Below are 60,948 nucleotides of genomic sequence, written 5' to 3'. Positions count from 1 at the left end.
GGTGAGGAACGTGTTATTTACGGTTGAAACTGTAAGATAAACTTATAAGTTAGGAACGTGTTAATTACGGTTGGCATTGTGAGATAAACTTGTAGGCTAGGAACGTGTTACTTACGATTAATAATACAAGATAAACATGTAGCTTAGGACCTTGCTATTTATGATTGGGAATTTAAGAGAAACTTTTAGGTGAGGAACGTGTCATTTACGGTTGAGACTGAAAATAAACTTGTAGATAATGAACGTGTTATTTATGGTTGCGATTGTAAGATTAACTTGCAGATTAGGAACTTGTTACATGCGGTTAGGAATGTAAAATAAACTTGTAGGTTAGGAACGTGTTATTTACGGTTGCGACTGTAAGATAAACTTGGAAGTTAGGACCTTGATATTTACGGTTTGGACTGTAAGATAAACTTACAGGTTCGGAACGTGTTATTTACGATTGGGATTGTAAGATAAACTAGGGAACTTTTTATTTACGATTGGGTTTACAAGATAAACTTGTAGGTTAAGAACTTTTTATTTACGATTGGGTTTACAAGATAAACTTGTAGGTTAGGAACTTTTTACTTACGGTTGAAACTGAAAATAAATTTGTAGGTAACGAACGTGTTATCTAGGGTCGGAACTGTAAGATAAACTTGTAGAGTTAGAAACGCATTATTTACAGTTGGGACTGTAAGATAATCTTATAGCTTAGAAACGTGTTATTTACGGTTGCGACTGAAGATAAACTCGTAGATTAGGAACTTGTTATATACGGTTAGGAATGTAAGATAAACTTGTATGTTAGGAACGTGTTATTTATGGTTGCGATAGTAAGATAAACTTATAGGTTAGAAAGGTGTTATTTACGGTTGCGACTGAAGATAAACTCGTAGGTTAGTAACGTGATATTTATGGTTGGAATTGCAACATAAACTTGTATGTTTGGAACGTCTTATTTACGGTTGGGATTGGAGATAAACTTGTGGATTAGGAACTTGTTACATGCGGTTCGGAATGTAACATAAACTTGTAGGTTAGGAACGTGTTATTTACGGTTGGGACTGTAAGATAAACTCGTAGAGTTAGAAACGTGTTATTCACGGTTGGGACTGTAAGAAAAACTTGTAGTTTAGAACGTTGTTATTATGATTGGGACTGTAATATCAACGTATAGTTTCGGAATGTGTTACTTACGGTTGGGAATGTAAGATAAACTTATAGGTTAGGAACGTGTTATTTACGATTAATAATACAAGATAAACATGTAGCTTATGACCTTGTTATTTATGATTGGGAATTTAAGAGAAACTTTTAGGTGAAGAACGTGTCATTTACGGTTGAGACTGATAATAAACTTGTAGGTAATGAAGGTGTTATTTACGATTTCGACTGCATGATAAAGTTGAAGGTTAGGAACGTGTTATTTACGGTTGGAACTGTAAAATAATCTTATAGGTTAGAAACGTGTTATTTAAGGTGGCGAATGAAGATAAACTCGTAGATAAGGAACTTGTTATATACGGTTAGGAATGTAAGATAAACTTGTAGGTAAGGAACATATTATTTACGATTGGGATTGTAAGATAAACTTGTAGGTTAGGACCTTGTTATTATGATTGGGACTGTAAGATAAGCTTGTAGGTTTGAAATGTGTTATTTATGGTAGGGAATGTAAGATAAACTTAGAGGATAGGAATGTGTCATTTATGGTTGGGACTGTAAGATAAACTCTAGGTAATGAACGTGTTAATTAATGGTTGCGATTGTAAGAGAAACGTTTAGGTGAATAACGTGTCATTTACGGTTGAGACTGATAATAAACTTGTAGGTAATGAAGGTGTTATTTACGATTTCGACTGTAAGATGAACTTGATGGTTAGGAACGAGTTATTTACGGTTGGTTTGTAAGATAAACTTAGAGGATAAGAATGTGTTATTCGCGGTTGGGACTGTAACATAAACTTATAGGTTAGGAATGTGTTATTTACGATTGGAACTTTAAGATAAACTTGTAGGTTAGGAACGTGTTATTTACGATTGGGATTACAAGATAAACTTGTAGGTTAGGAACGTGTTATTTACGATTGGAATTACAAGATAAACTTATAGATTAAAACGTGTTATTTCCGGTTGGGACTAAAGATAAACTCGTAGGTTAGGAACGTGTTATTTATGGCTGGAATTGCAACATAAACTTGTAGGTTAGAAACGTGTTATTTCCTGTTGGGACTGTAAGATAAACTTGCAGGTTATGAACGTGTTATTTACGGTTGAGACTGTAAGATAACCGTGTAGGTTAGAACCTTGTTATTATGATTGGGACTGTAAGATAAACGTATGGGTTCGGAACGTGTTATTTATTGTTGGGACTGTAAGATACACTTGTGGGTTAGTATCTTGTTATTATGAGTTGGACTGTAAGATAAACTTGTAGATTAGGAATGTGTTATTTACGGTTGGGACTGAGTTAAACTTGTAGATTAGGAACAAGTTATATACGGTTAAGAACGTGTTATTTATGGTTGGGACTGTAAGATAAACTTATAGGTTTGGAATGTGTTATTTACGGTTGGGACTGTAAGATAAACTTGAAGGTTAGGAACGTGTTATTTACGGTTGGGGCAGTAAGATAATGTTATGGGTTAGAAAGGTGTTATTTACGGTTGCGAATGAAGATAAACTCGTAGGTTAGGAACGTGATATTCATGGTTGGGATTGAAGATAAACTTGTAGATTAGAAACTTGTTACATGCGGTTCGGAATGAAAGATAAACTTGTAGGTTAGGACCTTGTTATTTATGATTGAGACTGTAAGATAAACTTGTAGGTTAGGAACGTGTTATTTACGGTTGGGACTGTAAGATAAACTTGTAGGTTAGGAATGTGTTAGTTGCGATTGGAACTGTAAGATAAACTTATAGGTTCGGAACGTGTTATTTACGATTGGGATTAGAAGATAAACTTGTAAATTAGGAACGTGTCATTTACTGTTGGACTGTAAAATAAACTTGTAGGTTAGGAACGTGTTATTTACGATTGAGACTATCAGATAAACTTGAAGGTAAGGAACGTGTTATTTACGGTTGGGGCAGTAAGATAATCTTATAGGTTAGAAACGTGTCATTTACGGTTGCGACTGAAGATAAATTCGTAAGTTAGGAACTTCTTATATACGGTTAGGAATGTAAGATAAACTTGTAGGTTAGGACCTTGTTATTTATGATTGGAACTGTAAGATAAACTCGTAGGTTAGGAATGTGTTATTTACGATTGGAACTGTAAGATAAACTTGTAGGTTAGGAACGTGTTATTTACGATTGGGATTAGAAGATAAACTCGTAGATTAGGAACTTGTTATATACGGTTAGGAATGTAAGATAAACTTGTAGGTTAGGAACGTGTTATTTACGGTTGAGACTGTAAGATAAACTTGTTGGTTAGGAACGTGTTAATTACGGTTGGCATTGTGAGATAAACTTGTAGGTTAGGACCTTGTTATTTATGATTAGGACTTTAAAAGAAACTTGTAAGTGAAAAACGTGTCATTTACGGTTGACACTGAAAATAAACTTGTAGATAACGAACGTGATATTTATGGTTGCGATTGTAAGATAAACTTATAGGTTAGGAATGTGTAATTTACGGTTGGGACTGTAAAATAAACTTGTAGGTTAGGAACGTGTTATTTACGATTTCGACTGTAAGATAAACTTGAGGTTAGGAACGTGTTATTTACGGTTGGGACTGTAAGATAATCTTATAGGTTAGAAATGTGTTAATTACGGTTGGGACTGTAAGATAATCTTATAGGTTAGAAATGTGTTAATAACGGTTGGCTTTGTAAAATAAACTTGCAGGTTAGGACCTTGTTATTTATGATTAGGATTTTAAGAGAAACTTGTAGGTGAGGAACGTTTTATTTACGATTTCGACTGTAAGATAAACTTGAAGGTTAGGAACGTGTTATTTACGGTTGCGACTGAAGATAAACTCGTAGATTAGGAACTTGTTATATACGGTTAGGTATGTAAGATAAACTGGTAGGGTAAAAACGTGTTATTTATGATTGGGACTGTAAGATAAATTTGTAGGTTAGGAACGTCTTATTCACGGTTGGGACTGTAAGATAAACTTGTAGGTTAGGAATGTGCTATTTATGGTAGGGAATGTAAGATAAAGTTGTAGGTTAGAAATGTGTTATTTATGGTAGGGAATGTAAGATAAACTTAGATTAAAACGTGTTATTTACTGTTGGGACTAAAGATAAACTCGTAGGTTAGGAACGTGTTATTTATGGCTGGAATTGCAACATAAACTTGTAGGTTAGAAACGTGTTATTTATGGCTGGAATTGCAACATAAACTTGTAGGTTAGAAACGTGTTATTTCCGGTTGGGACTGTAAGATAAACTTGCAGGTTATGAACGTGTTATTTACGGTTGAGACTGTAAGATAACCGTGTAGGTTAGAACCTTGTTATTATGATTGGGACTGTAACATAAACTTGTAGGTTAGGAACGTGTTATTTACGATTGGGATTAGAAGATAAACTTGTAAATTAGGAACGTGTCATTTACTGTTGGACTGTAAAATATACTTGTAGGTTCGGAACGTGTTATTTACGATTGAGACTATCAGATAAACTTGAAGGTAAGGAACGTGTTATTTACGGTTGGGGCAGTAAGATAATCTTATAGGTTAGAAACGTGTCATTTACGGTTGCGACTGAAGATAAATTCGTAAGTTAGGAACTTCTTATATACGGTTAGGAATATAAGATAAACTTGTAGGTTAGGACCTTGTTATTTATGATTGGGATTAGAAGATAAACTCGTAGATTAGGAACTTGTTATATACGGTTAGGAATGTAAGATAAACTTGTTGGTTAGGAACGTGTTAATTACGGTTGGCATTGTGAGATAAACTTGTAGATTAGGACCTTGTTATTTATGATTAGGACTTTAAGAGAAACTTGTAAGTGAAAAACGTGTCATTTACGGTTGACACTGAAAATAAACTTGTAGATAACGAACGTGATATTTATGGTTGCGATTATAAGATAAACTTATAGGTTAGGAATGTGTAATTTACGGTTGGGACTGTAAAATAAGCTTGTAGGTTAGGAACGTGTTATTTACGAATTCGACTGTAAGATGAACTTGAAGGTTAGGAACGTGTTATTTACGGTTGGGACTGTAAGATAATCTTATAGGTAAGAAATGTGTTAATAACGGTTAGCATTGTGAAATAAACTTGCAGGTTAGGACCTTGTTATTTATGATTAGGATTTTAAGAGAAACTTGTAGGTGAGGAACGTGTTATTTACGATTTCGACTGTAAGATAAACTTGAAGGTTAGGAACGTGTTATTTACGGTTGCGACTGAAGATAAACTCGTAGATTAGGAACTTGTTATATACGGTTAGGAATGTAAGATAAACTGGTAGGGTAAAAACGTGTTATTTATGATTGGGACTGTAAGATAAAATTATAGGTTCGGAACGTGTTATTTACGATTGGGATTGTAAGATAAATTTGTAGGTTAGGAACGTCTTATTCACGGTTGGGACTGTAAGATAAACTTGTAGGTTAGGAATGTGCTATTTATGGTTGGGACTCTAAGATTAACTTATAGGATAGGAATGTGTTATTTACGGTTGGGACTGTAAGATCAACGTATAGTTTAGGAATGTGTTATTTACGGTTGGGACTGTAAGATTAACTTATAGGTTAGGAACGTTTTACTTACGGTTGGGACTGAGTTAAACTTGTAGATTAGGAACGATTTATATACGATTAGGAACGTGTTATTTATGGTTGGGACTGCAAGATAAACTTGTAGGTTAGTAACGTGTTATTTACGGTTGGGACTATAAGACAAACTTTTAGGTTTGGAACGTGTTATTTACGGTTGGGACTATAAGACAAACTTTTAGGTTTGGAACGTGTTATTTATGGCTGGAATTGCAACATAAACTTGTAGGTTAGAAACGTGTTATTTCCTGTTGGGATTGTAAGATAAACTTGTAGGTAATGAATGTGTTATTTACGATTTCGACTGCAAGATAAACTTGTAGGTTAGTAACGTGTTATTTAAGATGGCGAATGAAGATAAACTCGTAGATAAGGAACTTGTTATATACGGTTAGGAATGTAAGATAAACTTGTAGGTTAAAAACGTGTTATTTATGATTGGGATTACAAGATAAACTTGTAGGTTAGAAACGTATTATTATCGGTTGGGACTGTAAGATAAACTTGTAGGTTAGGACCATGCTATTATGATTGAGACTGTAAGATAAACTTACAGGTTCGGAACGTATTATTTACGATTGGGATTGTAAGATAAACTTGTACGTTAGGACCTTGTTATTATGATTGGGACTGTAAGATAAGCTTGTAGGTTTGAAATGTGTTATTTATGGTAGGGAATGTAAGATAAAGTTGTAGGTAAGAAATGTGTTATTTATGGTAGGGAATGTAAGATAAACTTATAGATTAAAACGTGTTATTTACTGTTGCGACTAAAGATAAACTCGTAGGTTAGGAACGTGTTATTTATGGCTGGAATTGCAACATAAACTTGTAGGTTAGAAACGTGTTATTTCCGGTTGGGACTGTAAGATAAACTTGCAGGTTATGAACGTGTTATTTACGGTTGAGACTGTAAGATAACCGTGTAGGTTAGAATCTTGTTATTATGATTGGGACTGTAAGATAAACTTATGGGTTCGGAACGTGTTATTTATTGTTGGGACTGTAAGATACACTTGTGGGTTAGTATCTTGTTATTATGAGTTGGACTGTAAGATAAACTTGTAGATTAGGAATGTGTTATTTACGGTTGGGACTGAGTTAAACTTGTAGATTAGGAACAAGTTATATACGGTTAAGAACGTGTTATTTATGGTTGGGACTGTAAGATAAACTTATAGGTTTGGCACGTGTTATTTACGGTTGGGACTGTAAGATAAACTTGTAGGTTAGGATCGTGTTATTTACGATTGAGACTGTAAGATAAACTTGAAGGTTAGGAACGTGTTATTTAGGGTTGGGACAGTAAGATAATGTTATGGGTTAGAAAGGTGTTATTTACGGTTGCGAATGAAGATAAACTCGTAGGTTAGGAACGTGATATTCATGGTTGGGATTGAAGATAAACTTGTAGATTAGGAACTTGTTACATGCGGTTCGGAATGTAAGATAAACTTGTAGGTTAGGACCTTGTTATTTATGATTGAGACTGTAAGATAAACTTGTAGGTTAGGAACGTGTTATTTACGGTTGGGACTATAAGATAAACTTGTAGGTTAGGAATGTTTTAGTTACGATTGGAACTGTAAGATAAACTTATAGGTTCGGAACGTGTTATTTACGATTGGGATTACAAGATAAACTTGTAGGTTAGGAACGTGTCATTTACGGTTGAGACTGAAAATAAATTTGTAGGTAACGAATATGTTATCTACGGTTTGGACTGTAAGATAAACTTGTAGGTTAGAAACGCGTTATTTTCGGGTGGGACTGTAAGATAAACTTATAGGATAGGAATGTGTTATTTAAGGTTGTGAGTGAGTTAAACTTGTAGATTAGGAACTTGTTATATGCGGTTAGGAATGTAAGATAAACTTGTAGGTTAGGAACGTGTTATTTATGGTTGGGACAATAAGATAAACTTATAGGTTATGACCTTATTATTTATGATTGGGACTATAAGATAAAATTATCGGTTAGGAACGTGTTAATTACGGTTGGCATTGTGAGATAAACTTGTAGGTTAAAAACGTGTTATTTATGATTGGGATTACAAGATAAATTTGTAGGTTAGGAACGGTTATTTACGATTGGGATTACAAGATAAACTTGTAGGTAGTATTCTTGTAAGTGAATTACTAACACAAAATTCACAGCCTCATCTCATCTCTTTGCTGTTCATGTATGTATACAGTCTATATTTCCTTAAAGAAGTTCACTGTTTTACGTTTCTCTCCATGGAGAAAAGTGGGTTGTACGTACTCTTCACGTTCTAGTGGGTGGTGGCTTTTAATACTAAAAGTGGAGTTTATGTATCTGCGGTTGATAACCTATCGTGTAGCCTTCCGCTATAAACAGTTGTATATTTGTTATCTGGCGCCCTCTTCAAATCGTGAAGTGATTTTATAAGATACTTTCATGTTTCTAAGTGCGAGTTATCAGTTCTTAGGTGTTTTAACCAGCAGACTGTACTAGGATAACAGAAGTATAAACAAATATCAGAACAGGATAAAGCGTTTTTATTCTGACCCAATGAAAACTTTCAGGGTCATGAACACCAGTTTCGATCCAACCTTTAACGGAATCAGGTTAAACGTTAACCTCGTGACGTTGACCCGAAGAAGTAATTCACGAGGTTACTCAACTCTTGCTGCTTTACATGATGTAGTGCCCTCATGAACTGACACCCACTCGTGCCAGATAACAGGTTAATGTGTTCTACATTAATAGAGTTAACGCCGTTTTCAAAATGTGCTGTTACATACATTTTTATTCTCATTTTCCAACAGACTTAAGATTTTCAGCAGCACTTTGAATATTATACACTCTGGTGGTGTTTGTTTTGATTTCATACAGTTTTTAATGATTCTTCTTATGAACAGTTAATTTCACCTACAAAAGTTGTATTTTTCAACGTCTAGATGGAGGTTCGTTTGACTTTTTAAAATTTGCAATATTACTTTCTAAACTGGTTAAACTTTTTCATTCTAATTCTCCCAATTTCTTTTTGTTTAGAGACCATCTGAAGAAACATTATATGAAATTGAACTTTCACAAAATTAAAAAAGAAAGAATATATTTTTCAAATGCTATATTTATTGATAAAAATCAGGTGTCAATGACGCACATCTTTTATTTAGCTGGGAAATATTGGCAGACTTTCTATGTATTGAACTCACATTTCAGACTTTATTATTTTTATAAACCTCAACATTGATTTGTTTTCAATAACTCAGTATTTTATAGTTAGTCTAACACTTGTAGGGTAATACAGTGAGTGAGTTATTTTTGTATATTGTTGTATTCCTGTAGGGTAATACAGTGGGTGAATTCTTGTATATTGTTGGATTCATATAGGTTAATACAGTGAGTGAGTTATTTTTGTATATTGTTGGATTCCTGTAGAGTTATACAGTACGTGATTTATTATTGTGTATTGTTGGATTCATGTGAGGTAATACAGTGGGTGAATTCTTGTATATTGTTGGATTCCTATAGGTTAATACAGTCAATGATTTATTTTGTGTATTGCTAAATTCCTGGAGGGTAATAGAGTGGGTTATTCATTCTTGTATGTTGTTGGAATTTTGTAGGGTAATGCAATGGGTAAATTATATTGTTAGATTCTTGTAGGGTAATGCAGTGGGTGATTTATTTTTGTACACTGTTCGATCCTTGTAGGGTAGTACAATGGGTGAATTATTTTTGTATATTATTGGAATCCTATAGGGTAATGCAGTGGGTGATTTGTTTTTGTGTAATGCTGAATTCCTGGAGGGTAATGCAGTGGGTGATTTGTTTTTGTGTAATGCTGAATTTCTGGAGGGTAATGCAGTGGGTGATTTATTTTTGTGTAATGCTGAATTCCTGGAGGGTAATACAGTGGGTGATTTATTTTTGTGTAATGCTGAATTCCTGGAGGGTAATGCAGTGGGTGATTTGTTTTTGTGTAATGCTGAATTCCTGGAGGGTAATGCAGTGGGTGATTTATTTTTGTGTAATGCTGAATTCCTAGAGGGTAATACAGTGGGTGATTTATTTTTGTGTAATGCTGAATTCCTGGAGGGTAATACAGTGGGTGATTTATTCTTGTATATTGTTGGATTCTTATAGGGTAATACAATGGGTGAATTAATTTTGTATATTGTTAGGTTTTTGTAGGGTAATACAGTGGGTAATTTATTCTTGAATATTATTGGATTCGTGTAGGATAGTTGAGTGAGTGAGTTATTCTTGCCTGTTGTTGGATTCAGTTCACAACAATTGTTGTTAAAGCAACTGTTTGTTTGAAAGGTACATATTGTAGATGTAATAACTGTTTTTTCATAAGTTTACTGTTGTTGATGAAGCAACGGTTTACTCATAGGGTAATTATTGTTGATGAAGTAACTGTTTACTCATAGGGTAATTGTTGTTGATGAATTAACTGTTTACTCATAGGGTAATTATTGTTGATGAAGTAACTGTTTACTCATAGGGTAATTATTGTTGATGAAGTAACTGTTTGTGTTTTTTAATTTCGCGCGAAGCTACTCGAGAGCTATCTGCGCTAGCCGTCCCTAATTTTGCAGTGTAAGAGTAGATAGAAAGCAGCTAGTCATCACCACCCACCGCCAACTCTTGGGCTTCTCTTTTACCAACGAATAGTGGGTTTGAAAGTCACATTACAACGCCCCCACGGCTGAAAGGGCAAGCATGTTTGGTGTGACGGGGATTCGAACTCGTGATCCTCGGATTACGAGTCGAGTGCCTTAACCACCTGGCCAACTGTTTGTTAATAGGGTAACTATTGTAGATGTAATAATTGTTTGTTCTTAGGGTAACATTTTAACATGCTATAGCAACTACTTTGTATTGGAGGAGTAATACTGTGCCCTTCATTATCGGTATTTAAGGTAAACTCGACCACTACTATGCATGTTTAATTCCAGCTGACTTTCAATGGTACTTTCAGTGATAGTATTGATCAAAATGTTTAATATATTTATTTCTCTTGTTTTAATGTCATGTTTTCATTAAATATGTTATTTTGTAATTTTCGTTTTTTATATTTTTAGACTAACCTAAAACTTCCAAGTTGGCCAAACGTCATGAGATATTACTGGGTTTACGGTCGAAAATATCTTTAACGGCAACCATATCTAGCTAGTGAAACAAGGTATGTTAATCTTTATATGTAAGAACGTACAAGCACTGTATTTCACTCATTATGGCTCTGATAACCTTACTGTTGTAGAAAATTAAATACATGTAACATGTTTCCTGCAAATTAATGTGTAATATATAGAACACGAAATTAACGAGACAAATAAAGGTGACACCTGCTTCTTTATCCTATTTTTCTAATTACACACGTGTACATCTGTTTGTCGTGTTCCGAATTTTATTCCTCGAAGTGAACTAACGTATTAATACACTAGTGCAAAAACTACGAATTTCCTTAGTTTATACCCTACATAAACGCGTCTTGTCCAGCGTCTTAACTGACACGTGTAAGGAGATACGTTTTTGTGTAAACTGTAAAACGAACTGTCACATTTTACTAACATTGATTTTAACACATGATGCGTGACGTTTTATCTCCATGTTTCTGATTTTACCTTTTTCCGTGTTTAATTAAACCAAGGATTATGTTTCATTTCCCACTTATATTTCTTTTCTGAATCAACTAAAAAACGTGAATCCATTTTTTTACAGTGAATCGTTAGCTTTGTTAACCAATAAAACCTTATCGGAATTTGAACATTTTCTAGAACAGGTATATTGCAACATATGTTATAAACTGTTCTCTTTTATAAAGATTTATTGGCTTCAAATTGTCCTCGGGTGAGACACAAACCATTGTGCAGGTTTGTGTTTATGAATAAACAAACAAGAATTTTTTTATGGATATAAAGTCTGTCATTCTACTATAAAAACTAAAACATATTAACCAATGCAATGCACACTATGGTTTTAGTAAAACATATAACCAATGCAATGCACACTACTGCTTTTAGTAAAACATATTAACCAATGCAATGCACACTACTGCTTTTAATAAAACATATTAACCAATGCAATGCACACCACTGCTTTTAGTAAAACATATTAACCAATGCAATGCACACTACTGCTTTTAGTAAAACATATTAACCAATGCAATGCACACCACTGCTTTTAGTAAAACATATTAACCAATGCAATGCACACCACTGCTTTTAGTAAAACATATTAACCAATGTAATGCACCACTGCTTTTAGTAAAACATATTAACCAATGCAATGCACACTACTGCTTTTAGTAAAACATATTAACCAATGCAATGCACACTACTGCTTTTAGTAAAACATATTAACCAATGCAATGCACACTACTGCTTTTAGTAAAACATATTAACCAATGCAATGCACACTACTGCTTTTAGTAAAACATATTAACCAATGCAATGCACACCACTACTTTTAGTAAAAACATATTAACCAATCCAATGCACACTACTGCTTTTAGTAATAAACTTTAACAGGAACAAGGAAACGAGTTGTTCAAAAATTTGGTTTGGTTTGAATTTTCCGCAAAGCTACACGAGGGCTATCTGCGCTAGCCATCCCTAATTTAGTGGTGTAAAACTGGAGGGAAGTAGTCATCACTACCCACCGCCAACTCTTGGTTTACTATTTTACCACAAATAGCGGGATTGACCGTGACATTATAACAAACCCCTCGGTTGAAAAGGGAAGCATATTTGATGGGACGGGAATTCGAACTTTATATGCAAAAACGGCTCGTTTGGGCTGAGAAAACACTTTACATAGAAGAGCGAACAACGTTTCGACCTTCTTCGGTCATCGTCAGGTTCACAAAGAAAGAGGTAACTGACCGGAAGCTGACCACATGTTTGAAAGGGGTTGTGTAACTGTGTGTCGAAATGTAGAGGGCGGTATTAGATATTTGAATATATAATTTTATTTATTATATTAATATAGGTATAAAGGCGTTCCTTTATATTGGTTTATTTTGGGTTTAAGTTGTTGTATAAGTAAGGCTTCTTTAATTTTACGTTTGTTTATGTTTGTTTCTTTATTTAGTATTTGAGTGTTTTCTACGGTTATGTTGTATGGTTCTATGGGAATTCGAACTCACGACCTTCAGGCGATAAAAAGAGCACATTAACCACCTTGCCAAGCCGACCCTGAAAAGATATGACCTGGAAGGTCATATATCAATAACCTAAAAGTTTTAAAGTAAATAACCAAGAAGTCCTACAGCAGTTAACCTAAGCGTCTTCAGATAACTTAGACGTTCTTATAGGATGACCTCTAACGTAGAATAAGAAAGATCCAAGTTTCTTTCTCTTTTCTTTGGTTGTTTTGGAACGATGTCCTCCACTGCTGAATTACAAAGTTCAGTTTTTCATTTTGATTGTTTTGGAACAATAGCCTCCACTGCTGAAGTACGCACGTCCAAGTTTCTTTTACGAATAGGTTGTGGTGATTACCTCGATTTACGTCATGAAGGTAGGGGAGTCCCGTGTTTTCCACCTCACACCAACAAGAAGTTACGTACGTCGGGAGTCGGTTTACAGAGAACAGGATTTACGTGTACAACCTCAGTTTTAACGTAGCTTTCTTTAGCTGCAGCAGACGTTTCACCGTGCTCAGTCTGGTGATTGTCAGGACGTGAAATTCACAAAAAGTGGTACCATGATGATCCACTCAGTCGGTGTGATTTATCGATCATGACGTCTAAAAGTTTTGGGTTTTGGTTTCTAGGTTTGTCCATCTTCTTCCTTGTCGGACGTAAGTATCTTTTCTTTACCTGTGTTTGTCAGATTAAGGTAGAATATATTAAACTTGAGATGAGTATATGACGATGGTAACTATGACTTTATAAGATTGTATTGTGAAAACATCCTTACCGAGTTAGTGTATCAAACAGTATTATTAACAGTATCTGTCAACATTATCATCAGTAACTGTTAACATTATTAACTGTAACTGTCAACATTATTAACCGTATCTGTCAACGTTATCATCAGTAACTGTCAACATTATTAACAGTAATTGTCAACATTATCATCAGTAACTGTCAACATTATCAACAGTATTTGTCAACATTATTAACAGTAACTGTCAACATTATCAACAGTATTTGTCGACATTATTAACAGCATCTGTCAACATTATTAACAGTATCTGTCAACATTATCAACAGTAACTGTTAATATTATTAACCGTATCAGTCGACATTATTAACAGTAACTGTTAACATTATTAACCGTGTCAGTCGACATTATTAACAGTAACTGTAATTCTTAACCGTATTTGTCTACAATTAATTCTACTCATGGTCTGTAGGAAGAAATGAGCTAATACCAGCTAATGTAACCACTTGGTTACTAATGGTTCGAAACAAAAAAATACATAGTTACATAATGTGTTCTTAAATTACTTGTCTTTAAACTAACCGTTATTTCTCTAATAAGACAATTGAGTGGTTTGGTTGAAGGTATCGATATCCAGGTTCATAATAATATCAGCGTATTAATTCCAAACACTATCTTAATCGACACAAATCTATTAAATTTTAAAATACAATTTTGGCGAAACAAGTGTTTTGTATGTTCCTCTATACCCCAGACCTGGTCGAAAGTTGGTTTAAATAACTGGTGTAGATATATGGATTATCTCTTACAAATACACGTACATTCAAGAAATAAACACATTTTATACTTTCTAATCCATTGAATTGTCACGTGCCTCTTATGCGATGTATTTTAATAAACTGTGAAATAATTATTTATAGGTTAGACTAATTATATTAATAAATTTATCTCAGTGTTATTCTGTGAAAAGATCACAACAGTTTAAAGGTGAATTTTCAACAAATTTAATAATTGCCTTAGAAACTGTGCTTTGGTTAGGTATAATTCCTGTGTGGTTGCCATATTTTTAAACACTTTAGTTTTTGAGTAAAAAATGAAACAAAATATGCGGATACTTGAACTCAAGTTCCTCTCGGTCGTTCGGCTGTTTCCGTGACGTTTTACAATTATGACGTAATAGTTGCCAAACACGCTTCGTTGCGCGCCGACCATTTTGTTCCTTTCAGTGCAAGGAGAAGGAACCGGCAAGGTAGCAACAGTGGGTGTGGATGGTCAATAGGAAGGACCAGACTCATTCACACCATTTAAAGCTTTGTCAAGATCACTTTGGACGCTCATGTTTTGTGTCGGATCCTCAGCTCTACACGAGGACTGATCTCAGCCTGCAGCGTACAGATTCCACCCCTCTATAGCCATCCCTTGCCATCATGAAATGAACAAACTTAAAGGTATGTGTGCAGTATAAAGCGATAAACAATAACTAGTATAATATAATAATTTAAAAAGTACAAGTTTTTGAAGAATCTAACTAGATATACACATTTCATATTCATGAGCGTGTTTTGCATTTGTGGCACCTGAAAGCCAGTGAAACCTTGATTTCCTAGTCTGGACAGTGGACAAATCTATCCCAAATAGAGTATACTCCAAGTTTAAAAGCTGGTAGATCATTCTGTAGATGTTTTTGTATAATATTTACATATGGAAAAGTTTGAAGAATACCATTTTACAAATTTAACATTTCAAGATAAATTGAAATAAGACTATGTCTTGAACATGTTGAATTAATCAAGTACATGCTATGTATTTAAAAACATTGTAGACTTGTAAACAATCAAATATAAACTCCATAACATAACTCATCATAATAAAATTAATCTTAACACAGTACTTTGACATTGTCATATTAAATGTAAACCTCATAAAGCATGTTGTTTTAATATATAATCTTATTTCTTCAGTATCACTCACAGTTCTGGAACTGTCCTCATCACTAGAACTTGTCAGATCTGTGTAACTGTTCTAGGTTCGTTCAGAGTTGGTTCGAATTGATATGGCGCTACTCGACACTGTTCAGAACACAAAGTTAAAACAGACTCTGTTTCTGTTTCTCCGTATGCACTGGCCATGTTTATTAACATTCAACGCGCTGGCGTTGGCGGTTTGTTGGCAACTATTACGTCACAGCACTTTTCCAAGCAGCAAATGTAAGAACTAAAACGTTCAAATTGCCGCTCGGAAAGGGCTCTTTTTGCACCAAGTTCTAGGTTTCATTTCTTAGCACATATGTTTCATAAAAAATGTGAACCAGCAAAATTAATGAGTATCAGTAGTTCTTTTGACTGGAAAGTTTTCTCCCAGACCATGTAAAAGCGTTACTATGTAAAAAAACAAACTCATGTGAACTTGTTAAATCAAATGTTCACTTTGTAAAACATTTTCCTACACAACTTGACAAAGATGCTACACTAAGAAGTAATAAGATAGGCAGTAAAGAGAAACAATTACTGATGTATTATATATTTAACAACGGCTGGTATGGGTAGAGAATACGCCAGTAGAGGAGCGAACAACGATAACCGAAGAAGGTCGAAACGTTGTTCGCTCCTCTACTAGTACTTTCTCTATCCATAACAACCGTTGTTAAATATATAATTTTCTCTACACGTCATCACGAATTACTGATGTATGTTTTCATTGGAGCATATAATCACACATCTATCCTGACAGAGGTACTATTAATTGTTATATGTATGTATTGGAATACATAAACACATATACGTATACCCTGACCGACGTAATGTTAATTGTTATATCTATGTATCAAAATCTATAAACACACATATATCTTCACTAAGGTAATATCAATTGTTATATGTTTGTATTGGAATACTTAAACATAAATATATCCTGACCGAGGTACTATTAGTTGTTATATGTATATATTGGAATCCATAAGCACACATTTTTCTTGACTAAGGTAATATTAATTGTTATATGTTTGTACTAGAATACAGAAACACATGTATACTAACCAAGGCATAGTTAATTGTTATATGTATATATTGGAATACATAAACACACATATATCTTGACCGAGGTACTGTTAATTGTTATATCTATATATTGGAGTGTATAAACACACGTACATCTTGACTAAGGTAATATTAATTGTTACATGTATATATTGGAATCTATAAACACACGTATATCTTGACAGGAGTATTGATTGTCACATGTATGTATTTATTGGATTGTATAAATATCATATGTTTACAACTTGATTAATATTAATTAACTATACATACTTATTATACATATAAAGGACATATATTTATTTACTGGAGTAATATTTATCAGTTATATGTATTTATTTGAGTAATATTTATCAGTTATACTCATTTATTTGAGTAATATTTATCAGTTACATGTATTTATTGGAGTAGTATTTATGAGTTATATTTAGTTATTCGAGTAACATTAATTAGTTATATGTATTGAATACAGTAATATAAACACCATGTTTTTACCTCAATAGTAATGTACATTAATTATTACCAAGTTCATGTTGATGGTGTGGTGTTTATTCTGTCACATTTCTTTAATGTTCTATAAGACACAGTGACACTGTATGTTAGTGTTCTAGTACACATAGTGACACTGTATGTTAGTGTTCTAGTACACATAGTGACACTGTATGTTACTGTTCTAGTACACATAGTGACACTGTATGTTACTGTTCTAGTACACACAGTGACACTGTATGTTACTGTTCTAGTACACATAGTGACACTGTATGGTAGTGTTCTTGTAGACATAGTGACACTGTATGTTAGTGTTCTTGTAGACATAGTGACACTGTATGTTACTGTTCTAGTACACATAGTGACACTGTATGGTAGTGTTCTAGTACACACAGTGACACTGTATGTTAGTGTTCTTGTAGACATAGTGACACTGTATGTTAGTGTTCTTGTAGACATAGTGACACTGTATGTTAGTGTTCTTGTAGACATAGTGACACTGTATGTTAGTGTTAGTACACATAGTGACACTGTATGTTAGTGTTCTAGTACACACAGTGACACTGCATGTTACTGTTTTAGTACACACAGTGACACTGTATGTTAGTGTTCTAGTACACACAGTGACACTGTATGTTACTGTTCTTGTAGACATAGTGACACTGTATGTTAGTGTTCTAGTACACACAGTGACACTGTATGGTAGTGTTCTAGTACACACAGTGACACTGTATGTTAGTGTTCTAGTACACATAGAGACACTGTATGTTACTGTTTTAGTACACACAGTGACACTGTATGGTAGTGTTCTAGTACACACAGTGACACTGTATGTTAGTGTTCTAGTACACACAGTGACACTGTATGTTAGTGTTCTAGTAAACACAGTGACACTGTATGTTAGTGTTCTTGTAGACATAGTGACACTGTATGTTACTGTTCTAGTACACATAGTGACACTGTATGGTAGTGTTCTAGTACACACAGTGACACTGTATGTTAGTGTTCTTGTAGACATAGTGACACTGTATGTTAGTGTTCTTGTAGACATAGTGACACTGTATGTTAGTGTTAGTACACATAGTGACACTGTATGTTAGTGTTCTAGTACACACAGTGACACTGCATGTTACTGTTTTAGTACACACAGTGACACTGTATGTTAGTGTTCTAGTACACACAGTGACACTGTATGTTACTGTTCTTGTAGACATAGTGACACTGTATGTTAGTGTTCTAGTACACACAGTGACACTGTATGTTAGTGTTCTGGTACACATAGTGACACTGTATGTTACTGTTTTAGTACACACAGTGACACTGTATGGTAGTGTTCTAGTACACACAGTGACACTGTATGTTAGTGTTCTAGTACACACAGTGACACTGTATGTTAGTGTTCTAGTACACACAGTGACACTGTATGTTACTGTTCTAGTACACACAGTGACACTGTATGTTAGTGTTCTAGTACACACAGTGACATTATATGTTAGTGTTCTAGTACACACAGTGACACTGTATGTTAGTGTTCTAGTACACACAGTGACACGGTATGTTACTGTTCTAGTGCCCACAGTGACACTGTATGTTAGTGTTCTTGTAGACATAGTGACACTGTATGTTAGTGTTCTTGTAGATATAGTGACACTGTATGTTAGTGTTCTTGTAGACATAGTGACACTGTATGTTAGTGTTTTAGTACGCACAGTGACACTGTATGTTAGTGTTTTAGTACGCACAGTGACACTGTATGTTAGTGTTCTAGTACACACAGTGACACTGTATGTTAGTGTTTTAGTACACACAGTGACACTGTATGTTAGTGTTCTAGTACACACAGTGACACTGTATGTTAGTGTTCTAGTACACACAGTGACACTGTATGTTAGTGTTTTAGTACACACAGTGACACTGTATGTTAGTGTTTTAGTACACACAGTGACACTGTATTGTAGTGTTCTAGTTGACACAGTGACACTGTATGGTAGTGTTCTAGTACACACAGTGACACTGCATGTTACTGTTCTAGTACACACAGTGACACTGTATGGTAGTGTTCTAGTACACACAGTGACACTGCATGTTACTGTTCTAGTACACACAGTGACACTGTATGGTAGTGTTCTAGTACACACAGTGACACTGTATGGTAGTGTTCTAGTACACACAGTGACACTGTATGTTACTGTTCTAGTACACACAGTGACACTGTATGTTAGTTTTTGTGGATATATAATATTTATAATAACAGATATAATATTAAGTATAGTGTTATTACGATATAAACACTATGTTATAAGTTACAAGTATTGATAATTTGAAACCAATAATTTGCAAATGTATTTTACGACATACTTTATTAAGTGTAATCACATTAAGGAATTGCTTAATAAGAAGTGAGTTATTATCTGTCCATCATGTTGGTTTATCATAAGTTGTTCCGTATGACAGGCCCACCCGTTGTTAGCTGTGTAAGCACGTGTTACAGAAATTGGTCTCTGTTGTGTGACCTAGTGGCCGATATTTAGAAATAAGTGTTTAGAGTCAACGTAGAATTAGAGGTGCTCTCAGACAACGTTCTGGCTTTTGTGAACAACGATTTTGTTGGGGAAAAGATGCGTTGTCAGAGCCTGTTTCGATTGAACAAAACAAACTGACAACAGGAAAAGAATATTTCTCGCCTGGGTGACCAGAAAGTGACATTCCTCTAACACATTCAGATAGCGGCTAAAATGTTAGCGTGTTCTCTCTCTCTCTTATTGCATAGTGACATAGTTATTTCTTTTGAACTATTAGAGGTTATTGAAAATATCATAAGCTAATGTTCGTCATGAAAAGTTTTCAGACTTCCTTCTTTAGGAGGCCCTGCAGGGCCAGGTGGTTAAGGCGTTCGACTCGTAATCTGAGGGTCGCGGGTTCGAATCCCCGTCGCACCAAATATACTCGTCTTTTCAGCCGTAGGAGCGTTAGAATGTGATGGTCAATTCCACTATTCGTTGGTAAAAAGTATCCCAAAAGTCGGCGGTAGGTGGTGATGACTAACTGCCTTCCCTTTAGTCTTACACTGCAAAATTAGGAACGGCTAGTGCAGAGAGTCCTTGTGTAGCTTTGCGCGAAAATTCAAAACAAGCAAACAAACCTTCTTTCAGAGGACATCAAACACAATACATTCAGGAAACTCCGCTGACTTCACCTGTCCTCGTGCTTACCAGACGAAATTGAAGTAAGCCAAAAATTGAATAAAATTAGTTTAATGATCTATATTTTTGTATCGTGAACAACGAGACAATTTATAACATTTTATTACACAAGAAATTTGTGGTTGAGTTATCCTGTTTTTGTAAGTATTTTATCCTAAATATATTCTAGGCCATTGCTATTGATACGTCTTCTAAGGAGATACACACTGCTAACAAACATTTTAAACTAAAAGACTTAAAACTGTTCAACACTTAGACATTCACTGACAGTTATATTTTCATTACATGTTATAGAGCTGGTGTTTAACACTTAGACATTCACTAGCAGTTATATTTTCATTACATGTTATAGAGCTGGTGTTTAACACTTAGACATTCACTAGCAGTTATATTTTCATTACATGTTATAGAGCTGGTGTTCAACACTTACACATTCACTGACAGTTATATTTTCATTACATGTTATAGAGCTGGTGTTTAACACTTAGACATTCACTAGCAGTTATATTTTCATTACATGTTATAGAGCTGGTGTTTAACACTTAGACATTCACTAGCAGTTATATTTTCATTACATGTTATAGAGCTGGTGTTCAACACTTAGACATTCACTAGCAGTTATATTTTCATTACATGTTATAGAGCTGGTGTTCAACACTTAGACATTCACTAGCAGTTATATTTTCATTACATGTTATAGAGCTGGTGTTTAACACTTAGACATTCACTAGCAGTTATATTTTCATTACATGTTATAGAGCTGGTGTTTAACACTTAGACATTCAACTGACGGTTATATTTTCATTACGTTTTCTGGAGCTGCTGTTCAACACATAGACACTCAACTGATAGTTGTATTTTCATTTCATTACGTGTTCTAGAGATGCTGTTTTACACATACATTCAACTGATAGTTGTATTTTCATTTCATTACGTGTTCTAGAGATGCTGTTTTACACAGACACTCAACTGATAGTTGTATTTTCATTTCATTACGTGTTCTAGAGATGCTGTTTTACACAGACATTCAACTGATAGTTGTATTTTCATTACGTGTTCTAGAGCTGTTGTTTCACACTTAGACATTCAACTGATAGTTGTATTAGTAGATAAGTAATTATATGGACTTACAACAGACAGTACTATTATATTTATATAGATAAGTAGTTTCATGAAGATACAAGAGATAGTATTTTTATATTTATATAGATAAGTAGTTATATGGATATAAAACAGACAGTACTATTATGGTTATAGAGATTAGTAGTTACACAGACATAGAACAGACAATACTATTATTTTTATATAGCTAAGTAGTTACACAGGCATACACGAGACACTACTATTATATTTGTATAGATAAGTAGTTACAATGACATAGAACAGACAGTACTATTAAATTTATATAGATAAGTAGTTACATTGACATACAACAGACAGTATTATTATATTTATATAGACAAGTGGTTACTTGAATATGGAACAGACAGTACTATTAAATTTATATTGATAAGTACTTACCTGGACATACAAGAGGCAGTTCTATTATATTTATAAAGATAAGTAGTTACATGGACATACAACATACAGTATTATTATATTTATACAGATAAGTAGTTATATGGATATACAACAGACAGTACTATTATATTTATACAGATAAGTAGTTATATGGATATACAACAGACAGTACTAGTATATTTACATAGGTAAGTAGTTATATGGATATACAATAGACAGTATTATTATATTTATACAGATAAGTAGTTATATGGATATACAACAGACAGTACTATTATATTTACATAGGTAAGTAGTTATATGAATATACAACAGACAGTATTATTATATTTATAAAATATACTATTTTAATGTTTTATATTGTTGGCTGATTGTTTTGGATTATTCTGTTGAGATAATAATACTGTAAATAATAATAGTAAAGTCCAGTTAACTTCAAAATAAGATTAATATTTGATTTCTTCAACTTTAAATTCTAACGTTGGGTGATAGGCCTAACTCTAGTAATAAACGATATCTTAATAGAAAGTCGTTGTTGGTGGTTTCTTATTTCTTGGTTGGCACACAAGCTAAATATTTACAGATCAGATTGGCAATACCTGAAACATTAAGTAAGTTATCTTACAATGATTACTATTATTATGTTAACTAACTCTAGTGTAACTGGTTTTATATATATAGCATAAACTTCCGTAAAAAATTGGGAAAAGTTTTAAACTTTTAGAGGCGTCTAGACCGAAAGCATAGGCTAGAAATATATTTTTAATAGCTTTAAAACAAGATAATTGTATCAAATACAAGTCATAGGATATGATATTTGAAATTACTTGTGTTTATTTGAAAGTTTAAATACAATACGTTTTGGATGAAATATAGTTTTAGGATGTTGTAGGAAGATGTTGAATATCTGATAAGACGACTTAATTCGATTTGTTTCCTTACCAAGTCATAACGTATATATATATATATATTTTCTCCACAAGTGGGTCTTCTCGTTATCACTGACAACCTTCCTCCTTCCGGTGGCTAAGCGGGAAGTCTGAGTGACTGTAACGCCAAAATTGACTTGTAGTACCTACTGTGGGAAGAGTACACACAGTCCGTTATGTAGCTTTGGATTAACAGCAAACAAAATTGAAACCCATGCAAATAGAGTAATTATTCAAACACATATAAACGTAGTAACTGTTAAAACGTATAAATCTTGTAATGAAACACGTCTAAATGTAGTGATTAGACACGTTGAAATCTTGTAATGAAACACGTCTAAATGTAGTGACTAGACACGTTGAAATCTGGTAACGAAACACGTCTAAATGTAGTGACTAGACACGTTGAAATCTTGTAATGAAACACGTTTAAATGTAGTGACTAGACACGTTAAAATCTTGTAATGAAACACGTTTAAATGTAGTGATTAGACACGTTGAAATCTTGTAATGAAACACGTCTAAATGTAGTGATTAGACACGTTGAAATCTTGTAATGAAACACGTCTAAATGTAGTGATTAGACACGTTGAAATCTTGTAATGAAACACGTTTAAATGTAGTGATTAGACACGTTGGAATCTTGTAATGAAACACGTTTAAATGTAGTTATTAGACACGTTGAAATCTTGTAATGAAACACGTTTAAATGTAGTGACTAGACACGTTGAAATCTTGTAATGAAACACGTTTAAATGTAGTGATTAGACACGTTGGAATCTTGTAATGAAACACGTTTAAATGTAGTTATTAGACACGTTGAAATCTTGTAATGAAACACGTTTAAATGTAGTGATTAGACACGTTGAAATCTTGTAATGAAACACGTTTAAATGTAGTGACTAGACACGTTGAAATCTTGTAATGAAACACGTCTAAATGTAGTCACGTTGAAATCTTGTAATGAAACACGTTTAAATGTAGTGATTAGACACGTTGAAATCTGGTAACGAAACACGTCTAAATGTAGTGATTAGACACGGTGAAATCTTGTAATGAAACACGTTTAAATGTAGTGACTAGACACGTTGAAATCTTGTAACGAAACACGTTTAAATGTAGTGACTAGACACGTTGAAATCTTGTAATGAAACACGTTTAAATGTAGTGATTAGACACGTTGAAATCTTGTAATGAAACACGTCTAAATGTAGTGACTAGACACGTTGAAATCTTGTAATGAAACACGTTTAAATGTAGTGACTAGACACGTTGAAATATTGTAACGAAACACGTTTAAATGTAGTGACTAGACATGTTGAAATCTTGTAACGAAACACGTCTAAATGTAGAGAATAGACACGTTGAAATCTTGTAACGAAACACGTCTAAATGTAGTGATTAGACACGTTGAAATCTTTGAAATGAAACACGTCTAAATGTAGTGATTAGACACGTTGAAATCTTGTAATGAAACACGTCTAAATGTAGTGATTAGACACGTTGAAATCTTGTAACGAAACACGTTTAAATGTAGTTATTAGACACATGTCAATCTGGTAATGAAAGACGTGTAAATCTAATTAATTACTGGATGAATAGCAACCACTTAATAGCACCTGCTGTCTGTTCAGATATTCTTAATCTAATAACAAACATTGTTATAGCTTGATTAGTGTTCCCAATTAAAATTCAGTAACGTGACTTATCAGTACCAGTTCGATAATGATATCGTGACTCATTAATACAGGTAAATGATGATATCGTGACTCATCAGTACCAGTTCAATACTGATATTGTGAGTCATCAGCACCAGTTCAATACTGATATTGTGAGTCATCAGTACCAGTTCAATAATAATATCGTGGCTTGTTAATAAATAAAATTATGAGAGTGTTTTTCTTCTAAACCTGATTTTGTCAAACTAACAAAGATTTTATTAATTAAAAGTTTGGATATTTTTGAACGATGGTGTTCGGACCTTTCCCGTTTATTAAACATGACGTCATCTTGTCAGCCGTATAGGACCACTGTTAATTCTGCAACAAATCTGGTATTTCTGTTATCCTCCTGTTTAGTTAGACGTTTAGTGTTAGGTACACTTACCTTCTCTTCCTGGTATATCTTCATGAACTAAAAAGTAGGTTGTATCAAGGCTATATGAAGCCATCTAACTTCTTACAGTCTGTCCTACTTGTACCTTGGCCCGCCTTATGTTTTTACGTACGTCATGCTTTCAATAGTGACTGTCTCTGATGTTTTTTTGTTTTTAACACGTGAGATTTTTCAGTCGTATAAAGGAAAAAAAAATGTGTGTAACATCAGCCAGAAAGTGATCTAAACATGTGTACATTCTTTAGCTAAAGTTGGTTTTTGTAACTTAACATTCTATTAACATGATTATAATTTACAAAGAGCTGAAATAAATGATCACAGACAAGGAAAACAACTCTCTTTTTTAACGTAGTTACAAAAACTGGATTTGAATCTGGTTCCTATAGATTATTCTACAATCATGAAGTTAAGTTGTCAAGGAAATGTATTTGATGAATTTCATGTTAATTATTATTGACTAAATGGATGGGATGTAAAAACAAATCAAATATTTCAACATACAATCACCTTCACAGATTAATACAGAATAATTAAACCTAGCAGCGAGATACTGTTACACATTTCAAATACATTTTTCTGAAATATACGATTACTACTACAATTTCAGTTTACGATCAACATAAAAATTTACTTTCTACACCTCTCGTTAAGACTTTCAAGTTAACACTTTCAATGTTAAGACTTTGAACACTAACACTTTCAATGTTAACACTTTGAACACTAACACTTTCAATGTCCCAACAGCTTAACAACGATTCGTATATTTTGTGTAAATTCGTTATATATATAATTTATCAGAATCATGAGCTACCCTTAATAATATCACACTTTGGGAAACTATTAACAATTATAAATTATTAGGTATTCGTAAATAAACGAAGAACTTGGACAATTTGCAAACCCTACAAATGTAAGTTGTCATATAACTTACATATAACATCGTATGTCATATAACTTGTGTATCATAGCTTAATCTACGTTTAAATTGCAATTATTCTAAAACTGACTCACTGTTGCATAGAAACTTCAAAGAGACAAGAAATGAAAACTATAACACAATAAATTCGAATGATATAACACAACCTATATCGATTTCTTGTTGCGTGTTAACTTGAATAATTCTTTGTAAAAAGTAAAAACTATTTTAATCTCTTTTACTAAGTATGTACAACATATGCATACTTATTACTCTTTTAGTATGTACAACATATGCATACTTATTACTCTTTTAGTATGTACAACATATGCATACTTATTACTTTTTTAGTATGTACAACATATGCATACTTATTACTCTTTTAGTATGTACAACATATGCATACTTATTACTCTTTTAGTATGTACAACATATGCATACTTATTACTCTTTTAGTATGTACAACATATGCATACTTATTACTTTTTAGTATGTACAACATATGCATACTTATTACTCTTTTAGTATGTACAACATATGCATACTTATTACTCTTTTAGTATTACAACATATGCATACTTATTACTCTTTTAGTATGTACAACATATGCATACTTATTACTCTTTTAGTATGTACAACATATGCATACTTATTACTCTTTTAGTATGTACAACATATGCATACTTATTACTCTTTTTAGTATGTAACAACATATGCATTACTTATTACTCTTTTAGTATGTACAACATATGCATACTTATTATCTTTTAGTATGTACAACATATGCATACTTATTACTCTTTTAGTATGTACAACATATGCATACTTATTACCTCTTTTAGTATGTACAACATATGCATACTTATTACTCTTTTTAGTATGTTACAACGTATGCATACTTTATTACTTTTAGTATGTACAACATATGCGTACTTATTACTCTTTTAGTATGTACAAACATATGCATACTTATTACTCTTTTAGTATGTACAACATATATGCGTATTTATGCGCTTTTAGTATTACAACATATGCATACTTATTACTTTTTTAGTATGTACAACATATGCATACTTATTACTTTTTTAGTATGTACAACATATGCATACTTATTACTCTTTTAGTATTACAACATATGCACACTTATTACTCTTTTAGTATGTACAACATATGCACACTTATTACTCTTTTAGTATGTACAACATATACACACTTATTACTCTTTTAGTATGTACAACATATGCATACTTATTACTTTTTTAGTATGTACAACATATGCATACTTATTACTCTTTTAGTATGTACAACATATGCATACTTATTATCTTTTAGTATGTACAACATATACCTACTTATTACTCTTTTTAGTATGTACAACATATGCACACTTATTACTCTTTTAGTATGTACAACATATAATACACTTATTACTCTTTTAGTATGTACAACATATGCATACTTATTACTTTTTTAGTATGTACAACATATGCATACTTATTACTCTTTTAGTATGTACAACATATGCATACTTATTACTCTTTTAGTATGTACAACATATACCTACTTATTACTCTTTTAGTATGTACAACATATGCATACTTATTACTCTTTTAGTATGTACAACATATGCATACTTATTACTCTTTTAGTATGTACAACATATGCATACTTATTACTTTTTTAGTATGTACAACATATGCATACTTATTACTCTTTTAGTATGTACAACATATGCACACTTTTAGAATTAGAAATGTTTTGATTTATTCTAATCGTTGCTCCAAAGCAGACCTGAAAAACATCTTTCACCAGCTTTGCCTACTTTTGACTCTATAGTCGCGTGAGAATTTTAAGAAAAATGTAAAAATGAAACTCGGTGTTGATTCACAGGTGAATTAAGCGTTTAGCATACGTATAAATTTATGCAATGTAAGTAATGATAAGCTGCTATATTTATGAAATATCACAAACTGCTTAAGTTAAAGCAGAATTGTACGTGTTTTGTAAGCTTTTGTTGGATGGATTTCACTTGATCAAAAGTGATTCGCTGTTGAGTAAAAAGTGGAGAAAATTAAAATTTGTGTTTTCTGGATTTCACACAAAGCTACTTGAGGGCTATCTGCGCTAGCCGTATGTAATTTAGCAGTGTAAGACTAGAGGGAAGGCAGCTAGTCATTAACACCCACCGCCAACTTTTGGCTACTCTTTAACTAACGAATAGTGGAGTTGACTGTCACATTATAACGCTCCCACAGCTGAAAGAGCGAGCATTTTTGGTACGACGGGGATTCGAACCCGCGGCCCTCGGATTACGAGTCGAACACCTTAACCCACCTAGCCATGCCGGGCCAAACTTGTTGTAAATTAAGATATTTTCAATATACAGACGTTTTCTTTCTTCAGTTTTAATTTATATTTACGTTATATATAAACTTACTATATTCATTGTTATGGTTTAAAAATCTGCCAGTCCTTAGTGTTACTTTATTGCAACTTTAGTCAGCCACGTGTCAGATAAGAATATTTCTATTTACAGAGATATTTATTTTAGCGCCTTCTGGTGAAGACACTGAATTGAGGTCAAAATTGCGTGTTTAAGAAAGTTAAGTAAGTAGTCGTAACAACCGATCGAGATATTTTAAAGGGAGAATTAGTAACGGATGCTTCTTTACCACACCTCTAGAGAGGACCAACTCTTAAACTGGTTACACCCTTCAGTGGAAGCTGTGGTTATATAGCCTGTTGCAATCTAAGTGTAGATACTCATTGATGAAAACTGTTGGCCCTAGTGTTAAAATTCTCAAAGAATAATGATAAGAAAAACTCGTTACACGTAACAACAGCTGGTAGATTATAATATTTATTTCTATTGTTACGTAGCACCGTTTCACCACCATTGTCGACTGGTAAGGGACTGATAGAGATCAACATTGTCTTGTTCTACCGCTCCCTCCTGCTGGAACAGAATAATGAAGAACACGTCGTGGTGTTGTATGTTATTATAGAAACGCTAGGTTACATTGTCACATTAAAATATAGGAAGGAAAAAATTAGACGTACACCTACCGTTAACTAGCGAGAGAGTAGAGACAAGATTCACGTTTTCTCTTCTTTTTGTCACTTTTGTTCAACATTAAGTTTTGAAAACCGCACTACTCACTTTTAGAAATTATTATTCAGTAAGTTATTCTACGTTGTGGTAATGTTTCATGAACAAAGTTGTGGTGTATCAGATCCAATAGGTTCTTCCGCATTGTAGTAATGCTTACGGCCGGGATACGACAGACATATGTAAGCACTATATTTCTGTTAGAATGCAAATAATGTTACTAAAATCCAGGATCTAAGTTCTAAATAGATGTTAGGATAGAGGTAGTCATCTAGGTAGAACTAGATCAGGCTCAGTATGGCCAGGTAATTAGGGTGCTTGATTCTAAATCTGAGGTTCGCGGGTTCGAATCCCCGTTACACTAAACATGCTCATCCTTTCAGTTGTGGGGGTGTTATAAGTGAAGGATAATTCCACGATTCGTTGGTAATAAAAGATTAGCCCAAGAGTTAGCGGTGTGTAGTGATGACTAGCTGCCTTACCTCTAGCGTTACACTGCTAAATTAGGGACGGAAAGTCTTCGTGTAACTCTACGCGACATTCCAATCAAACAGAACTAGACCTTTAGTTAAAGTTAGGCATTTAGCTAGAAATAGATCTTAACTTAGTCATGATATAAAAGAGTGTTTTGTGTAGATATTATTAATTTATTTATTTTGTGAGTAAATATTTGTGATTTAGTTTTGTTCATATCATGAGACTTAGAAGGAAATATTTTAAAGTAAATTTTATTACTTTAATTACGTAATTCGGTAAGAGGCGTATGTTGTGTTTGCAACTTATGACATCAATATTATAGAACGTCGCCCGAAATTTATTCATGTCGAGGATATACAGCGAACAGACGATTTAGTACTGAACATATAAATAGTATGAGATGAATGCGAAACAGCAGATAGAACGGATGAGAGCAAAGTCACTGAAAAGAGTCGTTCAGACAGATAAGAAATGCTTAATGATTAATATAGGCCTAATGGTTGATCTGTATTGGAGTGAGACTAATGGTGTTAAAAAAAACAAGAAAAATAGTTTATTTCGTCTAAGAGAATTCTAAAGTAACTGAACCTGCTGTGTGAACTTTGAGAAAAGCTGCACGATTATTTGAAAGTAGGCCTATATTCAAAAAGTAAACATTTATTGTAATTAGGCCTAAATACGAAAAAGAAGTAGACGATTTTAGAAGTACAGGATACAACGGGTATAACTTGATAAAACGTAAGTCTGCTGTGTTCGGATAGTTTGGCGATAGTAATAGAGTAAAATAGTTTAGCTTGTCAACTGAAACTTTAAAAGCAGTTGATTAGGCCTAAGTGTACTTTTGAAAAGAACAAGAAAACTATATTGTGTTTATGATATCCCCATTTATATAATAAATATTAGAATAAGAGTGCGAGAGAAGTAAAACTAATAAAATCTTTTGGTGGCAATTTTTTAAGAGTATTAAAAAATCGTTGACCTTGACCGACATCCGAGAGGTTTGACATACCTTTAGCTGAGACAGTGTAGAGGTGTCACCTTAACTGTTCATTCCTACACTTCTTCTGTAAGTGGAATTAAAACCACCTGTCGACGTACTCTAGAAAAAAACCCCCAGTAATATTTGTCCTACTGTTGGTGATTTTTTAAGTATGTATGGGGATAATTTAAGTTTAGTCTTAGCGTGGAGAACTCAAGCAATATGTTACTCTAACCTGGCTAGATTGTTTTATTTTATTGACACTGCTGTTGAAGTTTAGTCTTAGCGTGGAGAACTGAAGCAACCCTAATCTGCTTGGATTTTTTTTTTAATCTTAAAAACTTTTAGCACAAAATGGAAGAAAAACTATTCAAAAATCCTGTACTAAATAATGCATACACCCTTCCCTGGGGAGAAGATCGGTTTATTCACCTTTTGGTTTAAGTAATTGACCTGGTGTAGCTGTGGATAATTAACACACTTCTAGACAATGAGTGTTTCACACCTACCGTGTGCTAGAAATGTCGACCCTGATTTCACTGACCTCCTGTCAGAAATACTACCTTTTGTGGTCGGTTTGAAATATAAACTCTTATGATTTGTTTTAAAACTCTTACTCGTGTTATTAACCTTATGTTTCGGTAGACAATTTAAGCAAGTTTCTGTCTTGCTCGTGGCCCCCCAGTGGCTCAGCAGTATGTCTGCGGACTTACAACGCTAAAAAACCGGATTTCGATACCCGTGGTTGGCAGAGCACAGATAGCCCATTGTGTTGCTTTGTGCTTAATTCAAAACAACAACAACAACTCTTGCTAATGTAAAACATTTTTATTAAATATAGAAGGATTATATTCTATTCCCATCTAGTGGCTACGTGTAAAAGTATTTAAAATCATAGTAGACGTAATACAATGTTTAAAAAAAGACGCCACTAACACACCATACTATCAAATGTTTGAAATATTACGTATATAAATTATTCAGTTGATATTAATGATTAATTGTTTCTTGAATAGAATAAGTATTACAGATTATATATTTAATTAAATAACTTATATTTTGACAGTCTGGATGTTCGATTTTTGTTTAGTAACAATAAAAGTTTCTCAAACATTCTGTACTTCATAATCGGTCATTCAGTTAGAACGATTTGAAACTTAAGAAGAGTTTCATAAATAAATTACATAATAACTTTGTGAGAAAACTAAAAACACGCGTGTGTACAATAATAGGCCTGGGTAATTGGTGGCGCGCAAAATAAAATTATTTAGTTTGAAAACGTCTATGTGAGATTAAGTGTAGATAAAGTTAGTGAACTACTCACTTGAGTGAATTTCGATTTTAAAAGGAAATACCTTTTACTAAAAAGTGACAATCAAATTCCTAGCGAACAGCATAACTTTTGAATATCTGATATAAAAGCCTGAATTCATTTTTCATAGCTCTATGTGACTTTGCTATAAGACAAAAACACACAGAACGTTCGTTACAACACAATAGGATGGCTGCCTCCTGTTCCAATACCCTGATTTAGTGTTATAAATCTTCAGACTTTCTATTGAGCAACTAGGGGTGTGTGTTTTTCTTATAGCAAAGCCACATCGGGCTATCTGCGGAGCCCACCGAGGGGTATCGAACCCCTGATTTTAGCCTTTAAAATTCGTAGACATACTGCTGTACTAGCGGGGAGCAACTGGAGAGCGTCACATAAAGTTCAAATCCTGATCAATGCTCTTTCAATTCTCAATTACACATCTTATTATAGAAACTATAAAACAGAGTAAGACAACAACAACGTAATATAGGATGTAATAGGTCACGATAAAGTGTTGGATGTAATAGATCACGATAAAGTGTTTTGGAAATATCTATAGTTCATTATAAGAAACTCTAAATAGAAACTTTTCACTAAACCTGACTCAACTGTATCAACAAACAAATGGTTCTTGTGTTTTGTTACTGAGGACGTGTTCCACTCATATCGCTTCTATTTAATATTATTGAATATAATGTTCAAAAATTATTATTATTTATTACATTTTACACATTGCCGGACATGGTCTAATAGTTAGCACGCCTAGATAATAAATACGAGAACGCATGGTTTATGAGATAATGTGGGTTCACGCTCCGCTATTTGGAGCTATCAGTTCGTTATAAAAGTGACAGTCAAAAACATTTGATTATAGTATCCCAATAGTAGGGCCCGGCATGGCCTAGCGCGTAAGGCGTGCGATCGTAATCTGAGGGTCGCGGGTTCGCGCCCGCGTTGCGCTAAACATGCTCACCCTCCCAGCCGTGGGGGTGTATAATGTGACGGTCAATCCCACTATTCGTTGGTAAAAGAGTAGCTCAAGAGTTGGCGGTGGGTGGTGATGACTAGCTGCCTTCCCTCTAGTCTTACACTGCTAAATTAGGGACGGCTAGCAGAGATAGCCCTCGAGTAGCTTTGTGCGAAATTCCCAAACAAACCCAATAGTAGAGGGAAAGTATTAGCAATTCAAAGTTAGAGACGGCTAGAGAAAATTTTCTAAACAAATTTTGTAGTGAACGTTCGCCAAATGATGTAGTTTCTTCTCAGAAAGACCTCTCAGACGACCGCGTGAACTTAAGAGTACTTTAAACACACATTTATGAAGAAATTCTTGCTAAACGAGGGTTAGGGACTTTTGTGGTTTATACATTTTTTTCTAGAAGTATACTGCTGTATCGATACACTGATAACATCTACCAATACTGTTACACATAATACTAAAGAGTAGCAACACCCCAAATAAAGGTGTAAGCAAAGAGCTCTATTGTTTCCGTGTAAACCACCCTTACTTAACAAGGTCACCAGAATGTTGTTTTTGTGTGTCTCGTGGTTTCCAATTCATTAGAATTCCAGTACAGATACCAACTTATTATTATCCAGTACAGACACACAACTTATTATTATTTGGTACAGATATCTTACTTATTATTATCCACTATACATCTATTTACTTGGCGGTTGCCTGTCGTTTTATTCCCTGTATTTATATGTTTAATTGTTGCTCATCTGTTATTTTACCGTATTCAACCGTATTTCTCAGTGTTTCATCCAGTTGAAACTGGTATTTGTCTACCCTCTCTTGTCATCATGTTGTTGTCGTGTTCAGCTAATTAGGTTTTAAAACTTATGAGCTTATTGCTAACGTCAGAGCAAGTAGAGCTGTCTTTGTGAATACCATAAAATAGGGGAATATCTGTTGTGGTTAAGTACTTTACTTTAGTTAACACACAATCTGAGATATTTAAGATAAAATCTTTTATGATGTCTGTTTGTTTGTTTTGTTTGTTTGTTTTTTGGAATTTCGCACAAAGCTACTCGAGGGCTATCTGTGCTAGCCGTCCCTAATTTAGCAGTGTAAGACCAGAGGGAAGGCAGCTAGTCATCACCACCCACCGCCAACTCTTGGGCTACTCTTTTACCAACGAATAGTGGGATTGACCGTCACATTATACACCCCCACGACTGGGAGGGCGAGCATGTTTAGCGCGACGCGGGCGCGAACCCGCGACCCTCGGATTACAAGTCGCACGCCTTACGCGCTAGGCCATGTCAGAAATCAAAACAGCAAGAATCACGGAGAAGTTTACGTCATTATGTTCGTGACTATTTGATTTAAATTATCTTCGTTTCACCTTTTGACGTTATTTCAACGGTAAATACAAGACATTTTCCAGTTATTACGTGTCACAGCAGGCATACACAACAACTATCAAAAGAAACTGTTTAGTTTAATTACGTCATAAGATTTAAAGAGGTAAATTGTCCTTGTGGTGACCCAACTGTTTGATAACTCACCAGTAGCCTTCAGACTTTGCAAATTATAATTCGATTTCTGATCAGGCGCGATTAAAGTAAACAATGACTGCAGGGGTTCCGAATGGTTTTGTTTATGTTAGCTCTTGTGACAACTAGGAAGGTGGTAGTAGATCGGAAGATCTAGTGTCTGATCTGTGATTGTAGATCAGAAGATCTAGTGTCTGAGCTGTGGTTGTAGATCAGAGAATCTAGTGTCTGATCTGTGGTTGTAGATCAGAGAATCTAGTGTCTCATCTGCAGTAGTAGATCAGAAGATCTAGTGTCTGATCTGTGGTTGTAGATCAGAAGATCTAGTGTCTGATCTGTGGTTGAAGATCAGAGAATCTAGTGTCTGATCTGTGGTTGTTGATCAGAAGGTCTAGCATCTGATTAATGGTAGCAGATCAGGGAGTCTATTGTCTGATCTGTGGTATTAGATCAGGGAGTCTAGGGTCTGATCTGTGGTAGTAGATCATAGGGTCTAGCATATAATTTGTGGTAGTAGATCAGAGTATTGAGAGACTGATCTGTGGTAGTAGATCAGAGGGCCTATCATATAATCTGTGGTAGTAGATCAGAGGGTCTAGTGTCTGATCTGTGACAGTAGATCAGAGGATCTAGGATCTGACCTGTTATAGTAGATCATAGGATCTAGGGTCTCACATAAAGAACTTAGTCAGGGGATAATAACTGTCCTGCACATAGTACTAAGACAAGGGATACTATCTGACCCATACAATATATTAAAACAGGGGATACTATCTGACCCATACAATATATTAAGACAGGGGATACTATCTGACCCATACAATATATTAAGACAGGGGACACCAACTGTCTTGAAAAGGGATTTAGATTGATTATTAATTTTCACAACAAACAGGGTTTAACAAATGTAACTTAGTGTTAAAGGTTAAAAATCAAAAGTCGTAGATACTTTTTAATCCTCACAATTAAATATTGGGCAGCTCGTTCTGTATAAATACAGTTATATTAATGTGAAATCTAGTAAAACATTTTTTATTTTGAAACTAAACAAGTAATCCTGTTCAATTACTTATGAGTGAATGAAAATTTAAATTTTTAATAGTTAAGTATATTAATAAATATCTTAGTGACAGTTTTGACTTGTGTGCAATAAAAAAATTTGTTTTTTGTTTAAGTTTAAGGATATTTGTTTGTTTGTTTTGTATTTAAGCTATACAAAGGACTATCTGCACTCTGCCTATCACAGGTATTGAAACTTGTTTTCTAGCAGTATAAGTCTGCAGACTTACCTCAGTGCCACTCGGGGGAGGATGAGAATACTTGTATATAAAAGGTTTTGTTTTTTACACTCAATTAAACTACATTTTTATCTGTTTTTTCTTGATTTTCAGTCATTGTTTAAAATAAACCACTCTTTTAAAAAAATGATTAGAATAACAATGAAGAATATTATTGACTTTGTTACTTTATTTAAATATATTTTATATTATTTAATACAAGTTGATAGCAAATCTAGAAAAAGAAGTGCATTATTTTGTTTTTCATAATTATTTAATAGTTAAACTTAAATGTATAGGCTACTATGCCCAAAACAGAAATACCTCTCTATCTGGTTATAAAAAAATAGTGGTAGCTATCAAATGTTTAATTTTCAGTTGTACTACTAAGAAGAACTCACCCAAATTTTCCTCTTTTAAATAACAAAGTCGTCATCAACAGTTCTAATAAGTTTTAGTTACCAAAGTACCATAACACTTGCATAAGAACGGTTGACATATCTTGTTAAACTGTACTCTTGGGCCCGGCATAGCCAAGCGTGTTAAGGCGTTTGACTCGTAATCCGAGGGTCGTGGGTTCGATTCCTGGTCGCACCAAACATGTTCACCCTTTTAGCTGTGAGAGCTTCATAATGAGACGGTTAATCCCACTATTTGTTGGTAAAAGAGTAGCCCAAGAGTTGGTGGTGGGTGGTGATGACTAGCTGCCTTCCCTCTAGTCTTAAACTGCTAAATTAGGGACGGCTAGCGCAGATAGCTCTCCAGTAACTTTGTGCAAAATTAAAAAACAAACAAACAAAGAACAAACAATAAACTGTACCCCTTACCTGTGGCATCAGTGTTCTCGTAGTAGATCCTATACGTATGTTAGAGAACACAGGTATAATATTCCTTACAAAAATAAAAGGGTAACTGCAAGTAAAAAAGAAATAAGTTTAAAACAGTATAAGATAAAAAAGTGAAGAAACTGGTATTATAGAAGATTATAGAATATCAGGAAAGTTGGTGAAACAGAAAATTAAGGCATCTAGAAAGATGCATGAAAACATTTTACTGAAAACATAAAAATTAACAAAGAATTTTAAAAATTACATTATTGGTAAACACAATATTAGGATTGGGATAGATGATAAATGGGGGTGTGTAGCTAATGATTATGAGATGGCTAGCTAGGTTATTACATTTTACCATTTCTTCTGTTTTTATCAATGAAGACTTAAACAGTATTCCTCATCTTGAACAATTGATTGATGAAAACAAGGTTGAATGAGACAATTGGATAATTTCTGAGCTTGTTAAAATAAAATTGGCAGGTTTAAAGGAAGATAATATTTCCCCAAAGATTGTAAATGAGGTCAAGAACTGGATCTGTGAGCCACTTGCCATAATCTTTTGTAAGTCCTTGAATAGTGGAAAAGTACCAACAGATTGGAAATTAGCCAATATAACACCTTTCTTCGAGGGATGTGATAGAACCCGTTCCAGTAATTATTGGCCTATTAGTCTTACATCAATTGTGGGAAAATTTTGGAAAGTCAGATAAAAAATGCTTTGTAAAGTCATTTAACAAAGTTTAGAATTTTACTGGATAGTGAACATGGTTTCACTAAGGGAAAATCTTGCTTTACAAATCTTTTGACATTCTTTGAAACTGTTAATGTTTATGTAGATGACGGTAAAGATGTAGATTTGGTGTATCTGGATTTTCAGAAAACTTTTGACAAAGTGACACATAACAGGCATGTAAAGAAACTTGTCTCTGCAGATGTGGAGGATAAGTTAACTAATTGGATGGAAGAAAGCAGAAGGTTGTTATAAATAGAGTTCAATCAAACTGGATAAATGTTGTAAGTGGTGTATCTCAGGGTTCAGTCTTAGGACCTTTTACTCTGTTTTATTTACATTGATGACATGGATGAAGGAACGGTCAATAAATTATTACATTTACTGATGATATCTTGGGTGGAGCTAGCTGTGAAGAGGATGCTACTGATTTACAAAATGATTTAGATCATTTAGTGAGTTGGGTGAATAAATGGTAGATGTGTTTTAATAAATGTAAGGTAATGCATGTATGTTATTGTAATTTGAATTATTAGTATAATTTAGATGGTAATGACCTTATCAGTGTTATGAAAGAGATGGATCTTTGTGTAATAGTTGATCAGTCTCTCAAGCAATCCAAGGAATGTGCTACTGCTAGTGTTAAGGTAAGCAGGATTTTAGGTTGTATCTACAGAAATATTAAATACAAGTCTAAAGAGATTATAATTTCATTGTACAGGTTACTGGTTAGCCCACATTTGGACTACTGTGTTCAGTCTTGAGCTCCTTATGTAATTTTATTTTATCCTTGTGTTACACAAATGTAATTTTATTTTATCCTTGTGTCACACAAATGTAATTTTATTTTATCCTTGTGTCACACAAATGTAATTTTATTTTATCATTGTGTTACACAAATGTAATTTTATTTTATCCTTGTGTCACACAAATGTAATTTTATTTTATCATTGTGTTACACAAATGTAATTTTATTTTATCCTTGTGTCAAACAAATGTAATTTTATTTTATCCTTGTGTCACACAAATGTAATTTTATTTTATCATTGTGTTACACAAATGTAATTTTATTTTATCCTTGTGTTACACAAATGTAATCCTTGTTCACACAAATGTAATTTTATTTTATCATTGTGTTACACAAATGTAATTTTATTTTATCCTTGTGTTACACAAATGTAATTTTATTTTATCATTGTGTTACACAAATGTAATTTTATTTTATCCTTGTGTCACACAAATGTAATTTTATTTTATCCTTGTGTCACACAAATGTAATTTTATTTTATCCTTGTGTTACACAAATGTAATTTTATTTTATCATTGTGTTACACAAATGTAATTTTATTTTATCCTTGTGTTACACAAATGTAATTTTATTTTATCATTGTGTCACACAAATGTAATTTTATTTTATCCTTGTGTTACACAAATGTAATTTTATTTTATCCTTGTGTCAAACAAATGTAATTTTATTTTATCCTTGTGTCACACAAATGTAATTTTATTTTATCATTGTGTTACACAAATGTAATTTTATTTTATCCTTGTGTTACACAAATGTAATTTTATTTTATCATTGTGTTACACAAATATAATTTTATTTTATCCTTGTGTTACACAAATGTAATTTTATTTTATCATTGTGTTACACAAATGTAATTTTATTTTATCCTTGTGTCACACAAATGTAATTTTATTTTATCATTGTGTCACACAAATGTAATTTTATTTTATCCTTGTGTCACACAAATGTAATTTTATTTTATCCTTGTGTCACACAAATGTAATTTTATTTTATCATTGTGTTACACAAATGTAATTTTATTTTATCCTTGTGTCACACAAATGTAATTTTATTTTATCATTGTGTCACACAAATGTAATTTTATTTTATCCTCGTGTCACACAAATGTAATTTTATTTTATCATTGTGTTACACAAATGTAATTTTATTTTATCCTTGTGTCACACAAATGTAATTTTATTTTATCATTGTGTCACACAAATGTAATTTTATTTTATCCTTGTGTCACACAAATGTAATTTTATTTTATCCTTGTGTTACACAAATGTAATTTTATTTTATCATTGTGTTACACAAATGTAATTTTATTTTATCCTTGTGTCACACAAATGTAATTTTATTTTATCATTGTGTCACACAAATGTAATTTTATTTTATCCTCGTGTCACACAAATGTAATTTTATTTTATCCTTGTGTCACACAAATGTAATTTTATTTTATCCTTGTGTCACACAAATGTAATTTTATTTTATCCTTGTGTTACATAGATACTAAGATTTATTTCGTACGTTTGTGATAAAAGTCGAAATACAAAAGGAAAAGGTTGTTACGTTAGCTACGACACACGTTTAAAACAAGTTCACGGTGAAGAAGCAATGGCGAAAACAGCTCTTGCGGATCGTGAAGCGTCGATTACGCAATATTCGTGATAAGTTATTTCGGTATTGCTCGTTATCTTAATCATTCACTGAGTTTCTTTAAAATACATTTGTTAAGTTATCGATTTGAAAATATGTTGTTTAATATTACACACCTATTTCAGTTCTGTAAAACGATGGGAGACAACATATGGTTTTGGAAATACCGAGATGATGATTAATAAATCTATAAATATTACAGATCTTTCACAATAAACAATCCTTAGTATCTGTTAACATTCAATGAACCACCAAACCGCATTGTTCCGGTTATTTTAACACAAGGAACTACCTGTGTTCACAGTGAACAGAACTCTGGATTTGAGCGTTATAACTTAATAACAATAACGAATCAGAAGAAATATAAAATTGAACATTCAGTCGGAAAGTTCCAAGACATTTTGTCTATACGCAATCTTTGACAGGTGTTTGTGACAGTAGAGTACACTGTATTTAATTGTGTTTGTTACGGTAAGGTACACTGTATTTAACTAGTGTTTGTGACTGTAGAATATACTGTATTTAACAAGTGTTTTACGTTACAGTACACTGTGTATAATTAGTGTTTGACTGTAGAGTACACTGTTTTTAACTAGTGTTTATAACGGTACAGTGCGCTGTATTTAACTAGTATTTATGATGGTAGAGTACACTGTATTTAAGTAGTTTTTGACGGTAGAGTACATTGTATTCAAGTAGTGTTTGACGACAGAGTACACTGTATTTAACTAGTGTTAGACAGTAGAGTACACTGTATTTAACTATTTTCAGTATTAGCAGTATTTTCAACATGACGTCCGGTGTAGGCTCACTGGACCCGCTGATTTCCTTTAATAGTCATTTTTACACACAGACGGCGTCATTAGCTGTGTTTTGCAGTACGGTAGATCTATTTTTGGAATATATGACGAAATTTTGGGGAATATTACGTCATTCGATATTGCGTTATAAGGGCAAGGAGACCAGTCAAAAAACAACTTCTTACCAACTCAATGAAAAAAAAAACGGTATCAGTGGGGACTGAAATACAAGAACTAGACGCAAGAACAATGGAGGAAGGTGTTATTTAGTGACGAGACTCATTTCTTCGTACAGGGTCAAAGAAGTCTGCATGTTCGCAGATCTCCAGGTGAGAAACTTCAAGAATCTCACATCAATCAGTTCGTAAAACATCCCTTGAAGAAGATGTTTTGGGGCTTTTTCAGCTACTACGGCGTTGGAGGTATCGTAGAAGGTATGATGCGAGGACACATCAGACAAGTGTGTATGATAAACTAGAGTACATCGAAGTTATGCAGAGAAGAGTCGTTTCAGAATTGAAAAAGAGATTTCCAGATGGATCTGGCATTTTTCAACAAGATCTGGCTCCGTGCCACACATCGAAACTTGTGAAGAATTTTATGACGACAACGCGAATAAAGGTGCTGGACTGGCCTGGAAACTCTCTGGACTTAAATCCTATTGAAAATCTTTGGGCGATTTGTAAAGAAAGACTTCAGGGAAAAGACTGTACTAGGAAAGATAAGCTAATTGAAGTCATAATTGAGGTGTGGTACCGCGATCCAAAAATTAGTAAAGATTACAGTCAACTCGTGGACTCGATGCCAAAGTGGATTAATGATCTGCTGAAAAATAAAGGCGGATCATATCATGTATTAATTTGTGAGTAATTTTTGGATTCTCAGAAATAAAACGCAAAAAATTTAAAAAATCGTACTTTTCCGTCTTGTTTCAATTAATTTGCACAAGGGTTTAGTGTTAGACGATAGAGTACACTATATTAAAGTAGTATTTATGATAGTAAAGTACACTGTATTTACCGAGTGTTTATGACGATAGAGTACACTGTATTTACCTACTATTTATGATGGTAGAGTACAATATTCGTAAGTAGTGTTTGATGACAGAGTACACTGTATTTAAGTATTGTTTATGACGGTAGATGACACTGTATTTAAGTTGTATTTATGATGGTAAAGCACACTGTATTTAAGTAGTGTTTATGACGGTGGTGTACACTTTAATTACATAGTTTGTGATTTAAGAGTACACAGTATTAAACTGACTTTTATGATGGTAGAGTACAGTGTATTTAAGTAGTATTTATGACGTGAGAGTACACTTTTTTAACCAGTGCTTGTGACGGTAGAGTACAATGTATTTGAATAGTGTTTATGATTGCAGAGTGCACTATATTTAACTAGTATTTATGATGGTAGAGTACACTGTATTTAAGTATATTTTGACGGCAGAGTACATTGTATTCAAGTAGTGTTTGACGATAGAGTACACTGTATTTAAGTAGTGTTTGACGATAGAGTACACTGTATTTAAGTAGTGTTTATGACGATAGAGTACACTGTATTTACCTACTATTTATGATAGTAGAGTACACAATACGTAAGTAGTGTTTGACGACAGAGTACATTGTATTTAATTAGTGTTTATGACGGTAGTGTACACTTTAATTACATAGTTTGTGATTTAAGAATACACTGTATTTAACTGACGTTTATGATGGTAGAGTACACTGTATTTAAGTATTTTTGACGATAGAGTACACTGTATTTAGCTAGTGTTAGACGTTAGGGAACACTGTACTTAACTAGTGTTTAACGACAGAGTACACTGTATTTAACTAGTATTTATGATGGTAGAGTACACTATTTAACTAGTATTGACGATGGTAGAGTACACTGTTTTTTACTGGTGTTTAACGACAGTTTACACTGTTTTTAACTATTATTTAGAATGGTAGAGTACACCGTATTTAAGTAGTGTTTATGACGGCAGTGTACACTTTAATTACATAGTTTGTGATTTAAGAATACTCTGTATTTAACTGGCGTTTTTGATAGTAGAGTACACTGTATTTACCTGGTTTTTATTATGATAAAGTACACTGTATTTACCTGGTTTTTATGATGGTAGAGTACACTGTATTTACCTGGTTTTTATGATGGTAGAGTACACTGTATTTACCTGGTTTTTATGATGGTAGAATACACTGTATTTAAATATTATTTATGATGGTAGAGTTCTCCGTATATAAATAGTTTTTATGACTGCAAAGTACCCTGTAATTAACCAGTGTTTGACGGTGAAGTACACTGTATTTATCTTGTGTTTATGACGGTAGAGTACACTGTATTTAACTAGCGTTTAGAATGGTAGAGTACACTGTATGTAACTGGTGTTTAGGATGGGAGAGTACACTGTATTTAAGTAGTGTTTGACGATAGAGTACACTTTATTTAACTAGTATTTTTGATGGTAGAGTACAAGTATTTAAGTTGTGTTTATGATTGTAAAGTACATTGTATTTAAGTAGTGTTTGGCCATAGGGAACACTGTATTTAACTAATGGTTGATGATAGAGTATAGTATATTTAACTAGTGTTTATGATAGCAGAGTATACTGTATTTAAGTTGTGTTTATGATTGTAAAGTACATTGTATTTAAGTAGTGTTTGGCCATAGGGAACACTGTATTTAACTAATGGTTGATGATAGAGTATAGTATATTTAACTAGTGTTTATGATAACAGAGTATACTGTATTTAACTAGTGTTTGAGATTGTAATCTAGTTAGATGCAGTATCAGCTGTTTGAATATCAAAGTACATTTATATGAAATATAATTATATTTATGACAATTATAATTGGTAATTGTTAGGTTAGGTTTGATTTGTTGTAGTTTAATTAGACAAACGTGGTACTAGTGAGCTGTGTGATGTCATACACCCGCATGACGTCATGCTTTATTTCGTTCAAGATTTCGACGCATGGGTAAATGATTTGGTAATGTTCATGATTGGTGAGAAATTTCTTTAAAACATTAACTCTGTTCCCTTTCTGACAGCTCGGTTTATCGAAGAGTCAGTGACATGTTATCAAGTTGATTAACGGGGTTAATAAAGAGAGTCCAACTTTTTTGCTTCAGATCGATGAATCAACAGATGTCGCAGGTTATACGATGTTGCTTGTGTTTGGATAGAACAACGTTTCGACCTTCCTAGGTTATCTTCAGATTAAGAAAGAGAGCTTGCGAGTGACCGTTGCCGGACACATGTCTTAGGGACGATAGTTTAAAAGGGGTATAGGATTGTAGGGGGCGTTGCAGGTGGATGTTATTTTTTTTATTAGTATAGGTGTAAAGGTGTTCCTTTATACTGGTTTAATATTGGTTTTAGTTGCTGTATAAGTATGGCTTCTTTGATTTTGCATTTGTGTATATTTGTTTCAAATTAGGGACGGATTACGCAGATTTTTCTCGTGTAGCTTTGCGCAAAATTCAAAACAAACAAAGAAGTTCACTAATCTAATCGGAAGTTGGCTTGTCCTGTTACCTTGACTTTGACGCAAACTGGTTTAAGTAAATATCTCGGACCGAGTCTTAACAAGAACCAGTGCTATTTTGTTACTTTTATCTTGATTTGAACGGATATAGTTAGAAATTAAGTCAGAACCAGTTTTAGCATCTGGTACTTTATCTGATGTCATTTATATTGAGTCACCACTAAATGGACAACTAGTAATAAATATATGTGACGGTACTTTGATTTGTATAACAATATGTGGAAGGAGACCTGTGTCATGTCCAGTCCTATTAAAGTATATTAAATAATGAATTTGTTCTTATATATACACGAAGCAGTTCACCTCTTGTATTTCAGATAACGTATTTACACTTACAGGTGTTATAATATATGCTTTTATTATTTTTACACTTATAACAATATAAGTGCTTTCCAGTCATTTGTGGTAGTACGTATGATATATATATATTGATCAATAGCGTGGTGGTATTCATAATATCTCTTCATGGTGAGTTGTGGTTGAACTAAAGTTTTATGTACTTCCGGCTTGACCAGTCAGAATTCCCCTCGTTTTGAGGTGAAAAGTCAGAACGCAAACATTTCTGTTCCTCGAACATTCCAGAAACAAAAACATAGAAAAATGATAACCTTTAATAGAAGTTTTGAATAAAGAGGCAGATAAAGTGTTAACAAGATGTCAATAAACACACAGATAAAGTGTTAACAAGATGTCTATAAACACACAGATAAAGTGTTAACAAGATGTCAATAAACACACAGATAAAGTGTTAACAAGATGTCTATAAACACACAGATAAAGTGTTAACAAGATGTCTATAAACACACAGATAAAGTGTTAACAAGATGTCTATAAACACACAGATAAAGTGTTAACAAGATGTCTATAAACACACAGATAAAGTGTTAACAAGATGTCAATAAACACACAGATAAAGTTGTCAGTATTACTGAAGCTAGAAAGGAGTTTCATACACTCTTGTTACTTCTACTTCTGTAATGTTTTCTACCTTATATTCGTTTTTCACTTTGTGATGGTGTTACCATTAGGACTCAGTTATCTTTTAGTAAGTTGATGAGAATTTTAAAATAGGTTTTTGTCATTAAAATCACGAATTATGAAATTTCTCGTTCTATATGTTTCCCATAAGTTTTTAGATGTTTTTTTTTTATCCATGTGCTATTGACCAAAATATTTAGACCTAACCTATAAGTTAGTAAAGTCTGAAAAAAAGCGCGAGCATGACGTAATAAAACCAACTTCCTTGTCCCTCTTTCAGAGTTGTATCGTTTGTTTTTATTCCGGTTACGAGTTGATATAATACCAGTTCATTCATTCCCCTGTAAGTTATCATTTCCAGTATAGGAAAATATTTTTGCCAAAGTTTTTTGTAAATATTAACATATTGTTATACTTAGCTTTGCGCGAGATTCAGAGCAAACCGAACTATATAACATATTTTTGTTAGTTTTTTTTATGTTAACATACTTCTCTCCATAAAATATATTTAAATATATGTTGATGATAACGACTTATCTACATAAAATATTCATGTTAAAGTTTTGTTATTGATGTTAACATACTGTTCTACATATATTGCGGGGCAGAAATGTTCATTCTTCTGTAATAAATCGCACGTGAGAGTTTGATCGTGTTTCGTTAGAACCGTTTATCAAAGAATAATAATTTACCGCCGAGTTAGAAGATAAACAACAACCATTGAATATTTGGTTCGTATCTGGTCTATAATGAAAACAAGTGTATAGAGAGACGAGCTAAAATTTTGAAACCAGTGAACAGCTTTTCAAAAATTTACTTTAAGAAAATGTGTTTTATGTACTCAAATATTGTTGAAAACACTAAACTAAATACATCCTGCTAGAACTGTGACAGTTTTTATTTAAACTTTCGTAGATTCTTTAAAGCATCAAATGTATCCTGATAAAACTGTGACCATTTTTATTTCAGATTTTTATGTCAAACCTGAGTGGAAGACACAATATATTTAACACAGATAAACTACACTGTCCGTGATATTTTGTAAAACGTTTATTTGAAAACTCAGATTTAAATCGTGCGTTGTTTTTTGCAGTTGGTGTTTACATTGAGACACGATTCATGTGCAACACCTAGCGGTCCGCGAGTGATTCACCAATGAGTTTACAGACTTACAGGTCCGGCATGGCCAGGTGGTTAAGGCATTCGACTCGTAATCCGAGGGTCGCGGGTTCGAAGTCCTGTCACAAGAAACATGCTAGCCCTTTCAGCTGTGAGAGCTTTATAATGATACGGCTAATCCCACTATTCGTTGGTAAAAGAGTAGCCCAAGAGTTGGCGGTGGGTGGTGATGGCTAGCTGCCTTCCCTCTAGTCTTACACTGATAAATTAGGGACGGCTAGCGCAGATAGCCCTCGAGTAGCTTTGCGCGAAATTCAAAACAAACAAACAGACTTACAATGCTAAAATAGAGGGTTCAAATCATCGTTATGAACAGAGTACACATTTCCCATTGTGTGACCTTACACTATATACAACAACAGCCACACCTATTAACTGTTTGGTAAACAGATATGTACCTGTTTAAAAGGTGAATTTGCTCAATGAATAAACCAAACATTTTAAATAGTAAGCACGTTGATATAACGTTATTAGAAATAAGAACCTACTCTGACCACTAGTGTATACGTAGGTCAGCCAGAACTGCCTCTTCTAGTATGTCAGCCAGAACTGCCTCTCCTGGTAAGTCAGCCAGGTTGTTATCAATACTTCATCCAGTTCACAGGGGACGCAAATATCTGTGGCACTCCCTCTGGCGTTTTAGTTGACATTCAAGTGTTTGAACAGCGGACTGTGGTTTCACTTTCACTCCTTTAATCCAGTCACGATGCCCGAGGGTAACGCTGCGCAGGTCATTTGTCTATTCGTCCATTCACCTCACCTAAAGGGAATGAATGGTTGGTTAGTGTTACATTTTTCACAGTAATCAACAGATGGTTTAGAAGACTGGAATGACCTATATGTTTGACAGTGTTTACTTCCAGTCTCTTTGTGCTGGGTATCAACGGGTGAAAATAACACCTACTAAATGTCTGTAATATATAAAACATGAATTTAAAGCTATCTTTAAATCTAAATGACGCACATTATACCTGTGTGATACATAATATACATAAAAAGCTATCTTATTAACCCTAAATGTTTCAAATGGAATATAAATACCATATGTTTCAAAAGTCACAGAGATATAGAAGATTAATTAGCACCTGCGTTAACAGTCACTCGTGTTGTTCAAATGATTGCATTATAGAAAATGTGTGTGTGTGTTTTCTTATAGCCACATCGGGCTATCTGCTGAGCCCACCGAGGGGAATTGAACCCCTGATTTTAGCATTGTAAATCCGTAGACCTACCGCTGGGGACGACTTTTAAAATACCTAACAGTAAATCCTATTTATCACTTCCTTATTCTTACCGTTATCTCTGGTTGTTTCTGTGTTCGAAATCGCAAGTATGGACATTGTTAGATATATTCCTGTTCAATAAACATATTTATTAACAATTCACCCAAAAATAAACTAAAATTATAATTAAAAATCCCAGGTTGCGTGACCGTATTTTTCTAAACCTATCTTCAGAACGTCACAAACACAAGTACACCACACAACACAAACAAAACACACGTGAGGACACCACACTAATCAAAACACGAGTGCAAATATTTTCAACAAATGATTTATGAAAATCAGCACTCGTGAAGAAAAAACTCATGGAGAATTTATTAAATATCTCTCAAGGATAAATCGAGTAGGTCGTGTACAAGTGTCGACGTAATAGTAACTGGAATTTATTTTTAACCTGGATCGATACTGGAGTGTGTGTTGAATAGAGAGTGGATTTGACTATCAGTTAAATTTTATTTTAGACAGTTATTAGTTATAAATGTAGCTATAAGCTCTTTTTAATTAGACATGAAGTATCTTGGGAAACCACCATGTCTAATCTAGTCCGTTCTTATAAACTTTAAATAAACTCATTTAATGTTTTCTTCTCCATAGGCCTGCCTGTTCGGAGCGAGGATGCGGCCGCCCCTGTGTACAGGGGAGCAGGGGGTGACTTGTCGGTTGTGGAGGTAAGAAGAGTCTTACCGACAGTGACAGTTCGTGGTTTCCTCAACTTTCGGACAACTATAGATAATACTGTCATTGTTTTCACACCAGCTAATGGTGGAAAGACTGAAAGTCCAAAACCCTCACTCGTTAAAACGCGAGTCCCTGTTGTTGATAACACGAAGGTTCCAAATGTAGCCTTTACCCAGAGTTCGAAGCTTCATCGGTCAACGAAGGAACATTATCATCAAGAGGTTCTAAATAATGTAATTCCAACTTCACGTAACTTGTATCCGGCAAGAACACAGTCTCCGCTGTCTCGTTCATCCTCCAAACCCCTGTCGTTAGTGCAGCCGTCCAGAGGTTCCCCGACTGCTCCTAGTAGGGCACTGCCTGCTCAGCCCCTGTATCCGACAGGTTTAGTTACTATTTTGGGGGGAACCCTGGTAGAGGACGGAATCACGACCGTCCACGAAACCAGTGTTATTGGAACTTACATCGACGGAAAGTATGCCCAGATCCTCCAGAGCACTTCACGGATCATCTTTGCTGCTTCAAGTTCTTCTGTGGATGGACAGTTCCAACCTTCTCCAACTCCTGCCGCTCCACAAGCTACAACAAGTACCATCTCTGTCTCAAGCAGTAAGGACGACATGTTCCATCCTTCATCGCGGGATCGAAAGACATTCAAACAAATTGTTCATCCGGGTAGAGCTTTGGTTCCCTTGGATGAGAAGCTCGAGGGCTTGGAACCTAAGGCCGATGACAGTATTTCCAGTAACACGGTTCTCCAGTCGTCATTTAAACCCCCTGAACTGTTTCCACATCGATTGAACCGACCAACACAATCTCTGGACACTGTCCATTCCAGTACTATGGTGACCTTAGCCACTCGTCCACGACAATCTAGTTCTAGCTCGTCCGAAGACGAGAACACAGTCTTTATGCGTAGACACCACAGAAGACCGTCATCCCGGTTTCAATACACCCCCAGGCGGAGGAACACAAACACGGTGAGTATATTGACCACAGTGCACTTATATATTGTGTACTTGTGAGGTCTGGACACCTCTGCAGACGGCAAGAATCGATTACTTGGCTGAAGTATACAGAATTAAAAATAAAGATCATAAGTCATTGAAATGTCACGTTTTTACAAGTTTGTATAGATGTATATGTTGTTTTTTTTGGAAATTGTATAATAGTGTTCTGATCGAACTTAATTAAGAAACTCAATTCCCTTTCAAAACACTGATAGCTTGCCTCTAACGATAACGACTAAAAAGTTTCATCTAGTGATAGACCAAGTGCTTGTGGAATTAACGTTTACATATGAATAATGTTTATGTACAGTGGATTTGGTTCTTACAGATTTACAGTGTTTGTTATGTGGAGTTGATTCTTACAGATTTACAATGTTTGTTATGTGGAGTTGGTTCTTACTGATTGACAACGTTTGTTATGTTGAGTTGATTCTTACAGATTTACAATGTTTGTTATGTGGAGTTGGTTCTTACAGATTGACAACGTTTGTTATGTAGAGTTGGTTCTTACAGATTGACAACGTTTGTTATGTAGAGTTGGTTCTTACAGATTGACAACGTTCGTTATGTGGAGTTGGTTCTTACAGATTGACAACGTTTGTTATGTAGAGTTGGTTCTTACAGATTGACAACGTTTGTTATGTGGAGTTGGTTCTTACAGATTGACAACGTTTGTTATGTAGAGTTGTTTCTTGCAGATTGACAACGTTTGTTATGTAGAGTTGGTTCTTACAGATTGATAATGTTTGTTATGTGGAATTGTTTTATTTTTTAGGTTCGGTTAAACCGTTTCAAAGTGAAGCTATCAGCGAGCCCAGAAAAGGAAATAGAAGAGGAAACATTATTTCTAGAAGAAGACCATACAGATTCTGTTGAACCTGATCGAGTTATATATGAACGGACAACTCTTACTAGTGAGGTGACGTTACACGTGGGTCGCCGGAAATCCGTCCGGACATTAACCATCACCACGACAGTCCCTCGGACTTTGGAACCTACGGAAGTTTTGTCCAATGGTTTGTTCGAGAGCATTAACGATATCGGTGACAGAAACAATCTACTGATTCGTGACAGTCCGTCTCTTACCGTAATATCACGGACGTACTCTACGATACGACACACTTCGCGGACATCCCTCATTCCTGTATTTGATGGAAAGTCCACGAGGGTCCATACTGTAACTGAAAGCTTTGTTATTCGGAAGATCATTACTGCCTACAAAACGATGCCTCCAGCCAATCTTTTATTGGAAGACGATTCAGACTTTGAAATTCCAGATGAAATTGGATTTAGCCTGCAGTCCACTCTTTTACCGGGGATCTTTCCTATTCCACCATCACCACAACAACATCTTGTCCAAACCTCCCTTCCCCGGGTTCCAGGAATAGATGACTCTCCATTGAATCTGGGCAATCCCTTGCTTTCATTAGGGGCAGCCTTATCCCGAAATCCTTTAGCTGCTTTATATTTGGGACTACAACAACTGAACCAACAAGTGACCCACTTTTCGACCATCACTAAAACGTCTTCTTACGTCACTGCTGAAACTGTTTATAACACCAAGGTTGTGAGTATTTATGATGGACGAGCTATAAGGCTTAGGACACTCTCAGAACCTCTATCGACCACGGAACGAACACTTATCTCTGTATTCACTACTGTCCGGCCAATGGTCAACACTCAACCGTTTCAGCAACAGCAGCAATTCCAACAGCTGTTTGGGTCACAGCTACAGCCGTCTCTACCACCACGGTTCAGCACCATAACCTCAACTTACACCACTGTCACTACGGCCACCAGCACTAAAACTCGTGTTTATACGCTTATCTACAACGCGTTCAGCACCAAGTATCGAACAGTGACGAGCACTAGTTTCCATCCAACCACAGTGACCACCTATAGTACAATACAAGTGTCAATGTCTGCAGCTGGCAGTGTTCCTTTCTATGGTTAAAAACGACGAGCACTAGTTTCCATCCAACCACAGTGACCATCTATAGTACATTATAAGTTTCAATGTTTGCAGCTGGCAGTGTTCCTTTCTATGGTTAAAAACACCATATGTTTGAATTTAAATCAAAACTTCTCAGGAACAAGTAATTTTCGGGGCAATACAAGACTATTTAACATGACAAGAAGCACGCTTTGGAGACTATGAAACTGTATTGGTTTGTGATTTGACTAAGCCAAGTTTTGATCGAAATATGCCAGTTGGGACATAAGTGGCCAATCCATTTCTTTCGATATTAACGTTGTTTTCTATGATGAAGTGAACAACGCATTCATTGATAGAAAGGCGATTAGCACGAAACTCAAAGAACTGGGGTCACTTGCTGGACGAGATAACATTATGATGACTTTAGATATTAGTCACGTCTTTACATGAGAACTTTTTCATTTATTAGATGTCATTTTAATATAGAAACGTGGCTTCAAGTGAGAATCGTGTTTTATTACATATTACTTTAATATAGAAACGTGGCTTCAAGTGAGAACCGTGTTTTATTACATATTACTTTAATATAGAAACGTGGCTTCAAGTGAGAACCGTGTTTTATTACATATTACTTTAATATAGAAACGTGGCTTCAAGTGAGAATCGTGTTTTATTACATATTACTTTAATATAGAAACGTGGCTTCAAGTGAGAATCGTGTTTTATTACATATTACTTTAATATAGAAACGTGGCTTCAAGTGAGAATCGTGTTTTATTACATATTACTTTAATATAGAAACGTGGCTTCAAGTGAGAACCGTGTTTTATTACATATTACTTTAATATAGAAACGTGGCTTCAAGTGAGAACCGTGTTTTATTACATATTACTTTAATATAGAAACGTGGCTTCAAGTGAGAACCGTGTTTTATTACATATTATTTTAATATAGAAACGTGGCTTCAAGTGAAAACCGTGTTTTATTACATATTACTTTAATATAGAAACGTGGCTTCAAGTGAAAACCGTGTTTTATTACATATTATTTTAATATAGAAACGTGGCTTCAAGTGAGAACCGTGTTTTATTACATATTATTTTAATATAGAAACGTGGCTTCAAGTGAGAACCGTGTTTTATTACATATTATTTTAATATAGAAACGTGGCTTCAAGTGAGAACCGTGTTTTATTACATATTATTTTAATATAGAAACGTGGCTTCAAGTGAGAACCGTGTTTTATTACATATTACTTTAATATAGAAACGTGGCTTCAAATGAGAACCGTGTTTTATTACATATTACTTTAATATAGAAACGTGGCTTCAAGTGAGAACCGTGTTTTATTACATATTACTTTAATATAGAAACGTGGCTTCAAGTGAGAACCGTGTTTTATTACATATTACTTTTAATATAGAAACGTGGCTTCAAGTGAGAACCGTGTTTTATTACATATTATTTTAATATAGAAACGTGGCTTCAAGTAAGAACCGTGTTTTATTACATATTACTTTAATATAGAAACGTGGCTTCAAGTGAGAACCGTGTTTTATTACATATTACTTTAATATAGAAACGTGGCTTCAAGTGAGAACCGTGTTTTATTACATATTACTTTAATATAGGAACGTGGCTTCAAGTGAAAACTGTTCGTTTATTACATGCTATTTTAACAGAATAACGTGGCTTCAAGTGACAACTGTTTGTTTATTACATATTATTTTAATATAGAAACGTGGCTTTACATGAGGAAGTATATAGAAGGTCATATTATAGTAAAGTTCTGACCGAACTACCCTTACAGTTAAATGGAGGTAGTACTTTAGTAAAGTACTGAGCTGAAATTACTTAGCAACGAATCGGAAGTACGTCATACTATAGTAGTGTAGTGAACTAACAGTTAACCGGAAGTATGTCATACGATATTATTGTAATAACCTAACAATTAGCCGGTAGTATGCCATACGCTGTTTTAATTTGTTGATCACAAATGTTTCGCCATTGGCAAGTATAATTAGAACAGGTCGTTTGAACTTTCTACTCTCGTGAACTTTGAATGACGTGTTAGAAACAACACGTGCTCCCAGACATTCCGTGAGAAGTGAACAGGGATACATTCTCTGTCCTATTTACCTTCCGGGAACGAAACATTCGAAATAAATAAGCATGAACAATTACGTGTATTGTTAATGTAAGGAATCCACCCAATCGTAGACGTCTTTGTATCTAGGCTTAGACGCGTGGAACTGAGAAACAGTGTCGAATTTTGTAATATATCACTTATTTCCCACATAATATCAATTATGTTATCTGTAACTGAAATGTTTATATTGTCACTACTTTCTTTTCGTTTTTCTGTGCCAATTTCCCAATAAAAAGTCCCCTTAGATATCTTTGTTTGTAGTTAAGCACAAAGCTACCACCGTTATGGAAATCCATTTTCTAGCGTTGTAAGGACACCGATGTCCCACATAGGGTCACTCTTAAGAAATACGTGTTTTGTGTTTTAAACAATTAAACCATTATTTGTTCATTAATATGCAATAACAAGAAGGAAGTATATCAGAAACAAGATACCCATAACGGGAAAACGTAAAACTACAGAAGGAATATTGCTATAAAACTACAGAAGGAATATAGCTATAAAACTACAAAAGAAATATTGCTATAAAACTACAGAAGGAATGTTGCTATAAAACTACAGAAGGAATATTGCTATAAAACTATTATTAAGAGAAGAGACAAACATTATCTCACTTTAAAACAATATTGTGTAAGTTTTCTAGTATTAAAATGAAGGAAGCTGAAACACAATCACTAAGTAACCTTTATTTAAACAATGAATCTTTAAACAAGCAAATTAACATTATTACAGTTGTTGTCCTGTTATTCTGTGTTTGTTGAGATAACAATATTAAAACTCTAAGATACAACAAATGTAAATTATCAAATTTGCCACAGTTGATGTCTTATTATTTTGTATTTGTTGAGATATACATGTTAAAACTCTATGGTACATTACATGTAAATTATCAACATTGTTACAGTTGTTGTCCTGTTATTCTTTGTGTGGTCAGATATGAATCATGAACCTCTACGATACAGTAAAAATGTAAATTATCAACATTGTTACAGTTGTTGTCCTGTTATTTTTTGTGTGTTCAGATATCAATATTAAAACTCTATGGTACAGTAAAAATCTAAATTATTAACATTGTTACACTTGTTCTCCTGTTGTTCTGTATTTGTTCAGATATCAATATTAAAACTCTATGGTACAGTAAAAATGTAAATTATCAACATTGTTACAGTTGTTGTCCTGTTGTTCTGTATTTGTTCAGATATCAATATTAAAACTCTATGATACAGTAAAAATTAAATTATCAACATTGTTACACTTGTTCTCCTGTTCTGTATTTGTTCAGATATCAATATTAAAACTCTACAATACAGTAAAAATCTAAATTATCAACATTGTTACAGTTCTTCTTCTGTTGTTCTGTATTTGTTCAGATATCAATATTAAAACTATGATACAGTAAAAATTAAATTATCAACATTGTTACAGTTCTTCTCCTGTTGTTCTGTATTTGTTCAGATATCAATATTAAAACTATGATACAGTAAAAATCTAAATTATCAACATTGTTACAGTTCTTCTCCTGTTGTTCTGTATTTGTTCAGATATCAATATTAAAACTCTACGATACAGTAAAAATATAAATTATCAACATTGTTACAGTTCTTCTCCTGTTGTTCTGTATTTGTTCAGATATCAATATTAAAACTGTATGATACAGTAAAAATCTAAATTATCAACATTGTTACACTTGTTCTCCTGTTGTTCTGTATTTGTTCAGATATCAATAATAAAACTCTATGATACAGTAAAAATTAAATTATCAACATTGTTACAGTTCTTCTCCTGTTGTTCTGTAATTGTTCAGATATCAATATTAAAACTCTATGATACAGTAAAAATCTAAATTATGAACATTGTTACAGTTCTTCTCCTGTTGTTCTGTATTTGTTCAGATATCAATATTAAAACTCTATGGTACAGTAAAAATCTAAAGTATCAACATTGTTACACTTGTTCTCCTGTTGTTCTGTATTTGTTCAGATATCAATATTAAAACTCTATGATACAGTAAAAATTAAATTATCAACATTGTTACACTTGTTCTCCTGTTGTTCTGTATTTGTTCAGATATCAATATTAAAACTCTACGATACAGTAAAAATCTAAATTATGAACATTGTTACAGTTCTTCTCCTGTTGTTCTGTATTTGTTCAGATATCAATATTAAAACTCTATGGTACAGTAAAAATCTAAAGTATCAACATTGTTACACTTGTTCTCCTGTTGTTCTGTATTTGTTCAGATATCAATATTAAAACTCTATGATACAGTAAAAATTAAATTATCAACATTGTTACAGTTCTTCTCCTGTTGTTCTGTATTTGTTCAGATATCAATATTAAAACTCTATGATACAGTAAAAATTAAATTATCAACATTGTTACAGTTCTTCTCCTGTTGTTCTGTATTTGTTCAGATATCAATATTAAAACTCTACGATACAGTAAAAATATAAATTATCAACATTGTTACAGTTCTTCTCCTGTTGTTCTGTATTTGTTCAGATATCAATATTAAAACTCTACGATACAGTAAAAATCTAAATTATCAACATTGTTACAGTTCTTCTCCTGTTGTTCTGTATTTGTTCAGATATCAATATTAAAACTCTATGATACAGTAAAAATCTAAATTATGAACATTGTCTCAGTTCTTGTCATGTTATTCTGTATTTGATGATATATCAATATTAAAACTGTACGATACAGTATACATAAATTATTAACACTGCTGTCCTGTTTATTATGTTTACCTTGTTGTCGGGTTTTATGTTGTTTTCTGAGTTCTACCCGGGTCCCCATCTTGATGTGTAACCAAAGATGGCAGTTTTAGTTTATAGGTTATTTCTTGTTGTATAGGAATAGAGAACAAATTATTGAACTTCACACACACTAGGTACATTATGTAAACTACAGAGATCGTTAGTCGATAGAAGAGCATACATTCTCTTGGTAAACTAGGAAAGAATGGTTTATTAAACGACATTGGAACCAAACTTGTTCTTACATGTAAGGAACAAAGCAGGTCTTCTGAAGTTTACATGTGTTCATTAACTTCTATCGGAAATTTGTTAACTTTTCACACACGTTTGTACGTGTGTATGTTACCGAAACCTCTAACAATTCACTTTTCACACGTGTCTATGTTACTCAAACGTCTGACAATCTAAACATCAGTAAAGGCAGCCAATGTATCTAACATATTGATTGTTACGATTAAGTTGGTGTAATATATACATTTATAATAAAGTGTTTTATGTTACATCTAATCATTGTGTTCTCTAAAACAAAATCTTATATAAAAAGAAACATTCACACAAATATAATATACACTCTCATTACTGTATATTTTAAGTAACAATATACAACTGAAGAAAAGTATATATGTATAAACATGGACTTCGTATGTTATATCAAAACGACTTTTAAGTTTCAGTTTAAGTCAACATGTTCCTTCTAGCTCTTTACGACAACTGTGCATCTTTACAATAGCTATTTTCTGTAGATTTAATTGTAAAAAACCTGTATCACATTACTGTCATGACCAAATCACACCACTCGTATCTTTCAGCTTTCTGTTATACATTTAGATTATGAATACGACGGTTTCAAATTACCTATTTCTACATACCTATCACAAAGAAATCTGATATGTCATAAAGTATACAAGGATTAAACACATAGTGCGCCAGAAGAAGAAACCTACATATGAATGCAGATGTAAACATCACGATGTATACAATATCAAAGTAAGAAGCTTACATATGAATACGTGTGTAAACGTATTTTCGCAATATCAAAGAAAGAGGCCTACATATGAACATAGATGTAAACGTCACACAACACCAAAGAAATAAACAAAAATAATTAATAACAGTTTGTTTACCTCCAACAGGCCATGGTTGTGAATTTTTTCCTTTAAAATAAAATGAAATTCATTTTAGCATGGCAACTTAAAAACATGACAGCTTGTAGTCATAGATTAAACATAAAAATACATTAGATATAACTTGGTCATGGATATAAACATGAATATTTTTATAGGTATAACTTGATCATGGATATGAACATAAAGATTAGTATAGACATAACTTGGTCATGGATATGAACATAAAGATTAGTATAGATATAACTTGGTCATGGATATGAACATAAAGATTCGTACAGATGTAATGTAGTCATGGATATGAATATAAAGATTAGAATAGATATAACTTGGTCATGGATATGAACATAAAGATTCGTACAGATGTAATGTAGTCATGGATATGAACATAAAGATTAGAATAGATATAACTTGGTCATGGATATAAACATAAAGATTAGTATAGATATAACTTGGTCATGGATATGAACATAAAGATTAGTATAGACATAACTTGGTCATGGATATGAACATAAAGATTAGTATAGATATAACTTGGTCATGGATATGAACATAAAGATTCGTACAGATGTAATGTAGTCATGGATATGAACATAAAGATTAGAATAGATATAACTTGGTCATGGATATGAACATAAAGATTCGTACAGATGTAATGTAGTCATGGATATGAACATAAAGATTAGAATAGATATAACTTGGTCATGGATATAAACATAAAGATTAGTATAGATATAACTTGGTCATGGATATAAACATAAAGATTAGTATAGATATAACTTGGTCATGGATATGAACATAAAGATTTGTACAGATATAACTTGGTCATGGATATGAACATAAAGATTCGTACAGATATAATGTAGTCATGGATATGAACATAAAGATTTGTATAGATATAACTTGATCATGGATATGAACATAAAGATTCGTACAGATATAATGTAGTCATGGATATGAACATAAAGATTAGAATAGATATAACTTGATCATGGATATGAACATAAAGATGAACATAAAGATTAGTATAGATATAACTTGGTCACAGATATAACTTGATCATGGATATGAACATAAAGATTAGTATAGATATAATGTAGTCATGGATATGAACATAAAGATTTGTATAGATATAACTTGATCATGGATATGAACATAAAGATTCGTACAGATATAACTTGGTCATGGATATGAACATAAAGATTAGTATAGATATAACTTGGTCATGGATATGAACATATAGATTAGTATAGATATAACTTGGTCATGTATATGAACATAAAGATTAGTATAGATATAACTTGGTCATGTATATGAACATAAAGATTAGTATAGATATAATGTAGTCATGTATATGAACATAAAGATTAGTATAGATATAACTTGGTCATGTATATGAACATAAAGATTAGTATAGATATAATGTAGTCATGGATATGAACATAAAGATTAGTATAGATATAATGTAGTCATGGATATGAACATAAAGATTAGTACAGATATAATGTAGTCATGTATATGAACATAAAGATTCATACAAACATAACGTCCATCTTCACATAACAGAAAGTATACAGAAGTATATGAAACAACACAAATAGAACTAAAACATTCGCATTCGTAAATGTGTAGACACATGAAAGAGATAAGTATATATCCACATCTCGAAAACATAATAAGAATAATCATTTACAACAGCAGTCACATTTAACGTTTTATTAGGCTGAAGTACTCGAGATAAATAAGGCGTTGAGAGTTGAGTTAGGACGTGATAACTTATACAACACGAACTGTTGAGACCTATGGAAACAACTTGGACAAGAAAGATAATTAATTGTATATCCAGTGGAACTTAATCAGTTGTCTTCTAATGTTTTTAAAGAAACTTCATCAGTATATATGTGGGTATATGTTGTTTTTATGCTAATTATTCAGTCTAAGTTTCAAGCTTTAAGTAGGGCAGCAGTAAACGGATTTTCGTGACTGGTATAGGTTCATATTTTCCACAGCGTAACAATGCTGTTTACTAGAAATTCCCCACGACAAACAGTAATATACTGTAACAAATTTTAGCCTCGAGACACTACAGAACGTGTGGTGTATACACGTCACTCCAACAAGCCGATAGTCAAATGATAAACTCATTGTATAAATTTCTAAAATATAACATATCAAGTTTATTTAGGTTACAGAAGAGAAGTTATTAAAAACAACGTAACTTCGTAACAAAACGAGAGAATACAATGTTTTAACCGATATTTCAGAGTTACCCAAGAACTGAGAGATTAATCTTTAGTTTCTTTTCCACATGAAGAAAAACTAAAACAATTTAGGATGATAAATTTCTCTCGTCTTAAAGTCCTTGATTTATAATAAGAGAAACTAGCGAGGGGCTTCTTGAATAGAGATAAAAATCGTTCTCACAGATTATTGTTTATTTATCTTATTAAAATTATAGTGTTTTAAGATACCAGATGGCAGGAAACTTCAACTTCCGCCCTTTGATACAGTTGTTAATGTAAAGTGGGTCGTAAAACGAAAGTATTTCTACTGAAGCGTATACATAATTACTCTAACTAACGCTAGAGTGCGGAACACATGAAGCCCACAGCACATGAAACATAAAACGAAACCAGGTGAATACGAGACGACAAATTATAAAGGAACGATTAACGTTGTCTAACTTTATTTATGCTTTTCTGTTTCAATGATTGAAAACTCGTTGTCTTAATTTAATGTTATGATTATAGTTTTAGTGACAACGTGTTGTCTTAATGTTCCGGTTACAGCTTTAGTGAGAACTTGTTGCCTTAGGTTAATATTCTAATTATGGTTTATTTGTTTTCAATTTTGCGCAAAGCTACACTAGGACTATCTGCGCTAGCCATCCCTAATTTTGCGGTGTAATCATTACCACACACCGCCAACTCTTGGGCTACCCTTTTACTAACAAGTAGTGGGATTGACCGTCACATTATAACGCACCCATGGCTAAAAGAGCGATCGTGTTTGGTGTGACGGAGATTCGAACCCGCGCCCCTCGGCTTACGAGTCGAGTGTCTTAACCACCTGGCCATGCCGGGTCAATTATGGTTTTAGTGACAACTTGTTACCTTAGTTTAATATTATGATTACAGTTTTAATGCCAAACAGAAAGGTTATTGCTAGTGGTATGTTACTAGGCCACCATGGCACTTGATAGATGGAAGTTGCTTGCTGCCAAAGGGTGCATGACATCTTCTGCCCCTCTGGTACCACTTTGTGGATTTGTGACATTAGTTCTACTAATCCAGAACTGATATAAATTCTGTTATGTTTTAGGTTGAATCAATTCTCATTAACAAAGCTAGACTGGCGGCTGATATAGGTGAGTGAACGTAAACAATGAACAGATGAAAGATTTAGACTTGATAAGTTCTTATGAACACAGCTTGACCAGTGACTGTATTTACTGTCTGATTAACATTATGGTGCTGTTCTCGTCTTCATTTCTGTATATTAAATAGGAAGAAAGTTCAATGTGGATAGATTCCAGCAAGAGTTCAACATTAAAAAAAAAACCAATAGAACTTTTGTAAATACAGACATCACATTATCTTTTATATAAATATGTCATTGGTACACTTTCTGAACAGAACTGAAACATCAGTTTGTGCTAAAAAGTCAATTATTATACAAGAAGTTTGTTTATTGGTACTAAACAGTCTATTAAAACTGGTAAGGTTTATTTATTGGTACTAAAATCCTGTTAGAACTGGTGCTGTTTGTTTATTGGTAGTTTGTTCATTTGTTGCTAAACAAAAATATATAATATGGGCTATCTGTAATTTGCCAATTATTAGCATCTCACCTCTAATTTTAGACTTACCGTTTTAGTACTAAAAAGTTATTAAAGCCAATGAAGCTTGTTTTCGTGTTGATACTGTAACATTTTCCATGTGTGGTCAGTCACGGGTCACTACCTGAAGAGTCAAAGATAAAAAACACCATGGCGCGTGTTTCTTCG

The 60,948-nt window shown here is 33.6% G+C and overlaps 1 protein-coding gene across 1 annotated transcript; it reads left to right on the top strand.

The window, feature by feature from the left end:
• Nucleotides 1–13,116: 13,116 nt before the first annotated feature.
• Nucleotides 13,117–57,032, top strand: LOC143256386 (uncharacterized). Its single transcript, XM_076513566.1, has 3 exons — nt 13,117–13,522; nt 47,878–48,941; nt 49,747–57,032. Exons 1-3 carry the CDS (start codon nt 13,462–13,464, stop codon nt 50,923–50,925), a joined length of 2,304 nt encoding a protein of 767 aa, XP_076369681.1. The 5' UTR covers nt 13,117–13,461; the 3' UTR covers nt 50,926–57,032.
• The last annotated feature ends 3,916 nt before the right edge of the window (nt 57,033–60,948 follow it).

This window comes from Tachypleus tridentatus, chromosome 7 (assembly GCF_004210375.1).
Source record: "Tachypleus tridentatus isolate NWPU-2018 chromosome 7, ASM421037v1, whole genome shotgun sequence".
NCBI classification, from domain to species: domain Eukaryota; kingdom Metazoa; phylum Arthropoda; class Merostomata; order Xiphosura; family Limulidae; genus Tachypleus; species Tachypleus tridentatus.
Note: the sequence above shows the minus strand (reverse complement) of the source record. Positions and strands in the feature narration are given on the sequence as shown.

Coding starts and splice junctions, on each gene's coding strand:
- LOC143256386 (XM_076513566.1), top strand. CDS start 13,462: ATGACGTCTAAAAGTTTTGGGTTTTGGTTTCTAGGTTTGTCCATCTTC. Junction 13,523..47,877: donor CATCTTCTTCCTTGTCGGAC/GTAAGTATCTTT, acceptor TCTTCTCCATAG/GCCTGCCTGTTCGGAGCGAG. Junction 48,942..49,746: donor GGCGGAGGAACACAAACACG/GTGAGTATATTG, acceptor TTTATTTTTTAG/GTTCGGTTAAACCGTTTCAA.